Here is a 72,089-nt window from a genome sequence, read left to right as displayed (position 1 = left end):
ATGTGTGACCTGTGCTACAAAGGGCTAATCTACTACTATATAAAGTATTTATAAAACTTGCCGCATAGAGGATTAAAAGCATGAGAGAAAACTGAAAGGGAAAAAGAAAAGCAATTCACATTCACAAAATTCAGAGGCTCTAAAACATAGGAAAATGTGTCCAAGCCCATCATTGATTATTAGAGAAATGCAAATTTGAGCAACACACATGTTACATACCTTTTCTCACCTAGTAGACTGACAAAAATTAACCAGTAGACAACACATTCTGTTGGTAGGACTGTGGGCAAGCAAGCATTCTCATGCACTGCTGAGGGGAATGCAAATTACTACGATCCTTGAGGACAATTTGGCAACTCTAACAAAGCAACATATGTACTTACTTTCTGAGCCAGCAAATTTCCTTCTAGGAATATATCCTGTATATATTTGTATTATATTATATTATGCAACAATACATACATATTCACAGGCTATTCATTTCAGCATGGGTTTTAATTGCTAAATATTAGAAAGAACAGGACAGAAAAAGCTCAGAAAAGTGGATGGGTGGATGGGTGATCAGGGATGAGGGATATTGATACTTCTCTGATGATATCTTTTTTGTTGCTGTTATTACTTATGGAAACCACAACCACCAGTGCTAAGAAACATGCAGAGCAGGGGATCAAAGGTAGGACCTTGTACAAGTTCATGCAAGGTACATGTGCCACCTTTAAAAAATACACACATATATGTATTTATATGTATATATATATTTTTTTTCAGTAATTGAACCCTGGGTCTTGCATACACAAGACAAGTGCTTTCCTGGACTATAGTCTACCTCTTGAACTATATTCCAAGCCCTCTGATGATATTTTTTAAAAAATAAATAGCTCCAGCCATTCAAAAGAGTGATTGTATTGTCTCAAATTTATTGCATGAGTTAGTCATACAATCAGGTTTGTGTGTGTTTGCAGGGTATTATGAGACCAGTTTTCTACAAAAGCACATTTTAGGAGATTCCAATCTCCTTTAGGTTATTTTCAATATTTCACTATCCTAAAACAGCTGTTTATCTCACTATATAAATCTTACCATATAATCTTGCTGGTATCTCTTATTTCCTCATGATGAAATCTTTGAAGTACAATTTTTGGTTCAGGTGCTACATATGTTTTTAGAGTTTCTTGATACCAGAAGTCCAGTTGTGCTCCAGGTGTGACTCGTTGACTCCCCCACCATGTGTGTAGGGAGAATACTACAGAGAAGATAGATTTCAGATGCTGAAGGACTGTGACCTGATTTTTACCAGAGGTAGCAATAAAGGGATTCATGTGTTCATTTCTGGAAACTTTCTATCTTTTTTTCTTTCCTTTTTTTTTAATGGAAGGAGCAGGTCCATCTTGGATTGGGCTATATGCTTTCCTAGATTTTTTTTTAGGAGACTCAAGAAATGAAGGATCTAAGGACCCCAACAGATGAAGGAGGGGAGGCATGCTTCTCTTTATTAACATGTCAATTCACAACTTGGCAAGTAAAGTTACCTCTGACCTGATTGTCCACCCAAATAAATGCCGGTATATACCCTAAACCTGTCTGATACTGACCTCAGTGCTTGCCAGGGAGGGGATAGTATTGTTTGTTTTCATTTAGTAGGGAGAGATTTTTAGCTCACCTTTGACTAAAGAACCCAAGATGGTAGGAAGATTTAGCCAGACTTTTAAAGTTCATAAAAGCTAAAAAGTATGTAATAATGGCATGTCTCAGGACTATAATTGCCTATGAAACTAGATCCCCGAATACTTTTTAAGAAAAAGTGACCTTTAGTAAATGGTAGGAAGACCATAGGGAGGCAGAACGGTGTGTGGTGCAAGTAAGAAGCAGGGACTTTCTGGGGAGGAGCTCAATTGTAGAGCACTTACTTTGCGTGTGTGAAAACCTGGATTGGATTCCTGGCACTAGGAAAAAAGACACAGAACTTCTTCTGGTCTTTTCCACTAAACATATTTATTAACCAGTTATATAGCTATGTAACTTTGTGTATATTATAGAAACTTTCTGGGCTTTATGTTACTCCAACTTAAACTGGACTTGAATTTACCTCAGTTTCCCAACCATAAATTATACACATACACAGACACACACACATGCATACATAAACACACTCAAAGTTATTGCACAGAAAGGGCTGGAGAGATAATACAGGTATTAAGCATACGCCTTGCATGTCACTAATTGCGCACCACTGGAAGTGACCCTGGAGGCCTCCAATCCCTGCTGGGGTGGCCTGGGTAATCCTTGGCGGGATCTAAACAATGTGGCATCCTCAGACCCTCATAATGATCTACTGACCCAGTTAGCAGAGAATCAACAAAATGGGCACCTGAGCACTGTATGGAGACACTTTCCTCCCTCCGAACACTGACAATAACATTGCAAGGATGTGCAATTATCTAATTATCACAACTGCTCATGGTATATTAACAGAGAGGGCAGCAGAAGAATGCACTTAAGTTTTTTTTTTTTTTTGAGAAAGTGTATCAGATGGACAGAGAAGTCTCCTTTCTGACCTTCCAAGTCACCAGGTTCTTTTAGCCTCAGGTCATTTGCACTTGCTTCTGCAAAACTGGTCCTGTGATCTGATTTTTTTTTTTTCTCACTTGTCCCATCTCAGCAAAAATCTCAGTTAAAAATCTCCGCCAAGGGCCTTCTTACCTTGGCCACCGTCAGTCACACTCTATACTAGCATTCGTCAACCTTTTTTATGCTCTAGGACTGTGAACTAGCAGGTGTCCTGCATACAAGTCCACATACTGGAAGTTACTATCAAGGTGGAAGACAGTGGTTTTCAACCTTCCTCTACCTGCTGGCTAGTGGTTGAAGAACATTTTTCTATACCATTAGCATCCTATTATAGTTGCTTTACCACATGTGCAATGATGAAACTTATAAATTTACTGTTTTTTTTTTCTTTTTGGGTCACAGCCGATGATGCTCATGGGTCTGTTCTCAGAAATTATCCCTGGCGGTGCTTGGGAGACAATATGGGATGCTGGGAATCAAACCCAGTTGCAAGGCAAATGCCCTACCTGCTGTACTATTGCTCCGGCCCCACTGGTGTTCTTTTTGCCTGTTTTCTCAAACAAACAAACAAAAATCCACAAAGACAGATATTATGACCTCATTTGAACTAAGCCCTGATGCTTTACACTGGTAGCCCTGGCTTCAATCCCCAATAGCGCTTATTGAACACTACCAGGGCTGACGCTAAAACCCAACTAAAGCAAACTGTGCCTACCTACAACCCAGAATTAAAATGCCCCAAGGCAGGGAAGAATTTAGTGAGCTACAAGTGAAAAAAAAACCGAGGAAGTCACATGACTGGAGCTTTTGGGATGATGAAAAAAAGAAAAAATGGGTTCAGAGGTAATGTCACAGAAATAGGCAGAGATAAGAGGTCTCTGTGCCTGTGGTAATCTGTGTGAGTGATGCTGTTGCCGAAAAAATTTGAATCTTCACTGTACATACTTCTGAAAAGCAAAGCACTAGTGAGCATCTGTACTTTATTATTAGTTGCCAATTCCTCAAGAAAACTCCAGAGCTCCACACCTTTACCATGTCACAACTTGGTGACCTTGTAAGATAATTTTTAATCCATGGGCTCCAAGAAGGAGCATCCAGGCATATGAATCCTTGATTGAAGTGAAATGAAGATTTTTTTGTCTATAGGTACATGCATGTGGGCTCTTGTAGAGAACATTTTGGCTTCCGCATATTCCCAATGGGACCCTATCACTTCTAAATTTAGGAATCAAAGATTCTCAGACAATTCATCTCTACGTGGATGAAACTGGAGGCCATCAGGCTGAGCAAACTGAGTCAGAAGTAAAAGAACAAATACAGAGTGATCTCTCTTGTATGTGGAATATAAAAATCATAGTAAGGAAGTAATAAATTATCAATGGCAACAGACCCTGGGATGATTCAGTCTACAGAACAGTTTGCCAAAAGGGTGGGGTGGGGGTGAGGTAGGAGGCGATCTTGAGACACTGGTGGAGGGACTTTGGCACTCTAGTATTGCAAAGCACAGAGCCTAAATTTAAAATAATGAATTAATATAAAACAATCACAGGTTGTCCAGTCTTCTTTACTCTGAACACCTCCACTATTACAAAATCTTATTTTAGGCTGCTGACTATGCTGCTGTCTATTTAACTCACAGTTTACATTTGTTGAACCTGTACTTTCTTCAATCAGTGGGCAGGGAAGTAAATATGATAATCACTTCTTAAGAGAATAAATTAGCAAATGACAACGCATGATCAATCAGTGCCTGGGTGTTAAGTAACCCAAGTGCAGAAGGCAGGGGCCGACTTTTCTTCTGATGACAGTGGCTGAAATATCCATAAAAGATGTTCTTTAAATATTTGACTGTGGCCTTAAAATAGCTTCCCTGATTTTTTTTTAAAAAGGACATCATTTTAAAACCCTTAGCTTATTTTTAATTTATAGTCCTTGAAAAAAAAATAAGTGGCTGGCCCAATCATTTATATGCCCGGGCAAAAGCAATACATCTATATAAAAGTACAGTGATATATTTCTGTTGCTGATTTAATGTGCTGCTCCTCGCCCTGTATGTTCTGATTCATTGGAGAGTAGCAATCATGTCGACAGGCGCTGTTCTTCAGTTCCCATCAGCGACAACTAAAGGCCAATTCAAGGTTGTGGTGGGGTCATGAATCTAACACAGTCGCTGATAGAACAATTTCCCTTCCACACAGCACTGTCAGTGGGACACACTGGGAATAGCCAGGGAAGCTGACTGTGTGTATCTCTATTTTCTCGCTTTCCCTTTTGTTTCTGAGTTGGTGTCTGCAGTCTGCACCAATCCAACACCTCTAGGGAATAGAGGACCACTCCATGGAAAATTGATAAGGGAGAAAAATTTCTAACGCCTCAAAAATTTGGGGGAAAAAAATCAGGTCCCTTTGTGCACATAAGTCATCAAATAATGTATTGCAGGGGGTGTCAATAGCAGAGAGAACCAATAAAAAAAAAGAGAGAGAGAGAAAGAAATAAAGGCTGGTGGGTGAGAAACAAGAGTGAGCTCAGGGCTTTACAAAGAAAATGTTTACATTTCAGAGACTTGGAGGGCTAATTAAATAACCATGTCCTCTGATTTTTCATTTCCCAAATAGTGGAGAGAGAGTGACGATGCTGTGTCTGCAGCTGCTTTGTCTGTGACCATTCTACGCTACAGCCCAAGGTGGACCAGAAAGTCAAGCCATCCCAGACCACCGAGTGAAAGAAAGTTTAACTTAAAGTCTAAAGATAGAACATCTAGGTTGAAGGTTTCATAGTTTACATTGTCACTTGTGTAGGTTAAACTTCAACTCTGTTGGAATTAAATATATCTGGAGAGAGGGGTGAAGGACAAAGATGAGGAATGAGGCTGGTTGTGGAGACAGGTTTACTCCATGGATTGCCTCAAGACACATCCAAAGAGCATGGCATCTGACGGGCATTAACAGCATTTTGTAGCCATTTGAAAACAAAACTCTGGATCCACTGAGGTCACTCAAAGGGTTAGGAATTCACTGAAAGAAATACAAATCAGACAACATTGAGATATATCACCTCACACAGGTGAGAATGATTTATATCCAAAAGGCCTGAAACAATTGTTCGTGGCAGTGTGGAGAAAGGAAACCTTCATTTGTCATTGAAGACAATGAATATTAGTTCAGTCTTTATAGAAAACAGTGTGGAGTATTCTTAATAAGTTAAAAGTTTATATACTGAGCTGGAGCAATAGTACAGTATGTAGGGTGTTTGCCTTGCATACAGCATCCAAGCACCACATATGGGTCCCTGAGCACCACTAAGTGTGACCCACCTCCAAGAGCACAGAGCCAGGATTTAGCCCTCAGCACCACTTGGTGTGGAACAAAAACAGAAGAAACAAACAAACAAAAAGATCTACTATATGATCCAGGGATCCTATGCATAGGCATGTTTTTGTAAAGAACACAAAAATATTTCAAACAAGTAGCACTGTAGCACTGACATCCCATTGTTCATCGATTTGCTTGAGCGGGCAACAGTAACGTCTCCATTGTGAGACTTGTTGTTACTGTTCTTGGCATATTGAATATGCCACGGATAGCTTTCCAGGCTCTGCTGTGCGGGCCGGATACTCCTGGTAGCTTGCCAGGCTCTCTGAGAGGGATGGAGGAATCAAACTTGGGTCAGCCATGTGCAAGGCAAATGCCCTGCCCACTGGGTTATTGCTCCAGTCAATTTCAAACAAGTATGAAAATAAAATGTTCAAAGAAAGATGAGTGGATATGGAAGGTATGGTATATACATGCAACAGAGTATGACCCATCCCACAAGAAAAAATGAAATGCTGTCATTTGTAGCTACATAAATGGAACTAATGTGACGTTAAGTTAAATAAATCAAAAAGAAAAAGGCAAATATTGGATGATTTCAGTCATATGTGAAATATAAGAAGCAAAGCAAGGAAATGGACAAAACCCCTTGGATTCTAACTACTGTTCTGGACTTATTAGATGGAAGTGGGAGGAAATTTGAAGACGGTGTCCAGTGGACCATGGCAAAGGCATAGAGGTACTTTAGTGGCAGGTGTAGTGCAGAGTTGTGAATCTGTGCCACACTGTAAACTGAAGTTACTTCAATTTAAAAAAAAAAAACAACTTGGGAACTGGATTCTTAGCACAGCAGGTAGGGCATTTGCCTTGCTCTTGGCCAACCTGGGTTTGACTCCCAGCATCCCGTATGGTCCCCCAAGCACCGCCAGGAGTAATTCCTGAGTGCATGAACCAGAAGTAACCCCTGAGCATTGTTGGGTGTGACCCAAAAAGAAAAAAAAACCCAAAAAACCTTGCTGAAGTACACTGGGCTAAGTGTGGAGCTTGGATTTGAACCGAGGCCTGTTAAAGTCTAGAGCACACAATACATCTGGTGCTAGGTTTATGGCTTCTCATTTGGACAGAGAAATCATGCATATGTCTCTTTTCTTGAGTTCCACAGGGCCCCAAAGAGCAACTTAAAAGTACTCCTGGTTCTCAGGCCGGAATCTTTGATCAAAGTTATCAAAGTTTTCAAAGCATTAGTAAAGAAATTGAAGGTAACTGAGTACAATGATTTGAGTAACTACAAAGCATAGGTAGAGCTAGTTCCAGTTTGCAGGTCATGCCTTAGTGCGCCTTGAGAAATGGTCATTTTTTTAGACATAATCACTAAGTCCCCTTAAGACAAGTCTATCACTACAAGCCTGGAGTTCACTTTTGGTACTGTTAGTCTATTTATCTTCTTTCCTTTTAGAAGAAAATAAGTTTTAATTTTCTTAACTTATTTTTCTACACTTGATCTTAGCCAAAAGGCCAAGCTGGATGATAGCACAGTGGTAGGATGTTTGCCTTGCACGCGGCCAACCCGTGTTTGATTCCTCCACCCCTCTTGGAGAGCCCAGCAAACTACTGAGAGTATCATGCCCACACAGCAGAGCCTGGCAAGCTACCCGAGGCGTATTCGATATGCCAAAAACAGTAACAGTAAGTCTCACAATCAGACGTTACTGGTGCCCATTCAAGCAAATCGATGAGCAACGGGATGACAGTGCTACAGTGCTACAATATCATAATGAAAAATAAGTTCACTGTCACTGTCATCCTATTGTTCATCAATTTGCTCGAGCAGGCAGCAGTAACGTCTGATTGTGATAATCCTAGTGGTACTGGGAACAAAACTGGGGTATGTTGCATGGAGAAGTCTTAGCACATAACTTTTCTCTCAGGCCACAGGATCTAGTTTTATCTAGTTGCAGGAAGAATAATCCAAACAAAGGGAATTGTCAATACATAGGTCCTGAAGAAAGTACATGTGTCCCTCAATTGTTCAGAGCATTGAAGAAAGAATGAAGATGGTATGGAGTGGTTGATTTGTTGTATATTGGTAAAGACTACAGAGAGATTCTGCTCCAAGTGTGATGGGACATTGTTAGGTACCATCATTTAGTACATTTGGAAATAATTTCTGATAATAATTTGATGGAATAGGTAATGTGCAAGTGTCCTAGGAGATAGACTAAGAAGCTGAAAGTAGAGAAGTGGAAAAACCTGCTACTACTAGTTGACAAGGGCTTGTCCAGCCAACCTCCACCAGAGAACTAACTTAGCTGAAGGCCGGGGTTCATGTGCAATAAGGAGTGCTTCCAGGAATTTGGCATCATCCTCCACAGAGATGAATTTATTTTTGTCTCTTCTGTACTCATGAGGACCATTTTTATGAATGTCAAACTCTCTCCTCAGAACATGGAACTCAACTATCTCTTCTCTTTGGACTAGCAGCAAGGCTTTGAAAACATTCTTGGAATGCATGTTCATTTCTCCTTTCCCAAAAAATTTACTAGAAAATGAAGTGCTGCTGTGGGAAACTGAGAAAATAACTAAAAAGAACAAAGTGATGTGAGGAGAGTAGCAGGCCCTTAAGCACAGCTTGTTTTGTGGAGTGATTGGACATAGCGTTGGAATCCATTGGCCATCTCTTGGGGGATTCAAAATGTTGACTTTTGTGGTGGGCTGCATCAGAGGTATGCATTTCTCAAGTCATCTTTTCTCCTAGTCTTATGACTCATATTTACGGTATACCCTTTATGCATGTCAACTGTATAAACACATCTGCTTAAATGTATTCTACTCCTGAGTCCAAACTGATACTAATCAGAATTCATTTCAGCTAACAATCTCCACGTTCACTTGACCTCAAAGGTGAGAGTGCATTCTGTTTCATTCTCATTTTATGGAGCAACTTGCCTGCCAAACTCTGGTTTGGCAATTTGACTGTTTTGCAAAAGATGGTTCTCAGGAGTGCCTCCAGCATGGGGGACTACTCTGATCACCCTCTTCCCCTCTTCAAAGCTCGAGGGTTTGACTGCTTGGTGTTTTTTTTTTTGTCTACAACATTGGAGGCGATTCTGTGAATTTTAAGCATTCAAAACATATCTTTATATTTTGTTAAAATGAAATTGTTGAATCCAGTTTGGCCTCCTGCTATTCATTCCAGGATTTTATTTTTTTACAGCAAGATTTGCTAAAGGAACCAAAATCCCTACCAACTCCTTGAAAGAGAGTTTTCCTGCCAGGCCTCCTGCTTAGGAATGCATGTATTCATTTTCCCAAGTTCATTACCATACTTCATCTTGGATTAACTTCTTGACAATGCCAGTGCATCACTTTACGAGCTCCATTACCAGAATGGAAATTCATTCATTGCCTCTGGCTGGGTGGACAGGTCTTCGTCTACCTGGGATGACAAAGATCTCCAGTCCCAGATTCAGTCCCTTGTTCCTTAGTTTGTGTGTCTTTACTGAGATCTTTGGAACGCCTTGGCCCACCTGTCAGACTGTTTGATTTTTAAGTTTCTCCTTGTCATCTGCTGAAACTACCTTTCTCAAGTCCCAAACCCTGAATGAGAGACAACACTGTACTTCACTTATTGTCACCCTACAAGCTGCTCTGTGAAGTGATGTGTGAAATTTCATTGCTGAGTTCTCCAACTCCCTTAGCCAATTTCAGCGACTTCAGGAAGTGTTCATAAAGGCAGAGGGTTTTTTTTTCCTGTGGGATTCAAAGTGTGGCGTCAGGTATGTGGTCATTGCAATGACAGTCCAGACCTCAAGATCAGAAATAAGGTTTTAGCTAGTGGCATGAAAGAATCATTGGTCAACAGGGATACAAGAGGTTCTAACTAACTCTCCATCTATGGAGCAGTACAGTAAATTGTCACTTAGAGTCCTAGTCTGACAGGTTCTTGGAAACTATAACTTTAAATGAAATGATATGTAACAAAAACAGGGTCTGGAATTAGATTGTTTTGTTCAATGTTTTGATTTTGACACTTTTTCTTCTTTGTTAATCAAAATTATAATGAAAAGATGTTGAACAAAATATTATTTCAGGACCTGCTGTATTAAACTTCAACCAACCGAAAAACCCAGAACAATGATATCAATTCACTGAATTCTTAAAGGAAAGGGAAACAAATATTTTCTTCCACTGAAATCACAACTCAAACCAATATCAACACTGAGCCTACCCATCCAAGAAAATACTCTGGCAAGGAGATGAGGTACAGAAATATCAAACCAGTGAATAAGGACCATGAGATAAAAAGAAAGGACTAAGGAATTTAAAAAAATGTATCCAATAATTTGATACAGTAAATATAAACTAAAGCAATTCTCCAGTTCAACCAAAGAGGGGATATTCTGATAGATAAATAATTTAGAGAAAAATAATTCACTTTCATGAAACTATTCCAATCTAAAGGTAACTTAAATACAATCAGCAAGTACAAAAGAAACACTGAAGTTCAAAGTATCCTTTAAATTTATAATAAACCAAGCATCATAATGTGACTAGTGTCTAAATAGTTTTCTCTTTTATGGACCACCGGAAGATGAATAGATTCACCTACCTACTGAGCCCTGATCCGTGCTAGAGAGATGCTTCTTTCCTTCTTCTGGCAAGGTGCTGAGAACTGTGAGAGTTTATAGACTTAAAGGATTATGTGCAGGGCTGGAGGTATAGCCAGAAGGGTGTTTGCCTTGCACACATCCAATTTGGGTTCAATTCCTGGCAACCCATATTGTCCTCCTCCATTCCTTTGAGCCCACCAGGTGTAAACTCTGACCATAACCATGTATGGATCCAAAATAAAAGCAAAGGACAAAGAAAAGGGACATGGGTCATTTCATTAACTTAAAAAAAACCAACAACGGGTTCAGATCAGTTATGAACATTTGGTGGAAAATAGAATAAACCAGGGCTGGAGTGATAGCACAGCAGTAGGGCGTTCACCTTTCAAGCGGTCGACCTGTGTTCGATTCCCCCACCCCTCTCGGAGAGCCCGGCAAGCTACCGAGAGTATCGCACCTGCATGGCAGAGCCTGGCAAGCTACCTGTTGCGTATTGGATATGCCAAAAGAACAGTAACAATAAGTCTCAATAAGAGACGTTACTGGTGCCTGCTCGAATAAATCGATGAGCAATGATATGACAGAATAAACCAGCTATAATGAAGAGAAAGAGATTATTGGAAAGGGCAAATTCAGCCTCTAAGGATTCTCTGACCTTTTTTTAAAAAAAATTTTTTTAATTAATCACTGTGAAATACAGTTACAGACTTACAAACTTTCATGCTTACATTTCAGTCATTCAATGATTGAGTACCTATCCCTCCACCAGTGCCCATTCTTCACCACCAATGTTCCCAATATCCCTCCCACCCTAAGCCTCCCACCCCCGACCTCCACCTCTGTGGTGGGCAGATTCCCTTTTACTCTCTCTCTCCGTTAGAGTGTTGTGGTCTGCAATGCAGGTATTAAGTGGCCATCATGTTTGGTCTATAGTTTACTTTTGGTACACATCTCCCATCTGGAGCGGGTTCTCCAAGTACCGTTTACTTGGTGGTCCCTTCTCTATCTGAGCTGCCTTTTCCCCCCAGCATGTGAGGCCAGCTTCTAAGCCATGGAGCAGTCTTCCTGGACTCTGACCATTTCTTAAAGACGCTGTACCCACAGCTCATTCTCTTACCCTAAAGTGGCCTGATGCGTGCGGGACTAGGGTTCGAGTAGTTTTCCAGATTATTCTTAAAAGAAGTCCAAATCACAGACAGACCAAGATGAAGATCACGTATAGGCAATTTAGGCAAGGGGTGAAACTCAAACTTCTCTGATTCGAGAAATGAGAGCTCAGACAGGAGAGTGCTAATGAAAGATTCCAGGCAAAGATGTCAGGGCTAGCTGCCAGTGCACAGACGGAGTTTGGCAGAGGGAGTGGAGCTCTGCCGGAGTTTCTCTGTGCATTTTCAAAGAAGGCAGAATGATCTAAATGCAGCCAACCTATTGATTTATTCACTTTGTACTGGACATGGCTTTTTATTAAAGAAAGCAGATATTCAATAGTGTTAACTAGTAATGGGAATTGACTTTTCACTAATTGCACAGACCTTGGCATTAATACACTTTAATGGAACTTGGGCTCTGTGTCCCTCAGATCAATCCTGAATTTTTTCTCTAACTCTTTCTGGTCAGAGGACAATAACAGTGCTGTAACTGAACAAGAGCTTTTATTATTTTTTTCCCCTAAATATTATGAAATAAGTGAAGACTGGAAAACTTTATTCTGAAGGATGAGGAAAGGGAATGGCTAAGTGGCTGTGACCTGTGGGAGACAAAAACTCCGTGGCCTGCACTGCTGGTCAAGTTTCGTGATGGTTGTGCAGCATTTGATTATAAGGACTGAAAAACTGTGGGGCTTACCAGGCACCTGGCTGGCTCCTGCCCTTGCCGCATTCTCTGCAGCAGAAGACTCATCACTTATTTATTGTTCATTTGTTACATTTATTGAAAGCAAACAGGATCCCTGACAGCTGTGAGACTCACATAGGAATCCAGGTCCAGGGAAATGAAAAATTTACACTGTTCTCACGAGCCCCTGGAAGTATCTGCTCTCCCTCCAAACAGCAGGGAAGCCAGGAGCCAGGACATATGCCTGCAGTGCTCGGATGGTGGAGAGCCCGTCTCCAGTTCTCCAGGACACCATTCCAGTTTCTTCTTCTGGCAACGTAAGGCAAAGAGGACTCTCTTAGACCATAATTCTTCCAGCCCTAACTGCACGACAATGAGGTTCTCAGAAGCCTGGTTGTAGCTTGCTCATCTTTGCATAGAATGATAGCTGGAGCTACAGTGACACATGTAGCCTAAATCTTGGCTTTCTCTCTTTCTCTCTTTGTGATACAAAGTAAACTAGGCCCTCAGATTATCTGTAATATGACCTGACTCTCACCCACCCCAAATGGATATAAATAAATTTTAAAATACCATCAATTTTTAAAAATTCTATAAGCACATGCTTTGTAAGATTATTATGAGGTTAGATAAGATGCTGTAGATAAAACTGTTAACTCCTTAAGGTCACATAGCAAACCCCCAGTAAATTACAGTTATCATTATCATTATTTTATTTATGAAATAAATACTATTGAAATAATTTTTTAATTTTTAAAAATGAAAAAATAAAATAGTATTTATTTTTTCAAAATAAATACTATTGAAAAATATTTTTCATGGGGCTGGAGTGATAGCACAGCGGGTTGCACGCAGCCAACCCGGGTTCAATTCCCAGCATCCCATATGGTCCCCTGAGCACTGACAGGGGTAATTCCTGAGTGCAGAGCCAGGAATAACCCCTGTGCATCACTGGGTGTGATCCAAAAAGCAAAATATATATATTTTTCACGTAGACATTGGGCATTTTGTATACCTCATCAATGACTGAGGTTATTCTTTGATTGAAGCCTTTCCCTGCCCATTATGTATTAGACACTGTTCCATAGTGAAGAGGCAGATCATCTCAGGGTCTCATGAATATCTCAGTTTGGTGGGGATACTGGCAATAAACAATTGAATAAACTATCTGAAATGCAGCTTAGGGCATAATAAGGGGTGTCAAGCAATTTACTCACGATAATGGGAGAAGAGGAAAATGAATCTGTATATGTGAGAGAGAGAGACAGATAGAAATAGACAGGCATACAGGGAAGCAGGGGGAGAGAGAGAATGAGAGGCAGAGAGAGACAGAGAGACAGAGAGAGACAGAGACAGAGTCAAAGGATATTAAGGGAACAAGTGAAAATAAACAGGGATTTCTTAATGCACCTTGCCAGTTGTTTTTATTCCTCCAAATATGTGTTCATTCAGTCAATTTTGTTTTTACCTAATTAATTTTTAACTACAAATGTTCTTCAGACACAATAACTTTATTATTTAAATCTCCTTTCTTCTAGCATCCTTTCTTTCTAAAGTGCTCCCCACCCAAACCCAAGTCTTACTCCCCCAAATGAATGCTATGACCTGGAAGTTTTCTGACAACATTTCTGAGTAGGTCAGGAAAATGCCTCTCTTTCATACCCAATTTCTCTACCTCTGCACTTCCCTTCTGGAAGTGGACAGCTATCGATTCAAGATGGCTTGAAGTTGGAGGGGGTCTTTGCTTTCTTTTTGGCTCTGCAAAGTGTTATACAACTAGACTGCCATATTGAATTATTTTCAGCAGTAGAAATTCTTCTGTGCCCCATCTCAGGCCAGGCTCTAATTTGAAAGTAATAACATTTGGGCAAAGCTCAGATGCACTAAGTTGCTGCCGAGGGCTTGGTGGGTTTTGAGGTAATTGGTTTTACTCAGTTGCTGATGCTTCACTTGGACAAATGAGAAATCAAACTACAGCTCAGTTTGCAGAAAAGCCCACATCAGCAGTTTAGCCTCACTACTATTTCAGAGCTTGTTATGTTATTGGCAATAAAATGCAACTAATATACTGTTAATTAATATTGCATCCTACAGCTAATTTATCACATTATTAATCAGAGTGATAAAGCCAAGGAAAATGTGGCTCACCTTTGGTATCTTTTCATCTCTTTTAAACACTTGTATTTATACACAAATGCATGTTTTGGTCAACACTGCCAAGTGTTTGGTTGTTCCTGGATGAGTGTATTCTATTTTCAAACAGTAACTTGCCCCTCAGGAATATTTTATTTAGCAAGACAGGACTTAAAGTGAAAGGGTAACCATTTCTGATCGTAACCTTGGCTTTGTGCTTCTAGTAATTATCCTTTAATTGCATTACCCTATTTGAAATAGAGTTGTAATTGGAAAAAAACAATTTGACATTCCCTGATGCTTACTCTGACATGCACTATTTGCTTTTTATTCAAATGTAAATTTTCTCCATAATACTATCAAAGAAAGAAAAAAAATTAAGCAAAATTGAAATGTCAGTAGCAATTTCTGATATGCAGGCAGTGTCATTCACTTGTGTTGTCTGGAAGGCAAGACTTTTGGTTCAGATGGAAAAAAAAAACACACTGAAATTAGCATACTCTGAGGAGAGGATGAGATGGATGGCGGAATCATGGATCTATCCCTTTGGGATATGTATCTACTTTGTACAATGGCTTCAAAATGTCCAACAAGCTGCTAGCTATAATTTTGAATGAATAGTCCTATTCACATTACAATAAAAATATTTTTGAAGACTAAAAGATAATCAACTTAATCCTAGCCTCATTTCACCATAGGCATCTCGAAAGTGTAATTTTAATGTGGGACCTGTGATATATGACCCCATTCTCCAAAATGGTTCTAGTGATTTCAGTCTTTTGTGAGTCGGGCATTTTGGTCTTTCTTTCTATTGAGTTTAGTCTGGACCTTTTGGGGTTTGCACTTAATGAATAAACATGACAAAAGTAATGGGATGTCGCTTCCAAGATTAGGTTACACAGAGTCCTGTGGCTACTGCCTTGGGCTTCCCTGCTGTTGGTCATGCTCTCATGCTCATTCTCAGTGAAGGTCCCTCATATGGAGCCCTGCCCTGGGTGGGGGGAGTTAACGGGGAGTGAGATGGAGAGGGCTATGGCCAATCGTCTGTAAGGTCCCTTGCAATAGCCCTGAGCACTGAATCCTGCCAACCTTTTAGCAGCAAATCATACCCCAGCTAAGTTTTCAGAAGGAACTGTAGCCCCAGATGATGCAACCTCAGGAGATACCTTAAGTCGAAGGTACCAATGGAAGAACCCCCGACCCCCCGGAATCCTGATGCCACAGAAACTAAGAAACTATTAGTAAATCAATGTTATTTTTCTGTCAGGATGTGGAGGGTATTGAGGACACACCCGAGGGTTCTTAGGACTTATTCCTGGCTCTGTGCTCAGAGATCACTCCTACGGTTTTTCAGGGGTCACATACAAGGCAGAAGATTGACTGGGGGTGGGGGAGCGAGGAAAGGCCTTACCTGCTGTAATACATCCTGTCTCTCAATGTTATTTTAAGATGTGAATTTTGGAGATAACTCATTACATGATAGTAAATAAGAAAATAAGGGAAGAGGGAAGAGAGAGTGGTTATTAAACAGGAAATTATTCTATAGCTGGTTTGGCTTAACACGTAGCTTGGAAAAAACTTAAACAGTGAGGAGAAAAACAACTTTCTATTTCTCCATTTTCCTTTTAGGTCTAATCCACTCAACATTTTTGTGAGTTATAAATGCAATAATAGAGACAAAAGAATTCAAGGAAGTCCAAAGCTGTATAAAATAATTGGTATGAAAAATTTCACATAGCTTAAGACAATAAGTAGAACCCATGATAAGTCCTACTCATCTCTGAGTCTGGAGATACAGATTCCAATCTGAATTTTCTCACTAACTGGTTCTATGGCCTCAAGAGTAAAGCTATCAACGTACTCTCTGTTTCAATTTTCTGATCTGATAAACCTTTAGGACATCCAAACCAGGGAACTAGGTCACGTGAGATTTTATCAATGAGAACAGCTTAAAGAAATGGTCAAAAAAGAATGGAAACCCAACTTGAAGAGGATTATCACTAGTATATAGGTTTGAAATCATTAACTTTTTCATATTTGTTTCTTCTACTAATATCCCAACAGAATGTGACTGTAATCTTCCCTTCATCTAAGCAAGCACCAGCACGTAAGAACATGCAAGTCAGGTGGATGACAAAGAATGTTTCTTGAGCACATGGTTATCCAAGGGGTCCTTTATGCTTGCAGGCACTGAGCAGAGATGTCAGGGGAATTAAGTCTAGATGCCAGGATAATAGAATTCTACTGGTTTTAGTTCTGTGATTCTTTTATCCACTACCTCATTTCGTACTCTAGGTACCTGAAATAGGTTACTTTAGTTCATCTATTGAACACAGCACCTCACAGACCCATGAAATCTGATTGTGAGAGCTCAGGCCGTCATGACGTTACAAGGTCAGTATAAACCCTTTCATGCCTTCAAAGTATCTCTTAAATGGTTCCTCTTTGACACAGCATTGGTCCCATCTGAACCCTGAACCACGTTTCTTCTTATTTTCTCATCAAATGCAAGGAGCAGCACCATCCTCTCCTAAAGGGAGATGAAAACTTCCCAACAAATAGGGCTTAGGCTCCTGTGTAATTCCCCTGGACCATACAATCTTCCTTCATGGCCATCCTCAACATACAATATCTGAGTCACTTCCTAAAGCAAGAAGGGATTAGGAGCACTGGAGTGGTAGCACGGGAGCTAAGGCATTTACCTTGCATGCAGACAAGCAGAATTTAATTCCTGGTACTGCATATGGTCCCCCAGCACTGTCAGGGCTCACTCTTGAGCACAGTACCAGAAATAGGCCCTCCCTAAACATAGCTGGATGTGGCCCAACCACGCCACCAATACCCTTGAGAGAGGTAAAATTAAAATAATGACCTCTATTTCCTTTTAAAAACAATTTTATATCGAACATTTGAAAAACATGGCCCCCTTCCCTTCACTCTGTTGCTGCTATTGCATCGATCCTAGGTTGTGTACTCCCAGCCATGGTGCTCGGCAGAGCTTTCCATTCAGAGACACTCAGCCATGGTGCTCGCTGAAGGCCACGTTCCTTTAACCAGGTTGCACATTCTTGTAGTGCTCAGCAGGGTTGCACTCCCAGCTCTAGTGCTCACTTGCTGTACCTATGCTGCGACGGACTCCCAGACATAAGAAGGGCGTTAGGATTTACCAGCAATGACCCTGGCTGAGAAGTGCGAGCACCTTTCAGTTGCCTTGTTCCAGGACACCTGGCCACAGAGCAGCTGGAAACAGCTTGTGATACCAGAGGTCACAGACCACAGAGCTGCCAGCGTCGGGTTCAGCCCATGCCGGTGGCACCAGCGATTGAAGTCACAGGTTCATATTTGCAAAGCAGGTGCTTCCGCCATGAGCTCTCTCCTGGCTGCCCCAACATATTCCTTACTGTGTGCTCAGTCGTGTGTATGTCCAGCTATTTCATTCTCCTAACATCTTATTTTGACAGAGAAAAGCTGAGGCAAAGAGAGGTTTAGTGACATACCCAAGAACACAGGCGCCAAGATTGGAACAATGAAGAATGGTAGCCATTTCCCCTGAACCCTGGACATGGCAAAAGTATTACACACTGTTCATACAGGCAGAGGAATATTAACTATGAAGCCCTTGCCAGGGCCACGTAGATTTTGTTCAGAATTGTGTGGTCCTTTCCTTGGTGAGGCCCTTCAGATAGTGTTCATTTCAGGTTCTGTGAACGTGTATGTTCTATGAGTTGATCTAGCTCATATTGGAAATTTTTTGTTTGTTTGGGGACCACAGCCAGTTGCGCTCAGGGCTTACTCCTGGTTTTGTGCTCGGGGATCACTGCTGGCTATACCCCGAGGACCACATGTGGACCTGAGACTCAACCCGCTTTAGGCCGTGTGCAAGGCAAGCGCCCTTCTTTGGATCCATTTTTAAACTTTGCTCAGTGTCAATGGTTTTCACAAGGGTGAGTCATTAATTCCAAACCATAGAGGCCTCCAAGGGTTTCTCATCATCTGGATGTTTACAGCTACCTGAAAGCTGGGCGTGGCCATTACTACTTTTACTGATGTCTAAATTGACCTCAAAGAGGTTGAGTGATTTTTTTGCCTAGGGCTGCCCATCTAGTGAGCAATGGGGCCGGAATCTCATCAGACCTACTTTTTCCTTGCAGATATTTGCTGCTGTGGGTTCTGAGGGTCTTTCCTGCGCTTCAAGCCTGGCGTTCCTCCCCGGCCCCACCCCTGCAGGCCCATTTGAAGAGCACTTCATCACATCCAATAATTATCTAAATTGAAGTTGTCCATCCCGCCTCTTAAGTTCTTCTCCAGATAATGGACCTTTCAGCCACCACCCGTGCTTGATGTTAATCACACAGAGAAACGCAAGCTCCATCCGTTCACTTTCAAATAAATGAAATCAAAAAGGTGGAGGAATTGTCTGTGACTTCTGGAGCTCTAATCTTGATAATTTCTTAAGAAAGCTTCTACTGCCTGCCTTCAAGAGACTTTCAAAGATCTCAAGCAATTGCTAAGTGATCCTAGAAGTACATTTGCCTCTATCTGGAGATTTTGGGTAAATTGCCTCCAATTTGTTATCAGACATTACAGAAAGCCCAGAAAACTGATGATGAAAAAGTGTCCTCTTTGGACAGCTAACATGTAAACATATCCCCATATCTGTGAAGCTCTGTTTTGTTAGTAACGTCTAAACACCTGTCTTGGAAAAATCCTGATACATTCATCTCTAAGGAGGGGTCTACTCTAAGTGTCCTGAAGGGGGCGCCCCTGCCACCAGGCCCTTGAATGTTCCTGACCTAAGCCACGAGTGGTGAAAGAGGTGCAGGGAGGCCCAATTCAGTCTACGGATTTACGCTGGCCTGGGTGTGACCTCACTTTTCCCTTTATCAGTTGCATGGCTTTAACACATGGTTTAGCTTCATTCATTGATTCAGCAAATATTGACTGAGCACAAACTACATGTCGGCCAGCGGTATAGGTGCTGAAACAAAGGAGAAAACCCAATGAAACTACCTCATGGCATTTCTATTTGTCTGCAAAATGGAGACAATAAAGGCAGTTAGCTCCCAGGGCTGATTAGGGACTACAGCTCAGCGTGGAACCTGAGTCATACTTGTTTTAATAGAAATAATATAATAAAGGGAGAGAGAGAGAGAGACAGAGACAGAGACAGAGAGAGACAGAGAGAGAGACAGAGAGAGAGAGAGGGATATATATATACAGAGAGAAAGAAAGAGGGAGAGAGAGACAAAGAGAGAGACAGAGAGAGAGGGAGAGAGAGAGAGTGAGAGAGAGTGAGAGAGGAGTAGGTAAGGTGCTTCTCTAGCATGAATTCGATCCCGGGCACCACATGCTCGCCTGAGAAGTGCCAGGGGAGATCCCTGGGCACAGTCAAGTATGATCCAAAAGCAGCAGCAGCAGCAGTTTTGATTCAAGGGTTCTTTAAAAATAGTAACAACTCATGGTTCTTCTTTCGTTTATATTTTGGACATATCCAAACCCCATTTTTCACAAGACTCAAAAGCATTCTGGGTTGGGAACCTGCAAGTCTAATAAATGTTTTCTGTTGATTTAGGCTGCCTGGGTGGAGAAAGTCGTGGCAGGAGGGGGATGGGTATTAGGGAAGGTGGGGGCTGGGGGGAGGGAGGAAGAGAGAGAGAGAGAGAGAGAGAGAGAGCATCTAAGATCAGAATTTGCGAGGAGGCTTTGCCGTAGAAGCTGGTGGGAGCACATCTTTGCCATTGTCATAGTGAAGGGGTTCCGTTGATACCGTTTAATCTCTGGAGTTTCTGTCTCAAACACTATCAAACACACCAGTTTCCAGATGAAAGCCTTTAATCAAAATCCCTGTAGTGGTGTTTCCCATTCATTTCCTCCCTCCTGCCCTCCAACATCCAGTGATAAGGCTTGGCTGGCCTCCTTCTGCCGTCTGCACCCTGCCTTAGTCTGGGAACCTGCCCTTTCCCTTGGGCCTACTTGTGTGATGCAGCAGAATCAGAGTCTGTGTGCCAGCTGCCCTTTCTTGGTAATTAGGAGCCGAGCATCTCTGCCAGCCGATGAGTGGTTCTTTTCTCCCATGCCCAAAGCCTCTGCCTTCCATCTTATCCCACTGGGAACCCATTTCCCAGGAGGGTCTGGAGCCAATATCTGCTCCAAATGTTTGAGATGCAGTAAGAGAAGAAGCCAGTGAAATGTTATGGAGTAAACACTCTCAGCTATTTTCTGGCTTGAAGGACGCAGGGCAGGGAGGGTGAGCAGGAAGAAGGAATGAAGAGAAACTTAAGGGAGCCAGGACTAAAATTAGGTAAAGGACTCAGCTATTCTCCCCTATCACAGTGACTGTTGTTGAGACTGAATGAATGCTTCCCCTCTGCACCAACACCGGCGAGGGCAGTTTTAAAGAGATCATCTCATGGAATCACACAAGAACCACATAAAACCTTGTTTCCCAGACCAGTTGTTATTCCTATGTTTTTTAATTTTTTTTTTGTTTTTTTGGGGTCACTCCTGGCAATGCACAGGGGTTACTTCTGGCTTTGCACTCAGGAATTACTCCTGGCAGTGCTCAGGGGACCATAGGGGATGCTGGGAATTGAACCTGGGCCAGCCACGTGCAAGGCAAACGCCCTACCCGCTGTGCTATCACTCCAGCCCCCGGTGTTATTCCTATTTTAAGGATGTGAAAACTGAGGATGAGAGTCATGAAGAGGCTCACCCAAGAATCTTTATCACTTGTAAAACCCACAGGTCACTATGTGAGAAGGAAAGGAAACAAATCAGCAGCAGCAGCAGTTATTTCCACCTTTTTTTGTAATCCTGTGTTGCATTAGGAGAGTATTAGTGCTTGGTATTGGGGAGATAGTACAGTGGTTTAGACACTAGCTCTTCTCTTGGGCAACTCCATTAAGCCCCAGGCAGTGCCAGGGAAGTGACTCCTGGGCACAGAGCCAGGGTAAGCCCTGAGAAGCCAGGTACAACCCAATTCCTCCTTGCCTCACACACATACACACACACACACACACACACACAAAGAGTAATAGTGTTAAAATAGGAAATTTTAAAAACACAAAGGGCCAGAGAGATAGAGCAGTTGCTATGGTGGCTTGCCGTGCACATGGCAAACCTGAATTTGATCCCCAGTATCACATACAGTCCCCTGAGCACTGTCAGGAGAAAGCCCTGAGCACCACTAGATGTGACACCCTAAAGTGAAAAGCAAACAAAGAACACCAAAAGCAAAGAAGAAAGAAAGAAAGAAAGAAAGAAAGAAAGAAAGAAAGAAAGAAAGAAAGAAAGAAAGAAAGAAAGAAAGAAAGAAAGAAAGAAAGAAAGAAAGAAAGAAAGAGAGAAAGAGAGAAAGAGGGAAAGAGGGAAAGAGGGAAGGAAGGAAGGAAGGAAGGAAGGAAGGAGAGAGAAAGAGAGAGAAAGAAAGAAAGAAAGAAAGAAAGAAAGAAAGAAAGAAAGAAAGAAAGAAAGAAAGAAAGAAAGAGAGAGAGAGAAAGAAAGAGAAAATGAGAACCATAAACATTTAAAACGAAACACACACAAAATTTGTTTTTAACATTTTGGAGTCCTATTCATCTACTTTATTCTGCTCTTTAACATAGCTGTAGTGGTCCTATTGATCTTGTTTTATGCTCTGCCTTTGAAAAATAGTTAACATTGCCACAAGTATTACTTCTGGTCATTAAAATTTGTCCAAAAATCTTATTTGCATGATGTTGGTACATAAATATGATCCCCTGGTCATTGAAAGCTTTCCCTCTGGCCAGCAAAGCAGTTTGGGAATCTGGCTGTGGTCAGCGGGTCAGCATCACGACACAAGGTCTCTGCTGCTTGCCCAGAGCACTGCGTTTGCTACTTGGAGGTGAAGTTCCTTCAACCAAAGCGGCTCCTGACATTGTTCAGTGCAAGCCGCAATGAGCTGTTCCGGTGAACAAGGCTGATACCCTGCGCTGCTGGGAGAGAACACATGGAGTGCAGCGGCAGGGGGCCAGACCGAAGGCCTGAAACAGGTACAGTGAGAGGGCCTGCGGCTATTGCCCATTTGCTCGTGTGCTGATGGTTTCCCAGAAAAAAGCAAGATGCCAGAAGATGCCAGGCTGGAGAGAACAACCGGAGCTCACATGTTCTCCTGCTCCTCCCCCCCCCCCCAAGTTAGAACCCACCAAGCCAACTCATCTGGTCACTCGGAATAGTTACTTGGTTGGGGTTCAGGGATCTGGACTGGGTGTACTGGACTTCCTGTCGCCCTGAGGCCTCTGCCTTGCTTCTGCATCAGTGAAGAGAACCCAGGGTAGCGCTTGACAAAACAAAATTCTCCCTTTCACTTCCTTTCCCCTTCATTTCCACAGTGTTCTCAGTTGGTCTAAATCCCCCTATTCAAAGAAAGAAGACTCTCCTCTTAGAAGGGCAGAGAGGAAAAAGGAGCGAGACGAAAACAAAATTACGAGGAAGCTGCATGACCTATTTTTTTTTTTTTTTTTTTGCTTTTTGGGTCACGCCTGGCAATGCACAGGGGTTACTCCTGGCTCTGCACTCAGGAATCACTCCTGGCAGTGCTCAGGGTACCATATGGGATGCTGGGACTCGAACCCGGGTCGACCGAGTGCAAGGCACTCAGCTTATCTCTGGCTCCGTGCTTTCCTTCCTCAAGTGTCCCATTTCCACTTTCATATTTTACTCAAACAACAACAACAACAACAACAACAACAAACTCACCGAAGGCCTGCCACATGCCAAGCACTGTGTTTATTGTGATGAAGACTAGAAACAACGACCAAAGCTTAGTTGAAAGGAAAATTCCATACAGCTTTGTTCATATTGACGTACTGAAGCATTCAGGCTATTGCCTACATTAATTGTTCTAGTTATGAGCACTATCGAGTTGTTTACTAAAAGAGATCTGAACATCTCTAGGCTCCAGCACTTAAAATGTCATTTCCTCATTTTGTGAGGATAGTGTGTTGTTTCAGATAGCGAAATGTAACCAATCAGATCACAGGACACCCAGGTAAGCATGAACTACAGGTAAACAAATATCATTAATGTCTTTCATGTAGTTACTTTGTGCTCATAATATCCTTAGAGACACATTTATATTAGAAAATTGGGGCTGGAGCGATAGTCCCCGGGGGAGGGCATTTCCCTTGCACTCCACCGACCCTGGTGCAATTCCCAGCATTCCATATTGTCCCTCAAGTACCACCAGGAGTAATTCCTGAGTGCATGAGCTAGGAGTAACCCCTGTGCATCACCAGCTGTGACCCAAAAAGAAAAGTATTTGGGGGGTGGTGGCTGGACCAATAGTACAGTGGGTAAGGCATTTGCCTTGTACGCTGCCCACCCAAGTACAATCCCAGGCACCCCATATAGTCCATTACTATCAGGAGTAATTTTTGAGTGCAGAGTCAGGAGTAACCCCTGAGTATTGCTGAATATGGTCCACAAACAAATAAAGCAAATAAACAAAATAAGCCATGATTTTTTTTCTGTGTGTGGACTAGAGACATAGTACCTGGGGTAAGGCATTTGCTTTCCATGTGGCTCACCCTGGTTCTATGCCTGGGCACCCCATATGGCCCTGAACACTGCCAGGAATGACTCCTGAGTGCAAAGCCGGGTGTAAGCCCTGCATACAACTGTGTGTGGCCCAATAACTCCCCCCTAATTATTTGTGGCATATCTAAAATTTATTTTTAATTGTCTTATGTGTGAAGTAGGTGGGCTGAAGGTGACACGGGATGATGATGTTGAGGTGTATTGGAGAAAACACAAGGAAAGCCTGCATACTTTGGTGATGGTGAGGTGTGGTAACTGTGTACACCCAGACCATAAAGCACACTAGCTTAACTGAAATAAATCAAAAACATCATCAACAAAAATTTAGCATAAAATTCAACTGTATTCCTGTTTATCTGGAAATCCTATTGCCAGTGAATGATAAATTACTGTTTAGGGGTTGGGGAAGTAGTTCAAAGGGCCGGAGCACAGGTCATGCCTCTACTATAAGTCCCTATTTGGATACTCAACATTTGAAGATCAATCCCCAGAAATTTAAGATCAAAAAGAATTAATGTGTTACATGAGTTTTTTTTTATACCATGAAGATGATTTGTATTATCTCAGTGTTAAATGAATGCAAAAATGCATCTTCAGTGTGTTGTTCTTGGCAATATATTTTGAAAAGTAATATGAACTTATTATTGGCCTCTTGAACATTACTGGACATAGCCTTCATGGCTACCTAGAACCACTGGGTTTGGTCCCAGTGGCGCCAGTACCAGTGGGTTTGAGCAATGCCACCTTGGTGGACCTGATGACTGTACCATCAGGCCCATCAGCTGGGACAATACCTCTGGTAGTGTACTCTAGGTCCCCCTAGATTCTAGGAAGACTGCCCCGACTCCCAAAGAGCACCAATTACTGAATATCTGCACTTAGTACAAAGCTTGACATCTTTATAGCGAAGGCATGAATAACACGGAAAATGAGGTCTCTTGAAACTAAATGACTTGTGTGAAATCAAAAAGCCAGTAGTAGAGAAAGTATTTGAATTCAGGGCTGTGTGACACCAAAGCGTATGTTCTATTTTTCTGGATTATAAACACTCATAAGGGAACTTGGACTACTTCTGATTGCTTGTTGAACACACAACTTAAATCAAAAAAAGGCGAGAAGGTGAGTTTTGCTCTTTTCCAATTAATATGTGGGATAATTGCCTGCACCCTTCTCTCCCCATCTCCCTGCGCCAAGGTGCCCCTAAAGCAGCCCTACCTAAGAAATGAGTTCTTAAAATGTTTACCTTCTCCGAAGCAGGTCAAATGTGTCACTGGACGTTTGTAGTAAAACATCGCCCTCTTCTGGACAGATGGATGCCATACACCGGCGATGGATACAAAAGACTTTAAAACAGAACAAAAGTAACGTGGAGACTGTAACACAATGGAAATCTGTTTTCACTTATCAGGTGTGTAGCTTATTCTTCAACATGACCCTTCTTCGTGGAATCAGAAAAGTCTTTTTTGTAACTGGCTCAACAATGCTTTTCCATCCTTCTTTATGGAGTGACCAAGTGCTGGGCATAGTAGGTAAAATCATTAACAACAGGACATGTTATAAACAAAATGTAATAAGACACAGACCATCAGGATGGAACAGCTCCAGTGAATCCTGCATACAAAGCACTTCCCCTGTAGAGAGAAACAGAGACAGAGGGGAGTGGATGTAGGTCAGCATTTGCTCTTTGGAGTCAAAGGGTGCTAACCAATTTTTTTCTCTGTTTTACAAGCTTTGTGACTTAGGAAAGTTTTAAAGCCCTGAGCCACAGTTTATTCCATTTGTAAGATAATAATTATAAAAAGTATCCGCTTAAGCAAAATAAATCAGAGAAAGAGAAATACTGTATGGCATCACTTACAGGTGCAGTTTTTAAAAACAAAAACAAGAACAAAGATCAAACTCTTTGAAATAGCACAAGAGTAAAAAAGCCAGGGACTGAGAGGTGGGAAAAATAGGGGGAGGGTTGAATAGTTACAAAACTTCAGCACTATGATGAAAGCAGTCTGAGAACCTCATGTAAAACAAGGACTACAATTTGTAACATTGTATTGTATAATGGGGGGTGGGTAGCAGCTAAGTAGGACAGGTGGAAAGATGAAATAGCACAAAACCTAACAAAGGCAGCTTGTTGCTATGAGTTAGACCCAATACAGGTGAACTGGTAGTTTATTCTTAGGTCTGTCTCAATTATTAATAGGAGAGAAGCTGCTATTTTTAGTTTTGTAGCACAAAGCTAAAAAGTCTACAATGTAGATGTAAAAAACTTTTCTCTGGTCTTGTTTTATTTTTTACTGAACAGCAAAGGCTTAACATTTAACAAATCACATTTTTCTCTAAATTGTCCAAATTTTACAGCAGCACTTTTTTTAAAAAGGAAATCAATGCTGTCCCTACAAAGTTTTTTTTATTTAATGGAAACCTTAGAAATAGGTGAACCTGTGGATGCATGGCAAAGATCACAGACATTCTGCTTTATCTTATTCAAAGAAGAAAAGAAGTTTAAAAATACACCAATATACAAAAATATCAAAATAGATGAAAGCATTTAAATATTCTTACCATAAAAGATTGATACTGTTTAGCTTTTGGGCTGGGGATGTAGCTCAGTGAAGAGCACATGCTTTGAGTGTGTGGGGACCTGGTTTATACACACACACACACACACACACACACACACACACACACACACACACACACACACTATATGTTCCTTCTCCAACCACACAGAATTAAGTGCCCTGTAAGGGCAGAAGGGCAGATCTGTTAATGCTCAAATTAAGTTTTGCTAGCAATATGATATAAATTGCCGGTTTGATAAAATGATAGACCTTACACTGGTTTCAAAGTTTATCCAGACTCATTTATTAACAATTTCTAATATTTAACCTAGGACTGAGTTCTAGCTATGAAGCATAGAATACGTGATAGAGTGCACCAAATATTCAAAATTCAAATACAAGGACTTTAAAAGCAAGGAACTCCAGTCTAAACACCCAAATACTGATACCTTAATTATGTTTCATATTTTTATTAGTGTCTTAGACCCAGTGGAAATTATTAGTCCTTTAAAGGAGGTTTTAGTTAAGTCCCGGAGAACTATAAAGATTTTACAAGTTTAGTTTAAAGGACAGTTATTTGTCCGTTAAAGGTTTAGTTAAGTCCCTAAGAACCATAAAGAAGATTGTACAGGTACTAGAAAAGGAATAGAGATGTGGTTGCAGGTAACAAGTTTATCCTCCTTAAACTAGATTGAAATTCCAATAACATCTGTTTTAAAAGCCCCATTAAACTCTGGGTTTTTAGTTGTTTTTATCTTCAGATGCATTGGACAAACTCTCCATTTGGTCACTGCTTTGACTTCACTTAGTGGCTCATCATGGGGAAAACTAGAAAATAATCATTCCAGTTACTGAAAAGTCTGGAGTTGACTACAGATAGAGGTACTGAGGTACTCTAAGTCTTGGACTTTGGCTTCTAATTTTATCTATGTTGTTTACATTTTAAGATAGATTAATCAAATTGGTATTCAGGTTACTTGCTGGAATAACCCTCATTGATAAAGAGCATCATTTCTTTTTTAGTCAACAGACATTGGCTATGATTTAGTCAACTGTCATTGGCTATGATTCACTGGACTTAGTCATATGTCTACCCTCAAAACGTCCACTAAAACTAGGAGATACTGCATTCTCAAAGACCAAGACTTGGTGATGCTCCTATCCCCAAAACCCCAAAATGAACTTGAACTACATTGACTGAGGATGGAAGGGTGATTGCTTAGAGGTTAATTGCAGTGTTAGTACCATAAGGAAAAATTAATGCTGGGTCTACAGGACACCATGACTTCTACTAAGGATGGTGGGAACAAAATAAAAATGGGGAAAATTAGCTTGAAATGCATTCAAGAATGTTCCAAAGAGGAATTGTTAAATAATATGAACAAAATAAAATAATTTTAAAAATGACACTGTTGCACTGTCATCCTGTTGCTCATTGATTTGCTCCAGTGGGCAAAATCTCCAAGTGAGACTTGTTACTGTTTTTGGCATATCGAATATGCCATGGGTAGCTTGCCAGGCTCTGCCCTGTGGGCGGGATACTCACTGTATCTTGCTGGACTCTCCGAGAAGGATGGAAGAATCAAACCCGGGTCGGCCGTGTGTGAGGCAAACGCCCTACCCACTGTGCTATTGCTCCAGTCCAGAGATGGAGTACAGGGGTTAAAATGTTTGCATGAGGTGCCCACCTGATTACATATCCTATACTGGAGGGTCCCCCAAAAGCTCTCTCCCCCAATAAAACTAAATAAACTATCTTGGGGGCTGGGGATTTGGCTCAGTGGCAGGGCACATGTGTGAGGCCCTGGGTTCAATTCCTGGAACACCACTAAGAGGGACCCCAAAGCCCAAATCAGGAGTCGCCCTACCCCCTCACTCATACACATAGCTGAATGTGATCCAAAAATAACAGCAACAGAACTGCCGTGGGGTGGGGCACACACTTGCACACAGTAGCCCTCATGGGTCAATGGCAGGGGTGCCCAGGTCCTCTGGGCACTGCCTGGAGTGACCCCCAAGCACAGTGCTAGCAGTAGTCCCTGGGGTCCAGAAATTAGCCAGCCCAAACCAATTGACTTATCTAATCACAGGAAAAAAAAAATCTAGCAAAAGGCTTATATTTTACTCAGAGTCAGCATCTTTCTGGGAACCAATTTGGAATAGACACTAATTAGGTTATTGCATTGCCCAAGGTTCTCTTGAGAGCAAGAACAAATAGGATGTGTATGTAGAGAAATATTAAAGGAATAAATGGTTATGGGCCAGGGAAATCTAGGAATATAGGGAAGAGTTGATATTGCAGCTTGAGTCTGAAGACAGTTTGCAGGCAATTTCTTCTTCATTTGGGTCCTTTTTTAAGGCTTCTGTTTGCATAAGGACCACTCAATCTGTTCTTTTTTGTTTGTTTATTTGTTTGTTTTTTGCTTTTTGGGTCACACTGGGCGATGGACAGGAGTTATTACTGCCTCATGCACAAAGGAATTACTCCTGGTGGTGCTTAGGGGACCATATGGGATGCTGGGAATCGAACCCGGGTTGGCCGCGTGCAAGGGCGTTTGCCCTACCTGCTGTGTTATCACTCCAGCCACAGGGCCACTCAATCTGAAAGAAAATTTTTAACTTAGTCTATTGACTGGGTTGGAGTGATAGCACAGCAGCAGGGTGTTTGCCTTGCATGCGGCTGACCCAGGTTCAATTCCTCCGCCCCTCTTAGAGAGCCCAGCAAGTTACTGAGAGTATCTCACCCGCATGGCAGAGCCTGACAAGCTATCCATGGTGTATTCGATAAGCCAAAGAACAGTAATGAGTTTCAAAATAGAGACATTACTGCTGCCTGCTCGAGCAAATTGATGAGCAACGGGATGACAATCTATTGACTAAAAATAAAAATTACACATTAAAAGGAAGCATTTGATAATTTGTTTTCCATTGCTGAGAACGAAGAGATATGAGGTCAAGTGGCCGAAGTAGCGGCCACACGGTTTTGGATTTCTGTATTTTAGTATTTTAGTAACTAAGTCCAGAGAAATATCTGCCAGAAATTGCATCATTGTAAGCTTGTACCTCTCAGATACTTAGTGAGCCTTTTGTTGAAATATTGAATGTAATCAAAGTAAAGTGAAAGTATAGTGAAATTTACCAGTTACACAGGCAGGGTTGGGGGCTGGGGAGGTGAGGGGTGGGCGAGAGATATACTGTGATTCTTGGTGGTGGAATATGTGCACTGGTGAAGGGATGGGTGTTCGAGCATTGTATAACTGAGACTTAAACCTGAAAGCTTTGTAACTTTCCACATGGTGATTCAATAAAAGAATAAATTTTTAAAAATTACACATTAAAAATGCCTTCACAGAAACATCAAGAGTAATATTTTAGAGTAATATTTGATCCCAAACTAGCTGCTATAGCTCACCCAAGGTGACACATAAAATCAACCATAACATGGGACTGGAGCGATAGCACAGCGAGTAGGGTATTTGCCTTGCATATGGCCAACCCGGGTTCGATTCCCAGCATCCCATATGGTCCACCGAGCACCGCCAGGAGTAATTCCTGAGAAAAGAGCCAGGAACCCCTGTGCATCACTGGGCGTGACCCCAAAAGAAAAAAAAATCAACCATAACAGTTAATTACCTGAATTCTGAGTGACCCTGATGCTAACCCTTTATGTTGGTTTCCCCAAAGCAAAGACTAAGTCCCAGTATAACTATCAAAATATAATAATAAAAATTAATAATAATCAATATATTGATAATAAAAAAATCTAAGTTTCATGCTGAGGTAAATGCATTTTTTCACATTCCACAAATTATATCAAAGTGCATTCAAGCTTGCAAACCACCATTGTAGAGCAATGGGTTTTCAAGAGTGGTTTCTAGACTAGCCATTGCAACCTTCCCTGCAAAAACTTCTTGGAAAGGAAAATTTGGTGACCCTCTCCCAGACTCACTAAATCAGAAGTTTTGGGGGTTAACTCTGGCCCTATAGTTTGAGTTAACAAGTTTTCTGGGTGATTCTGGTTCATGCTCAAAATGGAAAACTCTTCAATTTTGGAGATCTATGATGATAAAATGTTAACATATGCTAAATGTTAACCCTCTAGTCTAAACTCGAAGGACAGCTAGATTAGCAAGACTCTTTAGGAAGGAATAATCCTCATAAAGGTTTTCCTGAGTATGGAGAGTTTGTTACAAGGTTGTGTACAAAAGAAGTATCCACCTTTGTGGCTAGATATTGTTGAGATTGGTTATTTTCAAGAGTTTGTTACAAGGTTGTGTACAAAAGAAGTATCCACCTTTGTGGCTAGATATTGTTGAGATTGGTTATTTTCAAGCTACTCATTCTAATGTCAGCAGAGCTGGAGATATAAGGGCTGCTTGGCTACTTGTTGCCCCCTAAGTAGGTACTGAACCGTAATTTCCTAAGCTATTGTCCTTTATTTTCTCCTTACTGTTGCTTATGTTCTTTCACCTTTAACACCTTATTTAAGTCCCTGAGAAAAATCCGACTCTTTTAAGGTTAATTAACTTGCCTCATTCACTGTTTGCTTTTCTTTTTTCTTTTGGCCTTTTGGATTACACCTGGCAATGTTCAGGGGTTACTCCTGGCTCTTTACTCAGGAATTAGTCCTGGCAGTGCTCGGAAGACCATATGGGATGCCAGGGATTGAACCCAGGTTGGCAGTGTGCAAGGCTAACACCCTACCTACTGTATTATAATTCCAGCCCACAATGAGTGTTTTCTGATCAAGGTAAAGATAAACTTTTCTCGATTAACTCTCCCACGAACCCCAGTCATTTGGGGCAGGAGAAAAGAAAATGTGGAATGTTAGAAATCTCAGGCAGTGGATATGGTTCAGTGATGGAACATACACTTTAGATACTGTGAGCCCTGCTTTGATCCCCTGGCAACAAAAATCTAAAAAACTCCAAAAGCAAGTAAATCTTCTAGGGCGATTTTCTTTACATCTGGACAGCCTCCTGCAGTTGCTGGTCAGAATGTGAGACTTAGTCTGTTAGGGAAGTTTGTTCTCTGACCCTTAAGCCTGTTTACACAATAGAAAGGAGAAATTAGGCACTTCAACTACATCTTCTAGGAATGCATTGGAAACTCTTACTAAAAATCTTTTGGAAACGTACCCCTTTCAGCATTTCCTGTTGGATGCTCTCTGGCACAATTTGGGAATGACAAGCCAAATTTTCCACTCTTTTTTTCCCAAACCCCATGTGGCATGTGGACTACACCTGTTGGTGCTCAGGGGACCGTGTGGTGCTGGGGTTGACCCTGAGCCTCCCACACTGCAGAACTCTCTCCACCACTATCTTACTGGTGTGTGTGAGACTGAAGGCTTATATTTTATGCAGAAGTTTTCCTGCACGGTCTCTCATTCACTAATGAATGAGATTCATAAATGATCAGAAACCTGTTGGCATTTAAAAAAACCTCATTTAACCCCTCTCTCCATGCATTAAAAAAAAAAAAAGTCAAGTGAATTTTGTGTAGATCATTTCAGATTGGCATGTTAAATTCTCTTTTACTGGGGGCTGGATCGATAGCACAGTGGGGAGGGCGTTTGCCTTACACATGGCTGACCCAGGTTTAATTCCCAGTATCCCATATGGTCCCCCGAGCACTGCCAGGAGTAATTCCTGAGTGCATGAGCCAGGAGTAACTCCTGTGCATCGCTGGGTGTGACCCAAAAAACCAAAAAAAAAAAAAATTCTTTTACTGACTAATCTAATTTTACCATACGAAACTGAACTGAAAACTAGACACTAGACATATCCCAAACAAACAAAAAGGCTAACCTTTGTAAAAAATGTTAAGACTGATATTTAAAGAGCCTCATTGATGTTGTTATCACTGAATATCCTGAGTCATTTTAATGCCAAAATAAAATATGCAGGGCCAGAGAGATAATACAGGTTGCTTTGCATGCAGGCAACCCTAGTCCAATCTCCAGAACAGCATTTTGTATCCTGAGTCTAAACAGGAGTAATCCTGGAGCACAGAGCTAGGAGTAAGCTATGAGCACTGTTCGGTATGGCCACCAAACAAGACAAACCAAAATAAAATTTGTACTTAACTAAATAGGCTTTATCTACAAATAACAAAGTATTGCCACTATCAGGTACATGATGCCACCAAAGAATCAATTTATTTTAAAAAGTTAACTAAAAATCAATTATCTTGAAATGCAAATAATAAATGTCAGGTACTAGAATTTAATTATAACCATAATCTAACTTATCAATATGTTCAATGTTTTTTTGTTTTTTTTTTTTTTTTTTGCTTTTTGGGTCACACCCAGCAATGCTCAGGGGTTACTCCTGGCTTTGCACTCAGGAATTACTCCTGGCGGTGCTTGGGGGACCATATGGGATGCCAGGGATCGAACCTGGGTCGGCCGCGTGCAAGGCAAACGCCCTACCCACTGTGCTATCGCTCCGGCCCCTCAATGTTAATATATATTTATATTGCTTGTATTACTTTTGAATTGACTCCTTTTAAAGTCCTTGCCCTTCAGGTTAAGTTCTCACTTGAAAAGAAAATGATCCCACAACCTTAAGGCACTGTTTGGTTTCAAAGTGAAACTTGTGAAAATGATAAAGAAATGAAAAGTATCACACACCCACCATATTTAATGAACACCAGGAGCCTCAAATTTTTAAGTATGACTGAACAAAGGTGGAGTTGGTAGCCTTTGGTCATTTTAGCAGTATTTACAAACATTTGACTTTTGATAAATCCATTCATTTTTGAAACCAGAATCCTGGAAGATTATTGCAATTTTAATAAATTACAACTGTGCTTGTAGTGAGACAAACAGAACAAGTCAGTTTCTTTTTTAAGGTACTGACTTTGGAGGGGCTGCAGAGTCAAGTGTGCAGGCTATTTGTCTTTAACACACCAAACCTGGGTTCAGTTCTCAGCACCACCTATGGTCCCCCGAGTCTTGCCAGGAGTGATTTCTGAGAGCAGTGTTAGGAGTTAAGTCCTGAGCATCACTGGATGTGCCCTAGAAAATATTTTTAAAAATCATTTTGGCTTTAGGACCACACCTGGTAGTGCCCAGCTCTGTGTTCAAGTGTTGCTCTCAGCAGTGCTTGGGAAAGCATGTGGTGCCAGTGATAAAAGCCAGGCCTCCCACCTGCATGGCATGCACTCGGCACACTGAGCTCTCTCTTAATCTCAAAACTATATTTTCTAATCAACATTTTATAAATTACTCCCTCACAGCTCCAAAGGGAAAAATTTATGCTTTTTAGTTGTAGTATAAGCTTGAAGTATATTATATTTAGTTGAAGTATAAGGCAGTAATACTTCAGATTAAAATGAAGGATAGAATACTAATACACCAGAGCAATGACTATTTAATAAATCTTTATCTTCTAGAAATTATTTTGGAAAGATGAGCCTATCTTCACAACGGTCATTACAAATCATTTACAAGCTGGAGTTCTATACCTTTCTTTCTAGGGCACTCACCTGTTGGTGCTGAGGGTTGGTTATGTAGTATCAGGGACTGAACTCAAGATAGCATGCATGCAAGGGAGGTGTTGCACCTTTTCAAAGAATCTATCTTGCTCACCTTGGTATATATACTCAGATGAAGTACTAGGCTTTTCTTTTATTTTTTGGTGTTGGGACCGAATCTAGAATTGCAGATAGGTGAAACTTTACCATTGAGTTATATCTTCAGCAATTAAAAAAAATTCTTTTCCTGTAGCCTCTTGGTAAAAATAAGACAAAGTGCCCATTCCTATTTTCATATCCTCACCCATATTCTTAACAAACACACTAAAACCTCTAACATGGATGACTGTAGCTGGGGAATACCCCAAAATGCTGAAAAGTGAAGTCATTTATTTTAAAAGACTTTATTTTTTTTATTTATTTTTTTTTCTTTTTGGGTCACACCCAGCGATGCTCAGGGGTTACTCCTGGCTTTGCACTCAGGAATTACTCCTGGCAGTGCTTGGGGGACCATATGGGATGCCGGGGATTGAACCCGGGTCGGCCGCGTGCAAGGCAAACGCCCTACCCGCTGTGCTATCGCTCCGGCCCCAAGACTTTATATTTTAAGACTACTTTATTTTAAAAGACTCCTCTTCACTGTAATTACCAATGCTCAGAGTTCAACTGAGAAGAGATGAAACATTGAAGACACAGAGTTTATTTCCACGGAGATACCAGCAGATGTCAGCAAAAACACAGGCAGGATCATGTAAACCTGCCCAAGCACCACCAGGATTCCTGTGTGCAGAGCAGCAGAGCCAGGAGTAACCCCAGAGCACTGCCGGGTGTGGCCCAAAAACAAAACAAAACAAGAAACTGAACAGCTGAAACTGTTCAACAAGCCTATCTACAACTTACTAACAACACTAAATAATAGACCAAACTATGCTTAGATGGCCCCTTTCACTTAAAAAAAAAAACAAAAACTTATTACCCAGGCACCTGACACAAATGCAGATATTCCTAACAAGCCTTATTTGTGAACACATTTTTCTGGATGGTTCATTGCTTTCACCAACTTCTCAGACACCTTGGGCCTCCAAAAAGTTAAGATCAAAGAACTTGTTATAAAAACACATAGAAACTTATGATGGAGACTTTACAGGCATGCATTTCAAACTTAAATGTTCTAAAATATATCCAGTTAAATATTCATTAGTTGAGTCCATGCCAGAAAAAGTTTAGAATAGATTGTCATCTATAAAGTATTCTGTATAGAATCAGACATATTTAAAAGACTGCGTATAAACATTCTTAGAGTTATAAAAAAAAATCCAAAAAGATTACACAGGATTAGGATGTCTTTTATTTTATTAAAATACAACAAAACAGGGGAAGGTAAAGGTATAATTAAAAAACCCATTTCAGTGGTTGAGGAGAGAGTACAGTGGGGCGGGCACTTGTTTTGCACATAGCCAACTGAGGTTTGATCCCCAGCACCACAATGGGTGCCTGGAGCCAGCCGGGAGTAAGCCCTTGAGCACAGCTGGGTGTGGCGCCCAAACCAAACTCAAACCACTCACAGTTTAAGGTCAGATTATGATTTTCTTAGGGGATCACTCCTGAGTATTTTGGACTGAAAAAGAAACAGGAAAAGTATTTCCTATAATTACTCAAAATGTATATATGGTGATAACTGAGATTTTGAATTGTTCTGCTTGGGGACTGCAGTTTTTTATTATCATCACAGAACTTGTTAGTCAAGAGCTGCCTATAACCCATAGTTTACACTGACCCAGACAGACTTAAAACTGACTGCTGGGCGGTATCTCTTTAAATTTAAAATTAAAAAAAAAAAAAAAAAAACAAAACAAAACTCCAAAGCACTCTAAATGTGAAGTCAGAACAAACTGAGGTGGTTTTTAAATTTCTGTTATTTGGCAAGCAAGGTTAAAGGGTATCTTAGAACGACAGAATTTTATAGGCAAAAGCCTGTAAAGATGCTTTTGTCTGATGCCACGAATTATCCAGCATGCTTATTATGAATGATTTCCCCTCCTTCAATCTCGATTTGCTCATACAGCCACTTGCGGTCACAGCGGCATTCGGCTCCGCATTTGGTGGACCCACACGCAGGACAAGCATAAAAACATCCCAGGCAGTCTTCGTCCAGGCAGTCACAGAGGTCCATTCCGCTGAAAATCAGGAGCCCCTGGCTGTCATAGACCTTGCTCTTCGCTGGTATCACTTGCCTAAGAAAGAAAACACAAGGCTCATGACATCTTACAGAGACATGGCTACCAGAAGTGAGGTAAAAAAATATTTCAGATACAATGGCTTAAATTTAGGGTAATGTTCTGTCAAATCGTCACATCATCTAATGAACCCGTGGCTTCTCTATGAGAAAGCAGTCAATGAACTCTAGGAGTGAAGACAAGCCCTTACTCGAAAGTGTTGAGCTGCATGCAAAAATGTCTCAACATGCCATTCCAGGTTCATTTAAAAGGAAATCTGGTAGTGAAAAAGAACTTTGTTCCAAAATAAATATGTCTTGGTTGGAACTAATTTCCTTTTTGGGCTTAATAAAAAAAAAAGAAAGAAAGAAAAGGCAAGCCAGTTAGTGTGGTACACTTTATTGGCTCTGTTTTACTTTGTGAAGTATTATTTCTATTGATTATACTACCTGAATTGGGTTTTTTTTAGTTTGTTTGCTTGCTTTTGTTTGGGGGCCATACCCAGCAGTGCTCAGGGGACATTATGAGATGCCGGAAATTGAACTCAGGTCAAACACATGCAAGGCAAGTATCCTACCCACTGTACAGTTGTTCAGGCCCCCAAATCAGTCTTTTTTTCTATTTCTTTTTTGTTTTTTCTTTTTGTGTCACACCTGGCAATGCACAGGGGTTACTCCTGGCTCTTTTCTCAGGAATTACCCCTGGTGGTGCTCAGGGGACCATACGGTATGCTGGGAATCAAACCCGGGTCGGCCGCATGCAAGGCAAATGCCTTACCTGCTGTGCTATTGCTCCAGTCCCCCCCAAATTAGTTTTTATACTGTAACAAATCAGGATTTTGTTCATTATGGACTCTACTAAATCTTGCTTTGCCTAGCCATATTTAAAACACTCAATAGAAACCCTGAGAAACAAAAAAAAATGGCTTATGTAGAAAATAATTCTAAATGATTTCTACCAATATTTCTTTGTCAACTTACATTTTAGGAGGAAAAAACCCCACTCATTTAAAAAGTCATGTTTTAAAAAATTTAGTTCTTTTCATTCATCCTATTGATTATACCAAAACAATAAAAAATATAAAAGCAATCTTGTATTCTCATACAATTCAATTTCTTCCAAGGTGTCATTCATATTACAGACACATCAATCATATAATATCAATGCTTTTCCAAAAGGTAAATAATTTTAATCCTAAGAAGTATTATCTTACTCACTTCCTTGATACTTAGAAACTTTTTTCTTTTCGGAGGGAGCTGGGTTCGGGAGAAAGCATGTTGGGCCATGCTCCGGGCTAACTCCTGGCCCTGCAATCAGAAATCACTTCTGGAGCTGCTCAGAGGACCATATGGAATGCCAGGGCTCAAACCTGTTTTATATAAAACAACACAACCTCTCCAGCCCAGAAACTATTTCTATACCTAAGAGCATGCCTTATTTTACATGTGGTTCTTAGTATTTCCAGATCATCCAACTTTACAAAATAGCTACCCAGAAATTTCAAACTGCAAGAGAAAGACAGGGTACACTGATGCAAAGCAAGTGAACAAATTAACTTACACCAGAAGTAGCATGTACAGCCTACCTGTCTGAACCTACTGACGTGTTTTTGGTAAGTCTTCTTTTTTCTCTTTTACCAGTTTCTGGAGCAAATTCAGTCTGCTTGCCTGGGTTTGCAAATTGTAAAGACCTCAAAGCTTTAGCAGTTCTTCCCTGGATAAATGAAAACAAATGATCAACTCAAATCTTGGTATCAGACCTGCAGAAATATTCATTTAATTTTAACCCAGATTATTTCTAAAATTGGAGGGCAACCTGGAATTTGCAAAAATGGCGGTGGTGTGAAGAAATGAGATTTTCAAGCCCAAGACCCAGCAGCATGCTAAAAGCTGACTGGTTGGTGTATTAATAATATTTTTACTACCACAGTTCAGTTTCTGGTGTGTGAGGAGAGGCAGGCATGCCTGGTGAAGCTAAACTGGTTGATGACCACATGGGGAAGAAATCTGCTGTGCACTGGATATAATGGAGGGTCCTCAGGAAAAACTTGTTCTTTTGTACACCATGGATGGAACCGAATTGGAGAATGTGGAAAGAAATAAGGCAGAAGGAGAAAGCCTACCACCAGATGATGGCACTCAGATGTGGTCTGGTGAAGGCCAGGGAGTACAAGTCAATAATGTCCAATGAAAACTAACCTGTATTAGATGGGAGAGTTTTATTGGCAGTGGCACAGGTGTGATATTTCACTGGAAGCCTGTGTGGTGACACCAGTATCCTAGCCCTTGAGCAGATAAACATTTAGACACTTGAAGAACAATGTTACTTCAAAATAAAAAGTTTTTTTTTAATTAAAAGCAAGAAAAAAAAGGGCAAAGAAGCTTAAGCATTAGATCAGTCTCCAACTTCCTGCTTACGATAGATTTAAACTTCATGGGATGCATTTTCCTCATGGAAAATGGGGATAATGCCATCAGGGAGATGCAGCTCAAAACAACTGTGAGATACCACCTCACACCACAGAGAATGGCACACATCCAAAACAACAAAAGCAACCCATGTTGGAGGGGATGTAGGGAGAAAGGGACCCTTCTACACTATTGGTGGGAATGCCGACTTGTTCAGCCCTTCTGGAAAACAATATGGATGCTCCTCAAAAAATTAGAAATTGAGCTTCCATTTGACCCAGTAATACCACTTCTGGGAATATATCCCGGAGAAGCAAAAAAGTATAGTCGAAATGACATCTGCACTTACATGTTCATCGCAGCACTGTTTACAATAGCCAGAACCTGGAAAAAACCCGAGTGCCCGAGAACAAACGACTGGTTAAAGAAACTTTGGTACATCTACACAATGGAATACTATGCAGCTATTAGAAAAGATGAGGTCGTGAAGTTTGCATATAAGTGGATCAACATGGAAAGTATCATGCTAAGTGAAATGAGTTAGAAAGAGAGAGACAGACACAGAAAGACTGCGCTCATCTGTGAGATATAAAATGACAGAGTAGGAGACTAACACCCAAGAATGGTAGAAATAAGTACCAGGAGGTTGGCTCCATGGCTTGGAAGCTGGCCTCACATTCTGGGGGAAAAGGCAGTTCAGACAGAGAAGAGAACATCAAGTAAACTGTGGTTAGAGGATCCGCTCGGGAGGGGAAATTCATGCTGAAAATAGACTATAGATTGAACACGATGGCCACTCAATACCCCTATTACAGACCACAACACCCAAAAGGAGAGAGAGAACAAAAGGGAATGCCCTGCCACAGAGGCGGGGGTTGGGGGGATGGGAAGTGGGGGAGGGATACTGGGTTTATTGGTGGTGGAGAATGGACACTGGTGGAGGGATGGGTGCTCGAACATTGTATGAGGGAAACACAAGTACGAAAATGTGTAAATCTGTTACTGTACCCTCATGGTGATTCACTAATTAAAAAATTAAAAAACACACACACACAAAATGGGGATAATGTATCTACCTTATATTATTGCTTAGACTAACTTAGTTGTTTTATACAAGATATATGGGATAATGTACTAAGTATTAATACTAATATTACAACAAATTTATTAAGCATTACTGGTATTTAAAATGCTTATTGTTTTTTGAGGGGGGACCACAACCAACTGTGCTCAGTATTTACTCCTGGCTCTGTGCCCAGGGATACTCCTCTTGGTGCTGAGGACCATAAGCGGTATCAGGGATTGAACCGAGGGTTGCCCACTTGTAAGGGGCCCCTGAACTATCTCTCTGGCCCATTACTGCTTTTGTTAAAATTAGAGAAAGGCCAGAGAGACTGTTCAAAGGCTGAGCAAAAAATGTACTGCATAATGCAGGCTACACTACTTGGTCTCTTGAGCACTGGTGGGAGTAATCCCAAGCAGAGGCAGGAAGAGCTCCTAAGCACAGCGAGGTATGCATGGGGAGGGGATGGGTTACTCACGGAGGGCTCAGGGGACCCTTTGGGGTGCTGGGGATCGAACCTGGGTTGGTGGCGTGGAAGGCAAGAACCCTACACACTCTACTACAGCTCCGGCCCCTCCATATCCTTCTGTATCAAAGAAATGTTTATGAAATCCTGTGTTATTCTAAAATAGTTACATAACTGAAAGTAGGGTTGTGACTAAAGGAGAGAGTCATGTTATTTAATACTTTCCCATGGAAGAACATACACTTTCTGACATTAGGAAGTCTTAAAACTAGCCATGACCATATACCAAGTGAGAAGTCAGAGCCAGAAGCAAAGGAACCTCACAAGCATCTTAACAACCCAAAGAATGGGATAATGCCAAAGTACTTCATAAACAGGGGAAATTGTCCTGTCATATTGACCCTTTCTTGTTCCCTTGTAATCAGAAGAGAAACTAAGATAGCCCTGGCTTTGCCTTATGTTTTTAAAAGCTGATCATAGTATTTTAGTAGTAGGAGTTCGTGAGTGAAAGAATACAAGTTTAATCTACATATAAGGGGTAAAACCTAACATTATCAATTGTCCAGGCTTACTTTAATATCTAATCCAAGGAAATGGAAATATTTAGAAAAGTCATGTATTTCCGCACTTTTTAACGCATTGTGCTCACCATAAGATTTCCTTAGAAACAAAACCCCAAACTGTATACATAATATAATAGAACAATTCCTATTGTACATACATCTGAGTCAGGTTTCCTTCTCTGCCGGTCTTCAGACTCTACATCCACACTTCCATTGATGATCTGGGTACATTTCGGACAAAGCTTCCAACCAGGAACAAGCTGCCTTCCAAATTTTGCGCTCAGAAAAGTGGCATCATCTAAGTCAATCACATGCAAATTTTTTTTTGCTAACTTTTTGTGAATGTTAAAAGGGTCACAACATGACTTCTGCAAATCTTCAAATCTGTCAATGTAAATTTTTGCATGATGAAAGCAGATTGTATTATTTCCAGAAAGTGTCATTCCTGTTCTAAGTTGAAGTAAAAGCATGTCATTTGATGACAATTCCTGCAAAGTCTTGAAACCAGTGTGACGAGTGTAGTAGGTCTTATGGCACTCATTTGTGGTACGAAGCTGGACGCCCACTGAACAAGGATCCATCATTCTTGATTCAAGAAAGCTCTTTCTCTTCTATTCTGTCCAGCAATCTTTGTTGTTGGTCATATGCTGATCACCCTATTAAATAAAAATTAATCGAATTGTTAAGAAAACATTTACAGAGATTAATTCTGCAGGTTAGTTATCTGCAAAAATGAAAAAGAATTTGATAAGACAACAGAATCTCTTTAAAAGAAAAAGCCTCTTGGGGCTGGAGAGCAGTTCAGGCACTTGCCTTGCACATGGCCAAGCTGGGTTTGATCCTTGGCACCACCAGGAGTGATCCCTGAGCAGAGTCAGACCTAAGTCCTTAGCACCACCCACCACCGCCAACCCCCGAAAGCCTTTAAGAATGCAAGGAAGAGGTATTTTCAGAAAACTTATATTAAGCACTATTATATTTAAATGTTACCATTTGATGTATCCTCTATTGATTCTAGAGAAGATGACAGTTCCTATTTAGTGCTACTTGTTTTATTTTATCGTTTTGGGACCATACCCAACAGTGCTCAGGGCTTATTCCTGACTGTATCAGGGGTTACTCTTGGTGGTACCTAAGGAACTATCTGTGGTGCCAGGCGTTAAATTGGGGTCAGTAGACTGAAAGAAAGAGCCTAAGTTTGAGCTATTTCTGTGGCCCCTTAGCAACATTTTATAAGGTATAAAAAATAAAAAGTAAATATGAAATTTGACCTAAATAGCTACACAGAAAACATAAGACATTTAATAGCCCAACTAATAGAACTAATTAGATAATTCACTAAGGATGCTGAAAATGAAAACCACCATAAAATACCTTATAAAATATATAAACCTTAAAAAATATATATACAAGACCCAAATGGAGAAAATGATCAAATGTAAGACAAAAAAGAAAACCCTAGTTATAGAAATGTATCACAGGAAGTTTGGCTACAGTGCATATGTCCTCCACAAATTTATCTATAAATTCTATACTATTTCAATAAAAATGCTTAACTAGTCCAACCACTACCCCTCATAATTTAGCAAGTTGATTTATATGGAAGAATAAATGTCAAAGAAGACCATCAATTTGAAGGAAACAAAGATAAAAACTTATTAACAAGCTTGTTATAAATCAAGGCCATGCGGTCATAGTATAACACAAACAAATCGGTGATGAGTGTATGGTATAAGACAGGTGGTGTGAGAACAATGGGGTTAGATGTGAATGGGAAAAGGATTCAATAAAACGCTGCCTGAATACTATTGCCTAAGAAATGAAAAAACAGTATCTGCTCCTGAAATATTCCAAATGCTTTAAAGAATCACCACGAAAAAAATGATAAAAAAAGTTTATAGGAAACATAAACTTTGTGACACTGGGCTGAAGAATACCTGCAAGCTCAAAAGCACCCATCAAAGAAAAAAAATGGAGCCTTCTAAGTATCAAAATAAAACAATTTTTTGCAGACCTCCAAGGAAAAAGGGCGCACTTAAAATCTGTTGCTATTGTGCAAGTTGCTTGTGGGTGTCTAGAGACCTGCAAAGTCCAGAGCTTCTTGATGTTGGGGTGGCTGCACTAGGCTGCCCTGAAGCTGTCACCATGCCACAAAATGAACATACTGAGTTACTACATAAGCACTATAGATATCGTTTGAATTACCATGAGAAGAAGAGAAAGAAAGATGGTCAAGAGCTTCATGAATGTTCAAAAAAAAAAAAACGGAAAAAAGATGACTGGTTTGAAGGCTAAGCTCTGCCATAAACAGTGTCATGCTGAGAAAATACAAATGAAAAGGACTATTAAAATGCATGAAAAGAGAAACACTAAGCAAAAGAATGACTCCACAAGGAGCAGTGCCTGAGTATCTGCTGGACAGAGAGAGAGAGAGATAGAGAGAGAGAGAGACAGAGAGAGAGAGAGAATCCTGAGCTCAAGTACTTTCCAATGTGATTAAACAGAAACAGAAAGAGAAAGCAGGAGAATGGGACATTCCTCTGCCCAAAGTTCGTGCCCAGGGAGAAGCAGAACTATTAAGTTATTCAAACAGGAAAGAGAAAGAAGAGAGCATGGAAGAGGATGGTTACTGAAGTCTGCTTTCTTACAGATGGCTTTACACAAAAACCACCTAAATATGAAAGGTTCGTTAGACCAATGGGTTTATATTTCAGAAAAAATCCTGACCTGAGAGGCACTTTTTGCCTGTTAATACTTGGTGTCAAGAAGAATCCTTCATGTCCACTCTACACTACTTTACACTACATTGGGTGTTATCACCAAAGCTACTAATCACTGAGGTGAATGTGAGAGTTGGGCTTGACACACAGGGAGGCAAAGTTATTTGGGTAAAATATGCCCAGGAAACCAGCAATCCTGAAAATGATGGATGCATCAATGCAGTCTTACTGGTTTGGCAGCAGCTTATACAAGTAACTTCTTATACCTATAGAAGACTATAGGGAAGCCACCATTAACATATCTGCAGTCATTGAGGGAAAAAAGCATATGATACTGCACTAAATATTAAAGTGTCCTAGTTGTCTTAAAAAACATACAAACAAGCCTAATTATATGGGGTCTCTGACTCGGAAAGGGCTTTATTCCCTTTGAGATATTTGACAACTGACAATTATAGGTACACAGACAAAGGACAGCAGTGCAAAACAAACAGAAACCACAACACATCCATCTTTTCTTTTTTGTTCCAGTAGACATTTAGTTCCAAGTCCCTCTGTTCATTTTATTTTAATATTCCTGGTTCATGAAACTGGTCTTTTGAATGTGAGTTGAACTGGCTGCATTACTAAACCCTCCCCTCATTGAGAGATATGTACAAGCATTCTAACTTTGGTTACTTTGGATCTTGATGAGAGTCATATTTTATATACATCATCCTTTTTGGGGGGTAGGAGTTATCTTTTTTCCTTCTTTTGACTGTTTAGGGAGCCACACCTCACCACACCTTAATAGTTCTCGGGAGCTATTCCTAGCTCAATGCTTGGGTGAGTATAAAATGGTGGGAGAGTATGAAATCAAGCCCAGGCCTTCAGCATGCAAAGCCTGTACCCAGTGAGATAAGCTATCTCTCTGGCTACTGAAAACGATCCTGAAAACAAAGTAACAAAGTAACTCATTTCAGGCAGTTAATGCTGATCAGTAAAATACCTAGAATGCCTCACAGGAAAAAAAAAAATCCTTTTTTTTTTTTTAATGGAATAAAATGCAAACCAGTAACCACAGCTAACAACAGTAAATTATTTAGGTTCCTTTAAACTGTTTTAAAATGATTATTGGAGATGATTTAGTCTTGCTTCCTTTTAGGAAGGTTTCACTAAGATACCAATGAGATATAAGTATTCAAGTATTTCAAAATTTGTCTTTATGTAGGATTTACAAACATTAACATTTATTTAATTCCCGAATAGGTCAGCGAGTTTCCCAAAACTTTCCTATACAGATGTGTGGGTGAATTTTCATTTGTGTAACTTTTTTTCCATTTCAAAGAGTACAAAAATGTTTTGGACACATCTAATTTTTGTGAGGCCTGTGCTTATGTTTCTCTTATACCCGTAGTTAAGCTATCCTTCCAATATCTCCCCATGATACTGTGAGAATGCAGAACAAGGACAAAGACCCTCTAAATTCCCACTCTTTGCCTCATTTGTGAATTCATGATGAGTTAATTGTCCTCACTGATCAACTGAAATAATGCTTGTTAATGGAACTCTAAGTCAGTCCCTCTCCTTTAAGGTCTCTGAATTTCCGTCTAGACTGTATGGTTCAGACAGAAATAAAAAACCAGTTTTGGATCTACAATCAACTCTGTCAGTTTTACTCTGTGAGATGCTGCTAGGTAGGCCATTTTCTTTTCTTTTTTTCACTTTTTGGGTCATACCCTGTGATGCACAGAAGTTACTCCTGGCTGTGCACTCAGGAATTACTCCTGGTGGTGTTCAGGGGACCATATGGGATGCTGGGAATGGAACCCGGGTCGGCCACATGCAAGGCAAATGCCCTACCTGCTGTGTTATCGCTCCAGCCCCTAGTTAGGCCTTTTTGAAAGCTAAATGTTTGGAGGTTCTAGCAGGGGAGCTACTCGTATACCCTCCACTGAAGACCAGTCCATATCTACCTGGGGAAGGCCATCCTCTACGACCGAGCGCACAGCTTCGGGAGGGAGGCACATGGAGTGGTGAGGGAGGAAGGGGACACCTGCCTAGCCAGTCAGATCAGCTGAATCAACCCTGGTGATCAATGGGTGACAGATGTCGCAGCCAGATCGCCCTCACATTCTAGGTAGCCTTTTTGGTCAGAGAGTTTTCACCCATGTATAGAAGAGGGTGACTCAGAGGCTAGAAACTGCTTTGAAGTCTTGAGTCTGATGCCTGGTAGTGATCACAGGTTCTCAGCCTAGTCCTGTGGTTCTGCTGTCTGGGAGCCCTGCGACAGCGTGAGATCTCTAGGACACATCCGTGGGCGCAAGCACTGCAAGTAAAGTGCGCAATCCACAGTGAGCACCATGGTCAGGAGTACGGCCCCAGTAAGCAGGAGTGTGAGCGCTATGGTGACCCCCAGCAAATACTACAAACAGAATGCATGTCAGCAACACCAAGAAATGCATGTCCCCCCACACCCCCATCATCTCCAGACAACTGTTTAACCACTGGTGAGCATCATTACCAAAAATGTGCAACAGCCAATCATGACAACAGCAACAAAGGGGAAAACCAAAGCAGACCAAACCAAAAAAGAATTCTCTCATTGCACTCTTCTCCTTCCCTTCTCTTGTAATAATCCTATGGAATCAAGCCTCTCCTTTACCAACTCTGGAACTGTACTCTGACACCTTCTGGCAAAGATTTTGCAATTTGGAATTTCTTTTGCCTTAGAAAGGTCAACACTTACGTTAGTCTGTAGCCCCAAGATTAAGAATTACAATTTTACAGAAAAGAATTCAGAGCTCATGAAAGAGACACACAGTTCAACATTGGAATCATTTGCTCCTTTCAGGATATGAACAAAGCCAGCTCATGGAATCAGTTTTCCTGCATTACTGCTTGCCACGCTACACATTACCATCTATAGGGTACCTGAGGCATAATGAAGGGCTTAGTCAAGATCTCTCTTTGCCAGAGAAATTTATAAGCAATTCCAGGTATGTGGGTATATAAATGTACAAATCAAACATTTACTGATGATAAATCATAAAGCAGTTTAATTTAGTGATAGCATAGTGGTAGGGCGTTTACCTTGCACGCGGCTGACCTGGGTTTGATTCCTCCACCCCTCTCGGAGAGCCCAGCAAGCTCCCAAGAGTATCTCGCCACACGGCAGAGCCTGGCAAGCTATCCATGGTGTATTTAATATGCCAAAAACAGTAACAAGTCTAACAATGGAGATGTTACTGGTGCCCGCTCCAGCAAACTGATGAGCAATGTGATGATAGATACAGTGATTCTATTTAAGAGCCTCGCTGTTGCTTCTCAGCTAGCCTGGTGGGCTTGGGCAGTTCAGTGCAAAGGCCAGAGGATGCCATGCTACTTGGGCCTTGAAGTGCAGGGATACCTGCGCCTCCAGGGCCACAACTGAATTGCACCTGGGATTGCTTGGGGGGACCATGCGGTGCAGGAAATCAAACCCACTAACCACTGTACTATCTCCTTGGTCCCTTAAAGTGAATTTTTAAAGTTACTCGACCCCACAGTTAAAGAAGCTCAGGGCATGACTACTGCTGGCTTAGAAAAGCTAAGCAAACTCGTACAAGACCACACATCACTAACAAGTTTTTAACAAGTCTAGTGCATTTTCTCAAGAGTCCTATCAGATTGAAAGCAGAACAAAAGAGACTGAGAAAAGATCAACAGAAAGATCAAAAGAAAAACAGAGAACGTTGGGGCAGGTGAGACAGTACAGAGGGTAAGGTGCTTGCCTTGCTGTGTAGCCAGCTGGGCTTATCTCATCCCACACATCCTGCAGAGCACACCAAGAGTGATTTCTTAATGCAGAGTCAGGAGTAACCCCTGAGCACCACTGGGTGTGCCCCAAATACAAAAACAAACAAACAAAAGAGAAAGACAGAATTTAGAGCATTTGGCCCAAGCTTCTATAGTGTTAGGCACAGCACTAAGTACAAATAGCACTAAGTACAAATAAATAACCTATTTATCCTCATGATACTAATGTTAGTCCCGTCATCCCTATTTACAAATGCAATAAGTGAAGTGCAGAGGGTAGGGTTAGTTCCCGAGCTCTAGGAGAGTGATTCATTTAATTTGGCCAAATATTTGCTAAATCTTTGAAAAGAGCAACAAGAGAATCACTTTACTGTGAAGAATCTTGTAGTGCGAATGATTTACTCTAGGCCCACATTTAGTCCAGTGTACTTTCACTGGAATAATTCGGTGAACTGTTCAGGTTTCCAAACCTGATTTTTAATTTGTCTCTGTATCTGAGAGTCCTTAAGGTCTGAGAAAATATTTAGAGGGATTTCACGAGTTTTCTTGTGAATGTGACCAAAAAGAATGAGCAAAGCTCTTCTCATTTTACCTAATCCCAAATCGCAGCAAAATTGCTGGTGAACAAGGTGGATGCTGGGCTAGCCATTTTGAAACTGAGCAGTAAGAATAAGGACCTTGCCCTGCTTCCTAAAAACTAGGCTCCATTAAACGCAATACTTGTTGCAAACACCGCACCACTGCAAATCTAAGTACACTATCTGCAAAATGCTTTAATACTTTACTTCTTTTTATTGGTCTTTTTTTTTCGTAGCCCAGGGCTCTTTCTTTGCCAGGCAACCCTAAACTTACCCTTCAAGACAGCTGCGGCGTCTCGGCGGACCGCAACATGGTGAATTACTCAGATACTATGTTACACTTCCTTCTCCCAGTGTTTTCCGCAGCACTTTTTGGGTTACGGAAACTTTCCCTCTACTCTCAGCTGCTGGAAGACAAGAGTTCTAGCGTTCCTTTAGGCATCAGCCAAAGGAAAAGAAAAACTTTCGGGACTTCCTTGTTACAGGCTTGTCACTTGTATTATTAATTTTTTTTACATATTAAAATCTGTCAAGGCAAGAGATCACATGAGTCTTGTATACAGTTTCGGCACCCTTGAGCACTCGACAGAGCACTCAGTGGGCACTAAACATCTTCTAAACAAACACAAGTTGAGAAACTGCGTGAATTTTACTCCCAGCAAGAGGGATCGCCTCCAAACCAACGTACCCAGGCCCCAGTAATTATTTCCACCCCAGCCCTGGGTCACAGGCATCATACCTTTCGCTCGATTTAACAGTGTTTCAAGCCAACAGTTAAGTCCTGCGAGCACTTAATAGATTTATGCTCTAAGGAAGGTGCAATGTTATAGATAATTAGGCTCACGATCTCTGAGGTCCTCGTCTAAATCGTTGAGGTCTGAGAGATTTGAGAGCTTCGAGTCTTCGGGAAAGCGGTGACGGTCTCGGGGACACGCTAGGCCTTGGCACGGGTGGCAGATGAATGGGGCGAAGGCGACAAGGCTCCTAGGAGGCCCCAAACAGCTGCTGATAATCCCCGGTAAGCGCCCGGGCCGCCCCATAGGGACCTCCAAGGCACCATGCAGCCTCCCTCTCCTCCCTGGGGCCCGATTCCAGATCCCCGATCCTTTCCAGAACTTCCCCGGGGCCCCACGCTACCTTACAGCGAGTTCTTCTTCGCCCGAATCCACGCACTTACGCCTTGGCTGGCCGCTTCCCCGCGCGTCTCCGCGTTACCACTGAGAGGACGGCGAGCGGGGGCTAGAGAAGCACAGGACGACCATAAAGAGAGGCCCTGGGAGCAGCCTAGAGAGGACCCGAGCCTGGCTGCCTTCTGGGTGCAGAAGGCGGGGCGGTGGCGCAAACTCGCTGGTGATTTAAGGTGAGGCAATAGTTGCTTCAGAAGTTCGCTCACTTTTGTCGCTGATTCTCGGAGCGTAGGGAATTGAGAACTCCCTGGAGCATCCCTTATAAGATACAGATTCGGCTAACTTGGGCTGTCCTTGCAACGAACTCGGCTGTAGATGACAAAATGTTTGCCCCTCCTAATTCTTAGAGGAGAAGCGAATCAGTGAAAAGGACGTCAGGAAGAGAAACTTTATTTAAGGTCTCCCGTTTTATTTTCTTAACATTCAACCGGAATATATTCCCAAATGCATCTCCTTTATTGTAAACTTAAAAAAAAAAAACAAAACAAAACAGCGAGGTTTATCACTTTCAGTGAAATGTGGGCTCCAGGAAATGCTTGCAAATTTACTGGGGGGGGAGGGGGAGGGAATCCATCCTCTTTAAAAGTACCCCTGCCTTCATGAAAAAATGCTCCACATTGCTACTTATCAGGGAGATGCAAATCAAAACAACAATGAGATATCATCTCACACCACAGAGACTGGCACACATTCCAAAGAACAAAAGCAACCAGTGTTGGCATGGATGTGGGGGAAAAAGGGACGCTCTTTCACTGTTGGTGGGAATGCTGACTGGTCCAGCCTTTCTGGAAAACAATATGGACAGTCCTTTAAAAACTAGAAATTAAACTTCCATATGACCCCGCAATACCACTTCTGGGAATATATCCCAACAATGCAAAAAAGCACAGTAGAGATGACATCTGTACCTATATGTTCATTGCAGCACTGTTCATAATAGCCCAAATCTGGAAACAACCCAATGCCCTAGAACAGATGACTGGTTAAAGAAACTTTGGTACATCTACACAATGGAATATTATGCAGCTGTTAGGAGAGATGAAGTCATGAAATTTGCTTATAAATGGATAGACATGGAGAGTATCATGCTAAGTGAAATGAGTCAGAAAGAGAGGGACAGACATAGAAGGACTCAATTGTGGAGTATAGAATAACATCACATGAGACTGACACCCAAGAACAGTAGATACAAGGGCCAGGAGGATTACCCCTTATTTGGAAGCCTGCTACATGAGTGGAGGGAAGAAGGCAGATGAAATATAGGGATCACTAAGAAAATGATGACTGGAGGAACCAGTCAGGATGGGAGATGTGTGCCGAAAGTAGATAATGGACAAAACATGATGACCTCTCAGTGTCTCTGTTGTAAGCCATAATGCCCAAAAGTAGAGAGAAAGTATGGGGGAATATTGTCTGCCATGGAGGCAGGGGAAAGATGGGAAAAGGGGGATATACCGGGGATATTGGTGGTGGGGAATATGCACTGGTGGAGGGATGGGTGTTTGATCACTGTGTGATTGTAACCCAAACATAAAAGCTTGTCACTACCTCATGGTGATTCAATAAAATTTAAAAATAAAAATAAATAAAAGTACCCTGCCTATTGTCTGTGCTGTCTAGTGCTTAAAGTCTTACTTTTTAAAGTTGATTATTAATTTGGAACCACATGTTTGAGATGTCTTAACTGAAGGGGTGCAGCTCTAATCCATTCTGTTTTTAAAGGTGGGGCAAGAAAGAAGAAAAAGCCCAACCTGTTTTTTTTTTAATTTAGTAAAGTGATACATGTGAAAAAAGGAAATGAGGACCATCAAGATTCAGCTTGTTAATGTTACATACTTGCTGTAATTTGTTTTCTGCTGTGACTGCCACAAAATCTCACCAAATAGGGAATGGGAAAAGGAAAAAAGAATTCCACCATGGTCCTTATCTGTCTCCTGAAAGTCAGTCCAATTGTTTTTAATCAGTTTCTTTATTGTTAGTTCATTGCTAAATTTTGAGCTGAAAATAATAAAACATATCACAGCTTTCAAAGATTTCACAGACAGTGAAATGGGTGGAGTTCATCACAGTGTGATGTGATGAACACCAGAACAGAAACTTAAGGCTACGAACACCGTAGAATGATAGGTGCTAAAGCAAGTGTCTTCTGGGAGGAGATTCGTGTTTGAGTTCAACAGCCATATGAGAAATGATATGGTCGGGTGGAATGGTTGCCTCCAAGTAAAGTGCTAGGTAAACTATCTTAACGTAATGAAACTGAGGATTAAAAACCGCAGGCTTGCAAAACATGGTATATTGAATCCCTTTAAATACCTTGTCTTTAAAGCAAGAGGAAAGAACTGGATTAAGTTGACACACAAGGATAGGGTGTTAGCAAGTGGAAGATCACCACCACCCAAATCACGGGCTATGCCTTGTTTATATATAGTCTTTCATTGTCCACCTTTCCCATATGCTCTGGAGAACCAGCAGTTTTAACCAGGAGATCCACAGGTGGGAAGTGTCTAGAGCCATTGGCTGACTTTGTTAATCAGACACAGGGACATATTCTTTTTTTTATATAATTTATTTATTTTACTGGATCACCATGTGGAAAGTTACAAAGTTTTCAGTCTTATGTCTCAGACAATGCTCGAACACCTGTCCCTTCACCAGTGCCCATATTCCACCACCAAGAACCCCAGTATACCTCCCACCCCCTCACCCCACCACCCCCAGCTGCGTAGCTGATAAATTTCACTTCATTTTCTCTTTACCTTGATTACATTCCATATTTCAACACGAAACTCACTATTGTTCTTGGAGTTTCCCCCCAAAAAACAGCCCTGCTGACAATTTGATAATTAGTTTTCCATTGCTGAGAATGGAATATTATTATTATTATTATTAATTATTTTGCGGTACCGGGAAGTGAACCCAGTGCCTCACCCCTGTGAGACATGTAGCAGAATAGTAGATTTAGGGCTCAAGAAAAGGACTTAGAGAAGATTCTGTGGGAGAGTAGGAAAACCACGGAAAAGCAGAGTCCCACAATCCAAAACAGAGAGGTGAAGCAGGACTTATCAGTACAAGAGGACTGGCTATCTGAAGTAGTAGAGCAAGTCACACATGTAATACACATGTAAACATTCGAGTAGAGGTTCTAGCAAAGGTAAAAAAAGAAACTTATGAAATCTGTTAGCTCTGATAAGAAGGCAATGAGCGCTAGTGTAACAAAAGTCCTTTGACTTAAGTCATGGGAAATTAGACATTAGACGAATTCAATAGAGCAGATTTTTCAAGAAGCTTTACTACTGCTGTACTTGGTCTTTTTGGGTATCTTTGATTATGATTATGATAAATTGAACGTCAAAAACAAATGTAGTTCTATTCTGGGTTTAAACAGTTACATTTGGATTATTTTGTTTCTGCGCAGAGTTGTCCTAGTTCTGGGAACAACTAGAAAAGACCCAGTTACTGCTTGGAAACAGTGTCTCCAGCAAAGAGCACTCAAAGGTCCCTAAACAGAGATCAGGAGTTTCATCGAAGGAAGGAGACAGAAATGGAGATCGAGGCAAATGCAGGCAGTCTGAGAGAAGGAAGTGACGAGAGAATTTTGGAAACACACAGAGGTGTCATTTTGAACTTCTGAGTAACCTGTGTTCTAGTTTCTTAAACAAGTGGATCATGACCCCACATGTGTTCACATAAGTGGATGTGAGAATCGTGAACCATTGTAAAAATCTATTTTAAGATAGATATCGTTATTATTTAGTATAAGTAAATGTCTGATTTGCTTACATGCTTACCCAGGGCCACATAACTGTTTCTCTTGAGAGAAGTGGTTGTGAGGCCCAAAGTTTAAGACGCCCTGATCTAAGCACCGTACGTAGCACTTGTAGCACTGTTGTCCCATTGTTCATCAGTTTGCTTGAGTGGGCACCAGTAACATCTCCACTGTGAGACTTGTTGTTACTGTTTTTGGCGTATCACAAATGTCACGGGTAGCTTGCCAGGCTTTGTCTTGTGAGCTGGATACTCTCGGTAGCTTGCTAGGCTAAGGTGAAATTACATGAGGCTAGGGAAGGAACTACCAAAAACAGCAGGTCAGTCATTTCCTGATGCTTCTATGGGATTTGCGATGCTTTGTCTTCCCATCAACTAGAGTGGAGACTGTATCACTGTATCACTGTCATCCCGTTTCTCATCGATTTTCTCGAGCAGGCACCAGTAATGTCTCCATTGTGAGACTTGTGGTTACTGTTTTTGGTATATCGAATACGTCACAGGTAGCTTGCCAGGCTCTACCGTGTAGGCAGAGTAATCTAGGTAGCTTGCTGGACTCTCCGAGAGGGGTGGAGGGTTGGCTGCGTGCAAGGCAAACGCCCTACCCGCTGTGCTATCGCTCCAGTCTAGAATGGAGACACCTTGAATAAATCCTATCTGCTCTACCAATCAAAATGAGAGTTGGATCCAGCCAACTTCTTCCTTCTCCTATTCCTGTGCTTCAGAATTCTCACATGGTCTCTTGAGGCTAATGTGGTCTCCTTTGCATGGTGCTAGTGGTAGTTTGGCTTCTGGCTTGGTGGCTTAGGGCTCCCAGTGCTTGTGTCCAGAGTGCTTACCTCTTCGAAAAGCAAGATGAGAGCTGCTCTGCCTTTCCTCCTTATCCCTGGCAGTTCTGAAGCATTGCTTCCATGCTATTATGTTGGTTGTATGTGGCTTCCCAGGTGGGGAAACAGCCTTCACCTCTTAACGGGAAGAGTATTAAAACTTTGCTGACTGCAAGTAGATAACGGACCAAACATGATGACCTCTCAGTGTCTCTGTTGCAAGCCATAATGCCCAAAAGTAGAGAGAGAGAATATGGAGAATATTGTCTGCCATGGAGGCAGGGGAGGGTGGGAAAGGGGCCGTATACTGGGGATATCGGTGGTGGGGAATGTGCACTGGTGGAGGGATGGGTGTTTGATCATTGTGTGATTGTAACCCAAACATGATAGCTTGTAAATATCTCACAGTGATTCAATTAAAACAACAACAAAAAAACCCCAACCTTTCCTGACCACTTAAAAAAATCCCAGGTTGGTATAGGCACAGGAGATGTTACAGGACTCCAAGCCTTTACCTTGCATGCAGATGGCCCAGGTTCAATCCCGGCCCCACATATCGCTGAGCACTGCCAGGGATCGCTCCTAAGCAAAGAGGTGGGAATAATCCCTGAGCATGTCCAGGTGTGACTCCCAAGCCCCAAAATTAAAAAAAAAGCTTCATAAAATGGCATAGACTAATACTAAATCTTAGAAACCTTTTTGCAGATGCCAATTATAGCTTCACCATACACAAGTATAATATATATCTTTTTTGCTGATAGTTTTTTTTGTGCTTAATGCAAATCTGAAACTTATTCCTGCTTTAATGTAACAATAGTTGTCACTGGTGGATTGTATGTTTTACTAATAGCACAGCAGGTAGGGTGTTTGCCTTGCACTCGGCCAACCTGGGTTCTATTCCTCTGCCCCTCTTGGAGAGCCCGGCAAGCTACCGAGAGTATCCTGCCCACACGGCAGAGCCTGGCAAGCTACCCGTGGCATATTTGATATGCAGAAAACAGTAACAACAATCTCACAATAGAGATGTTACTGGTGCCCACTTGAGCAAATTGATAAACAACGGGACAACAATGCTACAGTGCTATAAAATGAAGGTGGCAAAATTTTATTTTAGTTTCAATTGTTGAACACTGGAATGATTTAATGTGATTTTAATAGTACAGCTGCGAATATTATGTCTTTGGTGTAATGGTGTAAGTATTATGAAATTATTGGCTTATGTTGGGTACAAATAAAACTGTCAGAAAAAGTTTTCAAAGTGGCTGTACAAATTTACAACTAAATGGGTTTACCAACACTTGAGCTGGTTACTTGTCTCCATTTTCTGGAAGGTGTGTAAATGTCTTCTAAAGTTAAGTTGCTGCATTGTGCCTGGAAGGTGGATACAACACACTAAACACAACGACTGATTCCTCTGGCTACAAGCCCTTAAGCTTCAGAGTTTTTCCAGTAGATTCTTCATTACTTAGGAAAGAATATTTTGTTATTCTGACTAATAATAGAAGTTGCTATCACTCTAACACTGAGAATTCTAAGGGATGAATGAAGGCTGATATATAAATATATATGCTTATACATGTGTATATCTACAGAACACACATTTATGCACATGCATAGTGTGTGGCACATATTAAGTTGTCAATAATGGTAGCTATAATTGTTCTTGCTACTATGTACGGGTCTCCAATTATATTTGTAATTCTGGAAACACTGGAATGATCAGCTCACACATTCTGTCATTCAAGACATGCTGTATTTTCATTTTGAAAGATGTATATTAAACTGAGAAGTGTAGTTATGATTTGAACCTATATATTTTGTTTTTCCTCCTATCATTTTGTACACCCTCCTTTTTTTCAACAATTATGTTTGAATCAATTGATTTAGAGAAATGTGCTATAGTGAATTTAAGTAATGACTGGATGGTAGGACAGATTGAGATGACATTTTTAGCTTCTTATTTTTCTCATTTGAAGCAAAGATTTCAGATTGTTGCGGGGGTGGCGTAGGGAAGAAATATAGATCTGTTCACAGCTGTTACTCAAAATACTAGCCACATCACCAGGAGAGAATTTGGCTCAAATTAAAATCCTGGAGCTTTTCATTGCCATGATAATAATTATTGTATCAATTAAGATTAATTTTGGTGTCCACAGTGTATCTGGCATCACATCAAGAAAGGAAGCTGATGATTACAGGAATGGTTTCAACCATTTTGCTTATATTTGAAAGTGGCCCAAATGATATAAAGAAAACACAGAAACAAATCATTAGCATTTTATAATCCAATAGCACTTGGAATCACGATATATTGGAACTTGGAGAGGATCCAACAATTCGGTTGCATTGGTTCTTTATTTAGAGGTTGATAAAATTCAGTTCCAGAAATGATAATCTTACACAAACCTAAATATGTGACAATTAGTAAAGCTTATATACTCAATATCAGGGAAAGCAAGACTTATACCCAGGTCTTATAATTCAGAATGCTATTTTCACAACTCTGCAAGGCCACATCTGGTCTATAAATAATGATAATATTCTTAGAATTCTAGAAAATATAATATTGCATACATCTCTTTGAATCTCAAAACCAAGAACCAACCCAGTAGATTCTCCTGATCTATCATTCCATTACTAACTTGTATTAGTGTTAGGGAGAAATGATACTGATGGCTTTTGTGGGGATGCTTTGGCTTTTTTTAAATGATTAACTTATCATTCAGGAGCAAAAGAGATAGTTCAACAAAGAGTGGAGCGTATTTTCAGGAGGCCGGAGTTCGGCAGCATGGCGAAAAATCCCCTGAGAATTGCTGGGTAGGATTCCTGAACATAACCCAAGACAAAACAAAATGACATTTTTCATTATTCAGAAGAACAATGTGAACAACCTAAATATTTTTGGTATTCCATAGGAACAGCTTTTAGTCTTTCAGCCGAGTCTTGCAATACTTGAAGAAGCCAGCAGAGGGAGAGCGGAACATTGTTTTGCTCTTTTTGATTCAGATTTCTCCTCACTCTGTATGTATTACCTTTTATTCCTCCCCACACTCTTCATTTCATATGTACTTTGACAGTAGTGAGAAAAATCCTACCTTTCCCCCCATAGTTACCCACTACTAGGGTATATATAGTCTCTATCATTAAATTAAGAATTTTATTTAATTTACAGGATTGGAGCGATAGCACAGCAGGTAGGGCGTTTGCCTTGCATGCGGCCGACCTGGGTTCGATTCGTTTGTCCCTCTCGGAGAGCCCGGCAAGCTACCGAGAGTATCCTGCACACACGACAGAGCCTGGCAAGCTACCCATTGCGTATTTGATATGCCAAAAACAGTAACAAGTCTCACGATGGAGATGTTACTGGTGCCCGCTCAAGCAAATCGATGAACAACGGGATGACAGTGCTACAGTGCTATTTATTTATTTATTTATTTATTATTTATTTATTTATTCTTTTAAAAAATTATTGAATTACCGTAAGATAGTTACAAGCTTTCATGTTTGGGTTACAATCACACAATGATCAAACGCATATCCCTCCACCAGTGCACATTCCCCACCACCAATATCCCTGGTATACCCCCCTTTCCTACCCTTCCCCTGCTACAGTGCTATTTAACTTACAGATCAACACACTACCAGGTGAGCTGGATTGTGAAAGTTCCTAAGAATAAAAGGAACTTATTTGTGTGACATTACTGTGCTCTTCTCCATAATATTGGACTACTGCAGTGATTTTATTCAAGTCAAGCATATAGATTTCTTCCACTCCTAATAATTCTAAAAGAAAGCAACACTGTAATAAGTTTTGGAATTACCTCACTGCTTGTTTTTCTCTGTTAGAAGACAAATGTATACTGACTCAAAATAAAGTTAAGATGATGACTTTTCATAGTTGGAGTTTCAGAAATTTCAAGACATTTTAATTTCCACTGATTCCCTACTTACTTTTCCAGAACTCTTCGAGCAAATGTACAGATTTATTGCTGCTTTACCTTCCTCCTTTTCCATTTTGGACTTACACTTTTTGGTGCTTGGGAATTACTCTTTGTTCTGAGCTCATGGCTCACTCCTGCTTGGACTCAGGGGACTATGGAGAGCTGGGGATTGAGATCAGGTCAGCAGCAGCCAAGCAAGCACTCTAAGCACTCTTCTAGCCTTTTTTTTTTTTAGTTTTTTAATTATCAGAGTTGGAAACTGAGTATGATAACACTTGTTTTCAAAGTGTTCAGTAGGAAAAGCTCATGGAAAAATGTAATGGTAGCATTAGACCACTAGACAATAAGGTGCATAGAACAAAAGTACCAACTCAATAGAGGAGTCTAGGGTGCTTCTTGGAAGAGTATTGTCACCTCAGCTGAGTTGTAAAACTAAAGCAGGAATGCTTTCTGTGCAGTACATCCTTAATCTGCTCAGTCCCCTTTCCTTAACTCTTCTAGGTACTTCCTTTCGTTGTCAGCTGCTTATGTGGAAAACAGCTGTTCATACACTGTTGCATTGTATCTCTTATCCATATATATATTTGCTTTTTTGGGTCACGCCCGGCGATGCTCAGGGGTTACTCCTGGCTCCTCACACTCAGGAATGACTCCTGGTCCTGCTCGGGGGACCATATGTGATGCTGGGAATCAAACCCGGGTCAGCCACATGCAGGGCAAACGCCCTACTCACTGTACTATTGCTACAGCCCCTGACATATTTTAATCCATAAGTAGATACCTGAAGCAGATGGGAGCAACCAGTATCCCTTCATAGGTTTTTCAGGATGGGATGTAGTGAGGCTTGAGAGCTGCCAGTTGTTTTCTCTTATACAGTTTGTAAAAGAAAAATAAAACAGCAATAAGGGTCCCGCACACAAAAACATACACACACACATGCATGTATATGCACATGTTATTGGAGAACACATGCTGTCAGCATTCAAGCCTCCATCTTGATTGTTGCCTGCAGTAGATGTGCAACCACTTCTCTGTCCTGTTTCAATGAGATGTCTCAGCAGCCTTTTAATAAATCTCTTTTTTCAAGACAAGCTGGTTTGAATTGGCTTTCTTTCCTTTGCAGCCACATGAATTCCCGCTGGTATAAAGGATTACAGGGGCAGAGAGAGGGTGAAGGATGTTTCAAGGCCAGAGAAGCAGAGACACCGAAACATTTAAAAAAAAGGGGCTTGTACAGAGAAATATAAATAGTTCAGCATTGTTGAAACAAAATGAAAAGGAGTGCCACGACTTGGAAAGGGAGATCTAGCATTTTAGGGAGTTTAACCTTATCCTGAAGGCAATGAATAACTGTCGAATGGCTTATACAGTTAAGTAACATAGTCAGATTTGTGGTTTAGATAGTTCAGTCTGGCAAGGGTTTCTTCGGTTCTTTCCATCTCTGGGCTGATTATCATGTTATTCCTACATAAAGGACCCTAGCAAGAGTTTGGGACATGAATTGGGAGTTACCTCTCTAACCAGTGGAGACTCCAATTTCATGACTTTATGTAACTTAATGGCTTTCTGTCTTCCCATTTTTTTCTGAATAAATAAGTAGTGATGATAAGTAGAAGAGATTAAAAAAAAGGGTATTTTTTGGAAGTAAATAGTGAATACTTGATGAGTTTGATAAAACTAGCTATATTTTTTTGAGTAGTTAAGATGCATGTAGCAAGAGGCCTAGCGCATGTTTCACATATAATCCTTTAATCTTTATTACAGCAACTCTCAGTGTAATATGTACCGTATTCTTCCCATTTTATAGGGGGGGGGAAGCTTTAAAAGACTAACTACTAGCTTGACCCTTAGGGAATTCCCATATAATAACAGGCCAATTAGAGGTAGTGAGTAACCAGGCTCTATGGTTGCACATAGATGAAATGGTGAGGGGTGATAGAGAATTAATAATAGTTCTTAGAGTAGAGAGCTTTCACAGAATGGTATAGAGCACATGTTTGAGGTCTCAAGTTTGATCCCTGGTTCCTTGTAACTCCTCTTGTGTGGCTGGTGGCTCTCAAATCACCAATATCTTGGGTCTTCATTCTGGGATCTCAATATTACAGAGGTTACCCAAAAGAAAAATGATACCAGAAGAATGTTCTGAAGTAAAAAAAATACAGAACAAGAGCACCACGACCTGTGAATACGAGTAAACTTAAGGTGAACTTGGGACATGCAGAGAATACAAGTTGTGGAATGACTACGTAACACTGACTAGCTGCAAGTTATTTTGTCTTATGGGTCTAGGATCTCACTTGCTGAGGAGTTGGATGTCATCGATTATTAAGTTGCCAAGAAAATTAAGATATTAGGTGAAATCTAAGGAAAGTTCCTTGTTTAGATGGGTACTGAATGGAGAAGCACACCCTGAAAATATTGCTAAGACACAGAGATGAGAGAATGCAGAGAATGCATTGTCACTCTCTGAGAAATAGGGAATTTTGGAATGAAGAAATAGGGAAAAAATGATCTCTGAAGTCATATACAGCAGAGAGTTCCTGTAAAATAGGTACTGAAAACTTCCAATTGGATCTAACAACCAGTGCTATGGACTCGAATTAGCACAGTGTTACAGTTGTTGGGCAGGATCCATACTACCTGTTACTGATTGCAAAGTATCAATAAGGATAAATAATTGTAAGGGGTTTTCATTATGAAGCAGAGGAAAGAGGTAAAATAACAATTAGAGAAAGATTCTGGGAGAAAAAGTAGGCTTTTATGTTGAGTAAGAGTGAGAAACAATGCCTGTGAGCTATAGGAAAGAAGTCAATTGAGACAATGAGGAGATGAGTTACTTTGGAATGGAGGTCTCACAAATGAGGGAGGATGTAAGATAAAACTGAGATAGAGGAGTTCACCTTGATGAGTTGGGACTCTGAACTGTTCTTGAGAAAAGTTGGTGGGGCTGTATGTGAACTGTATACATGGAAACAGAACTTTGAGAGAAACCTTTCTTTAACTTAAAAAAAAAAATTGAGCCACTGTGAGATACACAGTTACAAAGTCATTCATGATTGGGTTTCAGTGAAACAGTGATCCAACACCTGTCCCTTCACCTGTGTACTTTCCCACTGGCAGTATTCTCAATTTCCCTCCTGCTAACAACCCCCACAACTCCCAGCTTGCCTCTATGGCTGGCAGGCACTTTAGTTTCCCTCTCCCTCTCCCCACTTCCTCTTTCCTCCCTCTCCCTCTCCATCTCTCCCTCCCCCTCACCCTTTCTCCCTATCTCACTCCCTGCTTCCTTCCCTCCCTCTCCTTGGGCATTATAGTTTGCAATACAGGTACTGAAAAGTTATCAGAGACATCATTCTTGATGGCCTTGATTCTTTTGATTTACCAGAAAGGTGAGTTATCTGTTTAGGAGATTTAGGAAAAAAATATAGGATAATTATTAGGCAATATTGGAGAACAAGCTGACTAAGATAAGTAAAGGATGAAATTCTGTATCAGAGGTTGGATAAGATAGAAAAAGAGATCTTTTTTGGTTAGGTTAAGAATTGATACGGTTTTGTGCCTCTGAACTTCTATATTTTTGCAGCACTATTCACAATAATCAGAATCTGGAAACAACCTGACTGGATAAAGAAATTGGGGTGCATCTACACAATGAAATATATGCAGCTATTAGGAAAAATAAAGTCATAAAATTTGCTTATGAATGGATGGACATGCAGAGTATAATGCTGATTGAAATAAGTCAGAAGGAGAGAGGTAGACATAGAATAATTGCATTTATCATTGGGATATTAAAAAAACACAACATGAGACTATTACCCATGAAATGAAAAGTAATAGAAATACTATTACTCACTTGGAAACCTGTTGCAAGTTGGGGGAAAGGGGAGAGGACTGTTAGGATAGAGAAGGGACCACTATGACAATGGCAGTTGGAAATGATCACTCTGAACAAGAAGTGCGTACAAAAAGTAGGTAAAGAGATATACATGACAGCCTTACAGTATATATACCCCAAACCATAGTGAGCAAAAAGAGAGAGAGAGACAGAGATACACAGAGAGAGGTGTCTGCTGTAGAGGCAGATAACAGGTGGGGGTGGAGAGAGGGAAATTTGGGATATTGATGGTGGAAAATGTACACTGGTGAAGGGATGGGCATTGGAACATTGTATGACTGAAACCCAATCATGGACAACTTTGTGACTGTTTATTCCATGGTGATTTAATTAAAAAAATTAAAATTAAAAGAAGAAACAGGAATTGAATTGTCAGTTCTTCGCATGTGAAAAAATAAACCACTGAAAAAGAAAACAAAAAATAAAATGTCATCTTCAACCCTAACAAAAAATTGATATGGTTTTGAAGTATTCATTGAGTTTAGCTTCCAAGTTGAAGTCAGACCATCTGATCTGACAATATCACAGTAGTAGATGTTTTGTTCTGCACCAAAAAATCAAACAGGAGTGCTCCCAAGAGATAATTTGGCCAGGAATTAGTGAATCGCTGTTTGGTTCCCATCTTGAAAATCTGGAACAAGAGCCCCTATTTCATGTACTTATCTATTTTTTTGGTAAATCAGCTGTTCCACATCAGGAATTTAACTCTGGTCTCTAAATTTTAATCTATTGGTTTGAGGCTCTGCCTTTACTCTGGTACCACAAAGTTTTGATTGCTATAACTTTAGAGTACAGTTTCAAGTTAGAGAATTAAAAAAACCCACGTTCTTTCTTAGCAGTGTTTTGCTGATTCAAGAGTTTTACACTTGATCTTAGCCAAAAGGCCAAGAAGCAATGATTCAAGAGTTTTATAGCTCCATACAAACTTTGAGTTTTTGTTCCCAGTCCTTGAAGAATGTCAACCAAGAAAGTTCATTGTATTTCTGTACAGTAGGAAAAATTACTGGAAGCTGAAATTAAATAATATATGGATCATAAAACATGGTCTCTGACCTCACACGCTAGGTGAGGAAGCAGTTCTGATAGAGAAGGGATCATCAAGCAAAGGGTGCTAGGCGGGCCCACTAGAGATGGGAGATACAGGCTGAAAATAGACTACAGACCGAACAAGATGCCTACTTAATACCTCTGTAGCAAACCACAACACCCAAAAAGAGAGAGCGAGCAAATGGGAATGCCTTGTCACAGAGTCAGGGTGGAGTGAAGGGGACAGGGTGGGGGTGGTGGGAGGGATGCTGGGACCATTGGTGGTGGAAAATGGGCACTGGTGGAGGGATGGGCACTCAATCATTGTATGACTGAAACGTAAGCATGAAAACCTGTGTAAGTCTGTAACTTTGTCTCACAGTGATTCACTAATAAAATCAAATTAAATTAAAAAGAAGAAAATATAAGAAGTTTAACAAAATATGTGTAAAACCTATCTATTGAATAGTATAAGACATTGTTGACTATAATAAAGAAGACTACCAAGAGATACCATAATCATAAATTATGGTAAAATGTCAGCCCAGATGTCAGTTGTCTCCAAAATAATCTATGATTTATTATAATCTTAAGTAAAGTCTTAATGGGAATTTTTTATTGTGAAAATTTATGTGTTGTGTTTAAGATTCTCGTGGAAATGCAAATGACCTTTAATAACCAAATAATCATAAAAAATTAAATAACAAAATTGAAGGATATACCTGACTTCCTTACTAATGAATATTTACTAAGTGAAGTCTATGAAGTAGATTCATGTTCATAGTTAACTGATACATATATAAGATGCCAAGTTAATTAAATGAGGAAAGGATGATATTTTCAATTAGTGGTGCTATAATTGTTAAATATCCAAATGCAAAATGTAAGCCTTGACCTTTATGGTTAAACTGAGAAAAAAATAATGGGACTAAGTGTTTGTGTCTGTAATTTTCAAATCTTTCCTAAGGAGCAGAGGTAAGTTTTTGACTTGTAAAAATAGAATTGAGGTTCCTGTACACACATAGATCTTGGAATCTCTGTGACAGAGGAATGAGAAAAACTAAAACAAACAAAAAACAAAGTTCTCCCAAGAAGATTCTCCTGAGAGATACAAGGCTCTGAATTTGTTTCATCTGAACATTGATAAAATTGTAAGGTGTCCAGTTGAAATAAAAATCTGTAGTGATACTTCTAACAGTGTAGGAAATTAGGGACTCAGAGAAATATCTAGTGATCAAAACATTTAAATCATGAAAAAAATTATCATGAGAATTTATCAGTGTGCTGGAAAAGAATATTAGACCTTTAAGGACTGAAAGATAAAGTTTATAACTATTAATATGATAAGGGAGTATAAAACAAAAGGAAAGAATAGGATTTTATGCTCCTAGATATGTGAATTTGAAGAACAATTGAAGAGAACTTAACTGATTCAATGGAAGGGTTGGACAACAGGTTATAACAATAAATGAGATTTATTGAATTGCAATGAAGAATTGGGAAAATTAACCAAAGTGCAGCAAAGATAAGTAAATGAAAGATAGTTTAAGAAATTGAGTATAGATGGACAAGAGTAAGGTTGTGTTGAATGTAACCAGTTATAGAAGAGAAGAAAGGAGAAAAGAAGAAATATTTAAAGAAATTGTTATAATTGAATATGTTATAGTTATAAATACCATTTATATTAATAAATATCATTTATTTAGTTCTTTGTCTTTTATTTAGTCTGTAAGTTTAATTTTTTTCTGTGTATCCATATTTTGGTAATTAATATAATACCTAATATATCTGGATATATATTGATCGTTATACTGCTATTTTGCTCTCATTTGTTCTATATTGCTTTCCTCTCTTATGATGGGTTAATTAAATATTTTTATCAGGTATATTTCTCCTTTAGAAGTATGAAAATTATATAGTCTGGCATTGATTAGATTAGTTATATTTTATACAGAACTTATTAGGCACATGTGGCTATTTAAATTTAAAACATTTCTTCCTAGCCAGGACCAGTAGCCACATGTGTACAGTCACTATTGGACAGCACATGCATGGACCATTGAGGTACTTCCTCAAGTTCTACTGAACAGCACTGATCTAGATAATCTGAGAGTCTGTTTATGTCATCTGGCTTTTCTTTTAGTCTTATTTCTTGGAAGACGTTTTTATCACTCACTAAATGGTGGATGCATATATAAATCTGTTTAAGTACCACATGATTTCATCTTATCTTAGAAAGGGTCACTCTATTCCCTTATAGGAAGCTTGGCTGGGGTCAGATCACCTTGGCTGATTTACACAGCTCTAATTTGGTTCCAGGCTTAGCCTAGAGCACCCAAGGGTTCTGAAAAGCTGGGTTTTTCTTAGGACTTGATCATTTTTTTCTAGGTCCTGAGTATTCTAGCCTGCTTTCTTTGCACTGTAAGAGTGCCAAAAATTCCTTAATATATATATGTATATATATTGCTTTTTGGGTCACACCTGGCGATGCACAGGGGTTACTCCTGCACTCAGGAATCACACCTGGCGGTGCTTAGGGGACCATATGGGATGCTAGGAATTGAACCCAGGTCGACTGCGTGCAAGGCAAATGCCCTACCCACATGCTATCGCTCCAGCCCCCTTTTGGTTTTAAGTGAAATTCTACTTAGATTCTTTCCTGCTTGCTTTGAGTTTCTTAAACATTTGACTGTTGCTTATTTCTCTCTCCCTCTTGTCTCTTGTTGACATAATTCTCTACTATTTGTGTCCTATGTCCTGGTGAGATTACCGGAAATGCTTCCAACTATTTAGCAACTACACTAAGTTCTGGATTCTGAGTCTTTAAGGATAGGACATTTCCCAAAGAGAAAATTTTCAGTGTGCCACTCTCTGCCTTACTTCTCTTTAGATTCTCAGGTCTCTAAGTCCTGGTTGCCTCATCAGCCTTCCATGCTTTCTAAAGGTATTTAATTTTAATATTTTCCCCTTAGTGTTTCTTGAGGTTTGGGGGCATGGTATGATTGCTACCAAAATTGTACAATGGTTTGCTACTAAAGATGTTAAGATATTATAGCAGAAAATCGAAGCCTATCTACTATATATATTTTTAACTCTTTATTTATTATATATGCATATTTTAATTTTATTGAACCACTGTGAGATAGTTACAAGCTTTCATGTTTGGGTTACAATCACACACCCATCCCTCCACCAGTGCACATTCCCCACCACCAATATCCCCGGTATACCACCCCTTTCCCACCCTCCCCCTGCCTCCATGGCAGACAATATTCCCCATACTCCCTCTCTACTTTTGGGCATTATGGCTTGCAACACAAACACTGAGAGGTCATCATGTTTGGTCCAATATCTACTTTTGGCACACATCTCCCATCCCAACCGATTCCTCCAGCCATCATTTTCTTAGTGATCCCTTCTCTATTCCATCTGCCTTCTCCCCTCTTCTTATGAAGCAGGCTTCCAGCTATGGGGCAATCTCCCTGGCTTATACCTACTGTCCTTGGCTGTCAGCCTCATGTGATGCTATACTCCACAACTGAGTACAGTCCTTCTATGTCTGTCTCTCTCTTTCTGACTCATTTCACTTAGCATGATACTCTCCATGTCTATCCGTTTGTAAGCAAATTTCATGACTTCATCTCTCCTAACAGCTGCATAGTATTCCATTGTGTAGATGTACCAAAGTTTCTTTAACCAGTCATCTCTTCTAGGGCACTTGGGTTGTTTCCAGATTTTGGCTATTGTAAACAGTACTGCAATGAACACAGTATTGCAATGAACATATAGTTACAGATGTCATTTCTACTGTGCTTTTTTGCATCCTCAGGATATATTCCTAGAAGTGGCATACCCACTATATTTGAAGTCATGACTTACTTTGTTACAGAGTCTACCAGCAGACAATTATTCATTATAACCTTAACCAAGAGTCGCTATTATTTCTGTATAGCTTTATCTCTCTCTGTAGTCTAGTATCAATATGACAACTCTAAGGACTCTCTAAACTCTTAATGAAATATTGAGGCTATATGATTAAAAACTTGTACGTATTAATGATACTATTTTGAAAGGTAAACCATTGAGATCTCTAATAGCAAATACTATTTGTCAACAGCTTATCAAATATTTTGTATATCAGTACTTATTGCTTTTAATTATTAGCAGTAACTCTGTAACATGCAATAACATGCATACTATTATTTCAACGTCACTGGCTCAGAATGGTTAAATTTGGTTAATTTCCCCAGGCAAATTTGGTCTAATTGACTTTTAAGTCCTCAGCATCATTCCCCACCTATTCTTGAGACTGTAGCAAAAGCTTTGGAAGACTGTTCTTTACGCCCCCTCACACTGGCGAGCTGTAGTCACTTGCTTGCAATTCGATCTAGATTTTATAGGTGATATCCTAAAGAAATTAAAATAGAAATAGTGACATCAGTTCATGCTTATTGTACCGAGAGGCTCCAAAATCATTTTAATGAACTAAATGTATTAGTATTAGTAATAGTCTAGTAACCACCAGCATGTTTTCTGCTTCAGGCAAAGTTTTGTTGGCTGGGTATAGATGAGAAAATCACAGATGAGGACTCTTTTCATTTAAATAAATTAGCAATGCCATGACATTCATTATCTATAGTAGCTATTTTAAGCTTAGAATATGATGCAGAGCCAAGTAGAAAATGCTGGGTTTTTCTTTTGTTCTACCTGCCAGCTTGGAAGAAAGTCATATTTCTCCAGCACCGTTAAGCTGACAAGACTCAAAACCTCCTTTCAGTGTCTTTTGCCCCTGCAGATTCTGAACTACCTATCACTTGTCTCCTTACTCTCTCATCTCCGTCTCCAGTGCTCTCCATATTCTATTCTTTGTGATATTTTATTCTACTGTCACAGGATTATGAGATACGAATTGTGGTTGTAGATATCTGGCAGTTCCAAGTCATAAAGTGATGGCTGAAGAATGAGTCTTATTCGCTGAGAACTAGAGGGTTTATTTTAGACTGAATCTCTGTCTAAACATTTGGGGATGTGTGACTACAGATATTACAGAAAAAGGATCTGATCATATAAATAGTTTGCTATAAACTTTATCAATCATTCAGAAAATGATCTAAAATGTTTTTCTGCCTCTACTGGGTTGGTTATCTTGCAATCATAGCAATTATGAGTTTTTATATAAATAATAAGATAGCATATTATTAATTATTAATTATATTATTATAATTATATTATTAAATTATATCATTATAATATTAAAGTATATTATTAATTATATTATTTTATATGGTTATATTATTATATTAATCATATACTCCATTACTCCATATTAAACATGAGATTGATCTGGACATGAGGAACAAATAGATACATATTTAGTAAATAAAAGACATTGTTCCTGCTTTGGTTAGTATGCCACTTGGCAAGACACAGAAAACACGTTAAGAAAACAGTGATATGTATAATGAAGAGTAGATGATAAATTGCAGGAGATATGTTTGGTGTGATTCTGTACATGTACCAAACTAGATATAAAATTATAGACCAGAATATATTTGATAGTTCAAACTGCTGAAATTTACGAGATCAACAAAGGAAAGAGAGTGCAGAGATAAGATATTCCTGGCTTGCCCTTCAAGCCTGTGTTCTACCTTGCCCTTTGCTTGCTTGTTTCTGCCTTTTGCTTCCATGCTTTTTCACTTTGGGGTAGCTCATGTTCTCTCTTGAATATATACCTCTCTTTTTCCTCTTTCCTCACATCTTTCTAAATAAGTTTCAGTAAAACCTACCTTGCTTCATGGTGCCAGAGCTATAGTACAGTGGGCAAGATGCTTGCTTGGCATGCATCTGATCCAGATTCTATCCCCAGCATCCTAGATTGTCCTTTGAGCCTCTCCAGGAGTTTTCCTGAGCTCAGAGCCAGGAGTAAGTCCTGAGCATCACTGGGTGTGATGCCAAAACAAAAGAAAAGCAATCTTGTTTCACCAAAAATGAAAGGAAGAAAAAGAGAAAGAGAGAAAGAAAGAAAGAGAGAGGAAGGAAGGAAGGAAGGAAGGAAGGAAGGAAGGAAGGAAGGAAGGAAGGAAGGAAGGAAGGAAGGAAGGAAAGAAGGAAGGGGGAAGAAAGGAAGGAAGGGGGAAGGAAGGAAGGAAGGAAGAGGGGAAGGAAGGAAGGAAGGAAGGAAGGAAGGAAGGAAGGAAGGAAGGGGGAAGGAAGGAAGGAAGGAAGGAAGGAAGGAAGGAAGGAAGGAAGGAAGGAAGGAAGGAAGGAAGGAAGGAAGGAAGGAAAGAAGGAAGGGGGAAGAAAGGAAGGAAGGGGGAAGGAAGGAAGGAAGGGGGAAGGAAGGAAGGAAGGAAGAGGGGAAGGAAGGAAGGAAGGAAGGAAGGAAGGAAGGAAGGAAGGAAGGAAGGAAGGGGGAAGGAAGGAAGGAAGGAAGGAAGGAAGGAAGGAAGGAAGGAAGGAAGGAAGGAAGGAAGGAAGGAAGGAAAGGGGAAGGAAGGAAGGAAGAAAGGAAGGAAGGGGGAAGGAAGGAAGGAAGGAAGGGGGAAGGAAGGAAGGAAGGAAGGAAGGAAGGAAGGAAGGAAGGAAGGAAGGAAGGAAGGAAGGAAGGAAGGAAGGAAGGAAGGAAGGAGGAAAGGAAGGAAGAAAGATTCATGGACCAGACCTAGGGAACTCACTATTTTTTTTTAAGCTAAATGAGGCTAAGTCTGAGTTCATCTGCTAAAATTGCTTGAAAGTTCATTATCAGGCTTTTAATTTCACATGCTCTTTCCCCTCTTTCCCTTTGCTTGTTTCCTTCCTTCCTCCCTACCCTCCTTCCCTTCCTTCCTTCCCCCTGGGGAGTGACAAGAATGACAAGAACTTTAAAAGCTAGCACAATAGATAGTCAAGGTTAATCATTTAAGTGTTGGTTTCATTTCCACTATAGCAAGTTGAACCTCCAGGAGCCTAACCCTGCTTACCTAACAGCCTTCTGCAGGCCTTTCCCTTCACAGGCATCTTGGGTAGATCAGTCCTGACACCCACTGCAAATCTGCAGTTCCAGAGAATGAACTAACGTCAACCTGCCAGAGCACACTGACACTTCTATTCTCTCATTTCCAGAGTTGCTCTTATTCTCTAAATGAACCTAGATCTTTGAGGCACATAGACTTACTTACTTGGCTGTCTTCATGTTAGCACATGTCTTTCTGCCAACTCCTCCTCTTGCCTCTGAAATACCTTTGGATTGTTTATTCTTCATGATATTTTGAAGAAGTTAGGCCTTAGGAATCGAGGCCTGAGTATTTCCCAGGGTGGTAGAGATGATGTTCGTCCTTTCATCTTTCAAAAGTTGGTGCTGAGTAGAAAAAAAAAAAACGCAGTTGTAATTCTAGCAGTTTATTCTGCCACTTTAAATGGCAGAATACATTTTCAATAAGCTTAAATTCAAGTTATATGATTCTGTGATGGTGGAATGGAAACTGGTATGTTTCTGGAATTTAAATTAGGTGTGTAACTATGACTGTACTTTCTGAACTGTGAATGCCATTTATGGGTATATTAATGCATAACATAAACAGGAAGGCCACAGAAGTATGGGAGGCCCAGGGTGAGTACCAGCACCCTCCTGAACCTCAAGGAAAGTAAGGGAAGACTCAAAACCAGGGTGATTACACCACAAATCCCATGCAGTGGCCCTCAGGCTACATTGCAGCCATTTCATTTGTTCTTCCTCTGAATTAGCCTCTGCTACCCTAAATTTCAGGCCCTCTGGAACTTTGACAGGGGCAAGATCTAGTTTTTATGGGTTCAGGAAAAAAAAATGTGTTCTCAAAGAACCTGGGTCTCTTTTAGGGAAAGAATTTACTCAGGAGACTAAGTTACTTTCCAATTAATAGTACTTAAAGATGTTACTTCGAACATGAACTAGGGGCAGGGGCTATGCTGGGTCTCTGTTGTTGTTAAAAAAATTGTAAAGACAAGACAGTGGAGATAACAATAAAAAGATTTATTATAGAGAGAGTGCGCACCTGATATCTGAGTATAGGTACTCTCAAGGGAGTGTTGTATATGAGTTACAAAAATCTCCTCCCCATGGACCTGGCATATTTCTATATTTTATTTAATTTTTTTTCAATATTGCTGTATAATTTTCAGTAGATGTACTATATTAATTTTACTTACTTTATTAAGTTTATCCTTAACAAATTTATATTGTTCTATTTTCATAAGGGGTGTTTCCTTCTCCAATGATTTTGTTGTCAAAAAATACCATTGAGGGGCTGGAGTGAAAGCACAGTGGGTAGGGCATTTGCCTTGCATGCAACCAACCCGGGTTCGAATCCCAGTATCCCATATGGTCCCCTGAGCACCGCCAGGGGTAATTCCTGAGTGCAGAGCCAGGAGTAACCCCTGTACATCACCGGGTGTGACCCAAAAAGCAAAAAAAAAAAAAAAAAAACCCATTGATTTTTGTATCTTGGTTTTATCCTATGCTTTTGCCATCATTTTTTTTTCTTTTTGGGTCACACCCGGCGATGCACAGGGGTTATTCCTGGCTCTGCACTCAGGAATTACCCCTAGTGGTGCTCAGGGCACCATATGGGATGCTGGGAATCGAACCCGGGTTGGTCGCGTGCAAGGCAAATGCCCTACCCACTGTGCTATTGCTCCAGCCCCTGCTTTTGTCAGCTTTACATATCAATTCTAATAGAATTTCTATATATTCTATAGAACTTTTAATTAATAATGACATCTTTAACTAGAAAGAGCATAATTTGTTCCTTACAATTATTTTCTTGCCTAATTTTATGGACTAGGAATTTATTTGGCTATTGTGTTATATTGGCCTGATGATAAGACTGATCTTCCCTTTAATTTTGTCTCCTAGGAGAGTTTTTTTATAAGATTGTTATAACTTCCTTAAATATTTGACAGATTTCTTCACTTGAATGAAACCGGAACATTGAACTGCCATTTTATCTATAGGAAGCTTTCTATTTGCAACTTAAGTTTCTTTAATGGATAGCAATACTCCAGTGTTTTTTTCCTTCTGAGTTAGTTTTTGGAAATTTAAGGCTTTTCTTTTTCCCATTTTATATAAGTGTTGATAAAATGTGTTTCATAATAAAATAAAACCACTTGTTTATCTGGGAAGGAAACCTAAGACTAGTTCTATGAAATTCATTTGAAGATTGCTAGGGGATGCTAAGGAAAATAGATTAAAGCTAGTTTTTTCTAGATTTCTACTGTAAACTTTCACTCTTCACGAGTTCTGTCTGGTCACAGTTTAAATGTTCCCAGTATATATCCAGCTTCCATCAACCTGATATTTGTTCTTTTTCACTGTAGTTGTTTTTTGACAAGCCAGGGTGGCATTTTAAAGTTCTGTCAAGACTCTAAGACCCTAGTATAGATGTATACCACCCTGCCTTTGCTTGGTTCTATTTCCCTTTTGTTGGTATCCTATTTCACAGATTCCGGCTGCTCAGCATCCCAAATTCTGCTTTCTCTCCCCAGTTCTGTAGATGAGCCTTTCTCTGATTTACTTATACGTCTCTGCTTTGCAGGAAGGAAAGTTTTTAGGGAAAACATAGAGGGTAATCAAAGGGTTTGGGAATCCTGTTTT

General features: G+C 40.4%; 1 protein-coding gene and 1 pseudogene across 2 annotated transcripts; one reads left to right on the top strand and one right to left on the bottom strand.

The window, feature by feature from the left end:
* Nucleotides 1-35,377: 35,377 nt before the first annotated feature.
* ARL14EP (ADP ribosylation factor like GTPase 14 effector protein) lies at nucleotides 35,378-49,087 on the bottom strand. Of its 2 annotated transcripts, none has more exons than XM_004607865.3 (4): nucleotides 48,976-49,087; nucleotides 40,922-41,419; nucleotides 37,849-37,976; nucleotides 35,378-36,281 (listed from the first exon to the last, which is right to left on the bottom strand). In XM_004607865.3, exons 2-4 carry the CDS (start codon nucleotides 41,345-41,347, stop codon nucleotides 36,053-36,055), a joined length of 783 nt encoding a protein of 260 aa, XP_004607922.1. In that variant the 5' UTR covers nucleotides 41,348-41,419; nucleotides 48,976-49,087; the 3' UTR covers nucleotides 35,378-36,052. The 2 variants fall into 2 exon arrangements, with proteins under 2 accessions (XP_004607922.1, XP_054999827.1); XM_055143852.1 differs by lacking the exon at nucleotides 48,976-49,087 and adding an exon at nucleotides 48,113-48,424.
* LOC101539849 (ribosome biogenesis protein NSA2 homolog) lies at nucleotides 42,909-48,344 on the top strand (annotated as a pseudogene).
* Nucleotides 49,088-72,089: the final 23,002 nt, after the last annotated feature.

Source organism: Sorex araneus, chromosome 6, assembly GCF_027595985.1.
Source record: "Sorex araneus isolate mSorAra2 chromosome 6, mSorAra2.pri, whole genome shotgun sequence".
Lineage (NCBI taxonomy): Eukaryota > Metazoa > Chordata > Mammalia > Eulipotyphla > Soricidae > Sorex > Sorex araneus.
The sequence above is the reverse complement of the archived record's forward strand: the minus strand, read 5'-3'. Positions and strand labels throughout refer to the sequence as shown.

Excerpts from the sequence above, each read along its gene's own strand:
- ARL14EP (XM_004607865.3), bottom strand. The coding sequence starts at position 41,347 with ATGATGGATCCTTGTTCAGTGGGCGTCCAGCTTCGTACCACAAATGAG. Across the intron at positions 37,977-40,921 it reads GAAGGAAACCTGACTCAGAT|GGAAGAACTGCTAAAGCTTT; the intron begins GTATGTACAATA and ends TCATTTATCCAG. Across the intron at positions 36,282-37,848 it reads ACGTCAGTAGGTTCAGACAG|GCAAGTGATACCAGCGAAGA; the intron begins GTAGGCTGTACA and ends TTTCTTTCTTAG.